This window comes from Sorghum bicolor, chromosome 10 (genome assembly GCF_000003195.3).
Source record: "Sorghum bicolor cultivar BTx623 chromosome 10, Sorghum_bicolor_NCBIv3, whole genome shotgun sequence".
NCBI lineage: Eukaryota > Viridiplantae > Streptophyta > Magnoliopsida > Poales > Poaceae > Sorghum > Sorghum bicolor.
Window position 1 is genome coordinate 12832899 of NC_012879.2, and position 72089 is coordinate 12904987.

A 72089-nucleotide genomic window follows, 5' to 3' on the forward strand; every position below is an offset into this window, starting at 1 on the left:
TAATTGCTCAAGAGATTGTTCATTCCTTTGGTCTCAAGAATTGGAAATAGAAAGCTTTTCTTTTGAAAATTGATCTAGCTAAAGCTTTTGATAGAATTGAATGGTCTTTTATTATCAATGCTATGAAAAGACAAGGATTTCACAATCACTTCATTGTCTTGTTCACCAATGCATCTCTATGACTAATCTTTCTGTGATTATCAATGGTGAATCCTCTACTATTTTCACCCTCAAAAGGGTATATTAGACAAGAGCTGTTAATGAATTTTCCTGGCTGTCCTAAAATTCATTCTTTACTCTTTGCTAATGATTTGATTATTTGTGGGCAAGCCAATGCTAATGAGGCTAACAGAATTAGATCTATTTTATATTGATTTTTGTAATGTTTCGGGTCAGACACCTAATCTTGCTAAGTCTCACATTCTTTTCAGCAAAAATGTTGCTGTCATAAGCAAAAATGAGGTCAAGTCTGTCTTCCCTGTCAATGAACGTGCTCCCAACTCTGCTTGGAACATTGTTACCAATAAAAACCCTTTTCTGTCCTCTATTCTTAAAGCTAAATACTACCCCAATGCCTCCTTCTGGACCGCCAACAGTAATAGCTCCACCAAATCTATTTTCTGGTCTTCAATTATGCAAGTAACAAATCCTCCACAAACACTGTGTTCTTCAAATTCATGGTGGTGATTCTAGCATCTGGTCCTCACCTTGGTGTGATATTTGGGAAACCATACATAGGTTACCTGTTATGGTTCGACATCTTCCTAGTAAGATTTCAGATCTTTGGATGCCTCATAGCCAAAGCTTTTCCAGAATATTTGAAGACCAAGCTTCAGATTGTATTACTGCAACCCAGGTGGTTCCATCTGATGACAAACTAAGATGGGCCGTGGCTAAGAGAGGTATATGCTAAGGAAGCTTTTTCTGTTCTTAATAATACTTTGCAGGAACAAGTACCACAACAAGGCACTAGAGGCATTTCTGATAAAGCATGGATATCTTAAGAAGAACTTGGAAGCATAGATCTCTCCCTCCCTGCATCAAGACTTTTGTTTGGAGGATGATCAGAAGAGCATTAGCCACTGGTGAACGTGCTGGAAAACGTTCTGCCAAAGGACTTTGCTATGGTACAGCCAAATGACTGTGAGCCATTTATTTATTTCAATCGGACGGTCATGATCAACTATTACCTCCTAGTAGGTAATATATGAAACATATATTTATTTAATTTTTAATTTTGGAAAGTATGACAAATCAGGAAAAGCTTTAGAGATAAAGATCGTTTTAGATCTACTTGATGCATTCATGATCCATTGAATGTGGTAAATCTTTTTATTTTTTCTTCAACTTTAGATATAGCATAATTTAATTAACATAAACTACAAATTTTTTTTATTTAAGTGACTCGTATTACATGTGTATGTGCTCAAAGTGACGTGAAAATGATGTGTGTATGCGCCCAACGTGCACGAAAATTTACATGCCATCTTGCATGCTCAATATATGTGACATGTTTTAGGTCGCTACAAAGTTCATGTCGTCTCAATTAATGTGTTAATTATTGATATTTTTTTATATATGTAACCTAACTTTTAATAACTGAATAACTGTTGTATACATGTTTTATTTATATGTAACATACTGAAAGGAAGGACATGCAATCAACAAGGAAGGGCCGAGCGGCCGGCCTCCGGTTCTATCTGTCCCGTGCATGAGGGGATTTGAAGATATTTTCTTTTTTCTTTTTTCTTTTCTTAGATCAATTAATTGATTTTAAAAATGTAAAGGTTAATGGCTCAGATTTATTTAAAATATTACCTCCTTAGAGGTGAAGGGTGTACCTTAGTATTGTCCTCTGCCAAAATTGACAAGCACTGCTCGGTTTGTAACATGATTGAAAATGACTGTTACCTGCTTTTTTCATTGCAGCTTTGCAAGAGAGCAGTCTGGTTCTTTGCCACACCACCACTGCTCACATCATCACTTCAACAGGAACAAGATGGAATCCAAGACACTTTGTCAATAATTGTTGATAAGCATACCACTGACAATGAATTCCAAAAAACCATGACAACTCTTTGGTACATCTGGAAAGTGAGAAATAATGCTCGCTTCAAAAATGCGAAATGGTTTGTTTTGCTGGTACATCATGCAGTAGCAGCGGATATGAGGCTTACGGCAACTGATGACGCTCCTGCCAAGCTGTAGCAATGCCAAAAAATGATGCCTAACTCACCTACTGCAGGAATGCATACATCCCAAGGAGTCCCAATGGCTGATGCTTATTCTCCTATTTTGACAAGTACACACACCAGAAGCTGAACAGCTTCAAGGCACACAACAAGATGAGGAGTGCAGCAATGTTAGCCAAAATCACGGCACTTCCAATCAAGGTACAAATTTTCTCTTTTCAGGTAACAGAGAAGGAAGGAGCAGCCCCTCTCAGGTGACCAACCTTCTCGTACTTCAAATTGGAGCTTACCAGGCCCTCCACAATACAAAGCCATGTTGCCGGCCATTCTGCCTGGCACGAGATGTTATGCAGATGCAGCTATATATTGTGCCGGACAATTCTCTGCAGGTCTCAAGGAAAGCAGTGCTGGGAGTCTTCGTTGTTGGGAATCATCCGCAAAATGCCTCGACTGTCTACATAAAGGCAGTTAAAATGGACTGCAACTCTGTCATCATGGCTGAGGCAGCGGCCTTGGCGCCCTACTCCTCAAAGCATTGAGTGTGCGGCAACCCTTTTTCTTATCTGACAGCCAATAGCTCGTCACCTTCTTCAGTGGTGCGGACCACTCCAACCCTCATTGGGACATCAAGCCCCTCGTTCAAACCATCAGCAACATCATCTCTGCAATAGGAGGAAGAATCTTCAAAGTTCAAAGTTGATAGAAAGCTCAACGCTACTGCTCATATTCTAGCTCAACAAGCCTACCAATCTGATGGAAGTAGAACTGATGCCTTTCAGGCCTCATGTACCGACCCCTTCATGTAACTTGCTGTCCTACGTTGACGGCCATAAACTGTGTACTGGGTGACTAATTCACTCTTTTAGCAGCATCCTGCCGCTAATTAATAAATATGCCCTTTATCAAAAAAAAAACTGATGGTCACATTGATGTACTTGTGACCTATAATGTGTTATATGAATAACGCTACTGTATGATTGATTTAAATTAAAACTGAAATTGTTCTATATATCATATTTTTCTTGTAATGTGTTGTTTTGACGATGGCTGACAATTTCCCTGTCGGGTTGCTACGATACTGCTAGAAATCTAAACCTGATGCGTCTGAATTATCCTGCCGACATCCTCAAACTTTTGACACGGTACTGAGTACTGACAAGTAAATGGCTGTACCGGCAGAAAAATTGAACAACCGACAGACAAAATATATTTTTCTGTCGCCTTTGTTCTGTCAGTATCGATAAACCGACAGAAAAAGTCATTCCTAATTTCCCTCAGTACCTCGTATTTCCTTGTACAGAAATTTTAATTTCTAGTAATGTCTATAAAACAACATACTATAGTGGTCTACTTTACATATTGAATCAACACTTCTGAACAATCTGTAACGAGACTATTTTAGTGTACATATATGCCAAGATAATTTTCTAGCTATATGCTACTCCACAAACATAAAATGAACGTTGTTAACTACATATTTTCCGCTACTAGGAGCAAAACATGTTTAACAGGAAGTGAGCTTGGCCTTTCTACGAGCATCTCCAAGAGTTCCCAATTTTTTTCCCGAATCGTGGAGTTTTCCAACTCATCATAAAGTATTATTGGGAGGAATAAATAAGATTATCTCTAATAATTTTCACTAATTTACTCCTAAATATAGAAGATAATTTTACATCAAGAGAATCCTATACTATATATGGATTATTCTAACCACTTTTATGTATTCTTTCTCTCTTGTACATTGCATTAGGAACCCTTTTCCTACTCTTTGTTCTTTCTCCGTCCTTCCACCTTTAGATTAGCCTCATATACGGGTGCGGGAAAAGATACACAACCTCAAGTCCGTGCATCTTTGCGTGTAAGGGCTGTTTTTTCCAATTGCCAATAGATTGGGAGATTAGCTTCAGAGTTATTGGAGATGATTTTTTTCGTTCTTCCCAAAAATCATGGATTGAGAAGGATTATTGGATACTCTTGGAAATGTTCTTAGAGCCATTTTATACCAAGCGAGGTAAAATGAGAAACAACTCACCCCATAGAGTCCCTCAAATCCTGCCCTCAGAGTGTTTTGGGTTGAGATGAGCCAAAAATAGTTGCTTCACCTAGCTCCAACCCATGGCTATGGGTCCCATTGATATTGTACTTCACCTACCATGCATAAGGGCATGGGCATAGCTCCCCATTGGGCCAAGGTGCACGACAGACACCGGTGTGTGAATAGGGCACAACCGTTTGGGAGTGTTGGGGCACTCAGCTACCGCAAAGGGCACGAGGGTCGTCGGGGAGGAAACATGACCTGCCAAAGTAGGGCGCACGGGCCACTACGAGGGACAATCAAGGTTGTAGACGTTGGGAGAAACTAGAAGAGAGAGGTGTTGAGAGAAAAAGAAAAATAAGAGAAAAAGTCAGAATTGAAGAGAAGGGTATTCTAGACATTTTAGCATTTTTAACTACTATAAGGAGTTATTGTCTCAAATCGCTAAAACAAAACCCCAGCTCCACCGGGGGAGCTATTCGTGGAGCTAGACTAGTGAAGTGAAGCTATGCCAAACGGTACCACATTTAGGCTCTATTTGGTATGACTTCTCTATTGGCTTCAGGAGCCGTTTGAAGTCATTTTTTGTTAAATGGGGTAAATTAAATGACTCTAGTAGTGAAGCCCCTAAAACCTACTCTCAGAGAGGGTTGAGGAGGAATGGAGAAAAAATAGTAGTTTCACTCGAATTTACCTTGTACATGTGGATGTCGACTAGAATTGAGCCTATTCTACTCCTGCGAAGAATGAAGCGCGCCGAGAGAAGAAAAGGTCGTGCAAGCCGCCTGAGCGCACGACTGCCTAGGCAAGCGAGCCGCTGGGAAGCTTGGGCGGGACAGGAGAGCTACTAGGGTGAGCAGGCTGCCAGGCATAGCCTGGCCATGCGGCCACCAGGGCACTGCTGGGGCACACAGGCCATCGGGGCACAACTGGGACGAGGGGCGCGCTGGCCGCTGGGGCACACCTACCGACACGCACAGTCATCCATGGCGCGTGACCGCTGAGGAATTGGTCACCGAAGTAGTCATAGACTCGCATATGTCTATGGGAGCGGACGCGGTCCTGTCGTTCCTCGCATTCGTCTCTAGCTAGGAGAGGGAAGAAGATAGGGATTGGATTGGAAAAAGGAGGGCATTTAGGTCTTTTATTTGTTTTGTCCAAGATACGAAGCTGTTTTACCAAACGAGCTACCAAAATAGCTCTAGCTCACCGAAAGAGTCATTTAGGGGTCGGAGCTAAAAAAATGGCTTTACTGACGAAGTAAAGGCGTGCCAAACGGAACCTTATAGCGGACTGGTAGACGACGCTGATTTGGAATTTACTGTAGTGGTCCCTGTGTTTTCAGTATCTTAACTACTCATATAGAGTTTAAACTAATTTACATAAGAGCAAGCATTATAGTGAGCTGTAAGCAGGCTAAATGCTGAGATGGAGGAGAGAAGGGAGGAGAGAGAAGAGAAGTAGGTTGTAAACTTACAGCTAGCTTAGACACACAAACCAAAAAACTTTGTGAGAGATAAGTAGGTCATGTATTAATAGTGAATACCTAACTATCGTATGAGTGGGCTGAGAGAAGGCTAAAAAAACCTTACAGCCTTGCTCTAATGTACCCAATTCATTGGAGCTAGATACCTAGAGAAACGGTCAAGTTAATTTGTAGCTCGGCGGACGGGATGGAAAGCACGCCAAAATGGTCCTCGTCAAGTTCAACGTACCTTTGCCAAACGAAGTCAAACAAGACTGCACGATTCGTTTGCCAACCAAGTCAAACAAAACTGCACGATTAGTTGCACTGCTTCTCTGTAGTCTGTAGTATGTATTCTGTACAAGTTGCCTGCCTGCCTATATATGTGCTGTTGCTCCATCCCTAATCACACAAACACTTCATCACTCCCAAGAGCAGCTAGCTACATACAGTTTACGGCTACATATATAGAAGTCTCTTTCTTGGCGCCACTCAAGCTCAATTTATAAATCATGGCGTCCCAGGATATCAAGAGCCACCGTGCCGGTGCTGAGATCATCACCGGAGACGCCGCATGCAGGAAGAAGTCTGTTGAGCTGCTGGAGGAGCTTGGCCTCCCCAAGGGTCTGTTTCCGATGGAGGACATCAAGGAGTTCGGGTACAACCGCGAGACAGGGTTCATGTGGCTGATACAGGGGAAGAAGAAGGTGGAGCACACATTCAAGAAGATCAAGCAGACGGTGTCCTATGCCACCGAGGTGACGGCGTTCGTCGAGACGGGCAAGCTAAGGAAGATCACTGGCGTGAAGACCAAGGAGCTGATGCTCTGGCTCAGCGTCGTTGAGGTCTATGTTCCTGAGGCCTCGCTGGACAAGGTCACCTTCAAGACCGGCACAGGTCTGTCTGACACCTTCGATGCCCCTGCCTTTGCGCTCGGAGAGTAATCTAGTTCAAGTTCAAAGCACTATGTTTCTAGTGCTGCATGGCCGTGTGTATTTATCTCTTGTTTGTAACTAATCATGTATGATGTATCGTGTGTGTGAGTTTGTATACTGTACCGCGTGGAGTATTTCGCAATTTTTTTTTGATTTCGTATAAAATTTAGTGAATTCTTGTGTTCCCATCATATACAGAATCTCCTTGTTGGACGAGTATACGACCTGGTTGAATTGGACGGACCATATAATAAGTTAATAACACCTCGCACCCATGGAACTCTGACCAAACGCTAGCAGCATGGCCGCGCCACCATCACCATGCAGTGCACACCACGCTGGCCGCCGGAACCGATGGACATGGAAGAGATCCTCGTCCGCCTCCCACGAACAAACCTGCGTCTCGTTCGGGTGCCACCTCGTGCATCGATCCTAGCTTCCGGCTCCGATTTCACCAGTTCCACTACATGCCCCCATGCTTGGGTTCATCGTCTACAGCCATGCACCTTCCACTGCCACCCGCTCCTTGCCAACCTTGTCATTCCACTTCTGTCCTTATGATTCCCCCGGCTGTCGAAGCTGGTCTCTCCTCTGAGAAATCCTTCCTAGACCACAATCGACCCTGGCCAGTGTTGGAGCAGGATATCTCCAACGCGCCAGGAACGAGCGCCGGTGGGTGCGTGGTCACCGCTGCGAGAACAAACGCGAAGAACAACTCGACGAGACGAAGAACAGGTTTTGTTACTGCCACCGCAGCGCAGGCACGGGCTTGCACAATCCAAGCCCCCCCCCCCGGCCATGTCATATAAAATGGCCCACATCGTTTACAACTCGATATGTGCCGCGTGCGCTTAGCACGTCATGGCGAGAGTCCTAAACCGACCCGAGCTGACACTACCGGATTCGCGTGCTTCGCCGTGTGCCTGGGGTACACGGCAAATCGTACGCCGTGAGCTGCACACGGCAAACTGCGCACGGCACAGGGGGCGAACGGCTTCTTTGCCGTGTGCCTTCTATCGGGCACACGGCAAAACATGACGCCGTGCGCTCGCCATGACACTCGGCACACAAAAGTGACTTAACGCCGCGGGCTGCGTAACGGCGAGCTTTGCCGTGTGCTCGCTCAGGCAGCACACGACAAATCTTTTATTAAAAAAAACTGAAAATTATTCTTTGCCGTGTGCCCCCTCAGCCAGCGCATGACGAATCTTTTATTAAAAAAAATCTAAAAATTATTCTTTGCCGTGTGCCCTCTCAGCCAGCGTACGGCGAAGTGTTTATTTAAAAAAATTTGGAAATAGATCTTTGCCGTGTGCTCCCTCAGCCAGCACACGGCAAAGAGTTTATTAAAAAATTAGAAAATAATTTTAAAAAACTTTTCGGTAGATTTCTTTGCCGTGAGCAACGCACGGCGAATATGGCCTCTTTTGCTGTGTGTCCTGGCCGCAGCACACGGCAAAGACACTTCCTAGGTGCCTCTGGTAGGCCTCTTTGCCGTGTGCCCTGCCGTGGACACACGACAAAGGCCCTCTTTGCCGTGCGCTGCACACGGCGAATTTGGTCAATTTTTTTTGTTTATTTATTTGCTTCCCCATCAAAACAAACACACAAATCACACACACACACACACACACACACATATATATATATATATATATATATATATATATATATATATATATATATATATATATATATATATATATATATATATATTCCCAGACCATCACAGATCATATTTATATCACAAATAATATTTAGAGCTCACATACGACATATATATATCACAAATCCAAACAAATCCATAACAATCCATCCTTCAAATGTCCATAACCATCACAAATCATTCACAAGTCCATCACATTCTTCACAAGTCCATCACATCCATCACAAGTCCATTATCACATCCATCACAAAGTCCATCATCCACCTACCTCGACGGTCCACCTTGTTCCCCTTGTTGCCCAGGAGGTGGATTATTTGACGCCACCGACTGATTCTGCACAAGTTAAATATGTTGCTTGTGTCACACAAAAGTTAGAAATACACGTGTGATTTGTGACAACGGATATATGAACTTAACAAAAATTATAAATAAAAGCCAAACTCACAGGAGTGTTGAAAGGAGGAGTTTGAGGTTGGAACAACATAGCTGGCGGAGGAGGCTGACCAATAGCAGGTGCAAGGTTTTGCAAGTACTCGTACATTGCATTCATCCTGGCTTGTAGCCTGCGCTTCTTCCTCCCTCCTTATCCTTTCTTCGTCCCTTTGCCTCTCCAATTCTGCCAGCCGCTCCTACACAATTGACGACAATGTTACAATGTGAAGCAAACATATGTCGAAATCAATGAACGGCGAATAAAATAGAAATTACCTGGAGGTCCGCCACAATGTTCATCGTAGTGTTTGGCCGTTGGCGTATGGGCGCGCTCGTGCCTGTGCTCCTTGCTCGGATCTGGGATAGGCTAGGAACCTCGCTAGAATCCAAGCTGCCGTGGCCAATCATGTACCGGCCACGAACCTTTCCTCCTCCCGCCCTCATGACGACTTCTCCATCAATGTCGTGGGTGGCGGGATCATACTCTGGCCCATATACCTCCTTTGCCGTCTCTATGTACTGAGTGAGGCGTGCGTGGACGGAGGGGTTGCTGTACGACGAAGCGGGGGCAACTGGGTCATAGCGAGCGGCTGTCGAGTACTTGTTCTGGTGCCCCATAGCATACGCCTGGAAGTTGGTAATTTGCTCACCACCATGTGCATTCGTCTGAAAAAGAAATAACACAATGATTATAAGTAATGCCAAATTAAGCATTAGGACAAAAAATGGATTCAACTTACCCATTTAGCTTTCCATGCATCAAGGCCAAGACTGCCTTGATGGTGCGATGACCTTGCATAATGGCGCGCCGCTCCCTGCCTTGATTGTGCGCCTCCTGCCACTCAGGGTCAAACCACCTGTCCACCATCATCTCCCAGCACTGGATTTTCGTATTGCACCACCACGGAGGAACCTACACGCCATCAAGCATGTGACATATAAGATCATATAAATGTTACTTAATCTTAAGAAGGAAAATATTATTATTGTTGCACATTTACCTTCATGTATTCTTCCTTGGTCAGCGACATGGTTCTCGCTTGTTCCTTGGTCACCTTCCAAAAAAGGTACTGGGCGTGGTACGTCACGACGGCCTGGACACGACACTCGTAGTGCATGTCCTTTATGAGCTTTCCGCATGCGTTGTAAGCCACTTCGGAAGCTTGAGCCTCATATCCAGGCTCGCATCTATAGAAATCCTGCATAAAGACAGAATAAGCCAAATTATTAATATTTAAAAAATATGCAGTGATTGTGATGTATTGAGGAGCATAAGCTTATATGAAGACTTACCCATAGCTCCGTGCACACTCGTACCGCCTTGTTATCAAAAAGCCTGCCCCTACGATCCAAGACGTCGCGGGCGGCGGTGTAGTGCTCAATTGTGTAGGCTGGCTCATTTTTCCCGGCATGTAGAACAATGCCTTGAAAGTGGTGCCTACACAAAATCCCCAGAATGCCATTGGCCTTGCGACTGTGGAAACCGTCTTGCACAATGGTGAAAGACTTGCACAAGTGATGAAGAGTAATTATTAGTTGACTATAAGAAATGATAAAGTATGAATAACATAAATAATTAATTACCTTGCACCAGTCGGCCGAAGCACCAGAAGCCTATCAGCAGGCATCCCTCGCTGCGGGAGACGCGAGGGACCTCTCAAGTAGATAACCGGGTTACCGGAAGAAGAGGAGCCTCCCCCCGCCGAACCAGAAGCGGTGCCGTCTGCCGCCTCCCCCTCGTCCTCATCATCCTCACCGTCCTCCTCCTCCTCATCCACCTCCTGCTACTGCTCCTCCTCCTCCTGCTCCTCCTCCTCCTCCTGCTCCTCCTCCTCCTCGTCCTCCTCGTCCTCCTCATCCTCGTCCTGAGGTGGTGGGGACGGCTCACGACGACGTGGTCGTCCTCGTCGTCCTCCGCCGCCTCCTCCTGATCCTCCTGCTTTACCTTTTCCTTTGCCTCCTCCTCCTGATCCTCCTGCTGCACCTTTACCTTTGCCTCCACCCTTCAACAACCCAGCCGTTTGTTGGTACACCGCCTGTAACTTCCTCATACCGCTGCCGCCCACCATCTTTATTCTCGCACCTACAAAAATGAGACAAAAAAATAGTTAGAAATAAATGAAACATAAATAAGACATAATTATAAAGAAATGCAAAGTAAATAAAACATAATTAGAAGGTAATGTAGCATTACATGTATTAGAAATATTCTTCATGATCCGGATTAGCTGGATCATAAGAGGGGTCATCACTATCATACATCTCGATAAGATCTGCTCCGTCCGAAGGAAGAATGTTGGCGTAATTGTCATCGCCTATATGTAATCGTCGAAGTAATTCTATGTCCTTTGCATTTTCAACCTCATCTCCATCGTCGTCTTCAACAACTCTTTCATAATTTATGTCCATTCCGATCGGGTCGGTTAAGTCTAATGTAAAAGACCCTTCTAGCCCCTCTTCTTGAAAGAACTCTCCGGCATATGTGTTTGGGTCAAAGACGTAGTCATCATCATTTGGCATAGGTAGTTTACCATGTGGTGATACCTTGTTCACAACATACCAACCTTTAAGATGCTCTTTGGTTTGGCATGGGTATGGAAGATAATAAACTTGTGTGGCCTGTTGAGCCACGACATAGACATCTTCTCCTGGTAACTCACAATCCTAACGAATTTCAACTAGACCAAGATTCGGTGTCTTTCTCGTTACTGCAGGATCAAACCAATGACATTTGAATATGACAGGATTAAGAGGTTTCCAGCCATCGAATGAGAGTTCGTAGATTTCTTCGACTCGACCATAATAATCCACCTCATCATCGCCGCGCGTGAAAACTCCACTATTTGTGGTTGTTCGATTAGGCCGACATTGCTCGTGCATTGTTGTGTGAAATCGATAGCCATTGACATCATAAGCGGAAAATGTCCTGACTCTATATGCAAAACCATCGGCAACCTGTCTCAACTCGGCACTCATGGATTCATCATTTTGGGCCTTTTGTTGGAACCACGAAATAAAATCGGGTGCTCTACTTCCCGCTCCCTTTTTAAGAAGGGACTCAGATTCCTGAGCAGTAGGTTCCCTTGATAGATGCCAGAATTCATGAAGAAATTCCTTGTACCAACGAGGAACAAGGGGTTTTAGGGCAGAATATTGACTACTCGAAAACAAGTTTGTTGAGAATAGTGACTTACCCTATGTATGGTTGCACTTCGGTAAGGTTGGACAATACATAGAACATGATAATGCGCCACTCATCATGCCTCAAAGTCTTCTGGGTCCAATCACTTGCACTCCCGAGTTGCCCGCAAAAAAGGCTAAGATTGGATTTATTTTCGCCAACATTATAACGCAGTTGACGATTATGTACACTGGGAAGGTTGTCACCATAGTACTTTGTTGTGAAGTTTGACACCTCCTCTAAAATCGATGCCTCTGCGATGGAAGCTTCAATCTTGCATTTATTTCTACATTTCTTTCTAACAACCTTTAGGGTTCTCTCAACAAAATAGCACCGACGAAACTGCACAGGTCCCCCCATTCGTGCCTCATACGGGAGATGCAAAATCAAATGTTGCATCGGATTGAAGAAGCCTGGTGGGAAGATCTTCTCCAGCTTACAGAGCAACAGAGGTGCCATTTTTTCTAGGTCTTTAACCACGGACCGAGATAACTCCTTAGCACAAAGCTGTCGGAAGAAATTACTCAATTCTGCAAGCACTTGCCACACATGATCTGGGACATAGCCTCGTACCATCACCGGAAGAAGCCGTTCAATCCAAATGTGGTAGTCATGACTCTTAAGCCCATTGATTCGCATAGTTGACAAGTTCACTCCCCTTCTCAGATTCGCTGCGTACCCATCAGGAAACATTAAGTTTTGGAACCATTCCAGTACTTCTCTCCTTTGAGGCCTGGTCAACATGTAATCAGCTGGAGGTCGTCTCCAAGTCTTGCCTGCTCTAGGAGGCCGCATTTCTTGATTTGGTCTGTCGCATATTGCTGCCAAATCGATTCTAGCCTTCACGTTATCTTTTGACTTTTCTTTAATGTCCACGATTGTTCCCCAGAGTGCCTCGGCGATATTTTTTCAGTGTGCATTACATCAATGTTATGCGGAAGTAGCAGGTCCTGGTAGTAGGGGAGCCTCTCCAAGCCCGACTTATGTGTCCATGCATGTTCATGACCATATCCCACGAAACCACCACCTTCACTGACCTCAAGAGCATCTATCTGAGCACGAACCTCAACACCCGTCATCATCTCCGGTGGCGGGTCCGTAACTACCACACCTTTTGTAAAGTTCTTGATGTCTTGTCTAAATGGATGCTCAATTGGGAGGAATTGTCGATGTTTGTCAAATGAAGAATATTTGCCTCCCTTCTTCAACCAAATGAACTGAACCATGTTGGACATGGAAACTTCCCATGAACACACCAGCCGCAGAAAATCCCATACGCCAAGAAGTCATGCAGGGAGTAGTGGTACCAAACATGCATCGTGAAGTTGGTTTTTATAGCTCGATCAAATGTCAATACCCCTTCATCCCAAGATTTGATCAATTCATCGATCAGAGGCGCCATATACACACCCATATTATTCCATGACCAGGAATTATCAAAGACAAAAAAATGTTCTGCGCTTGAAAGCATACACCAGGGGGAAGATTGAGTGGTATAACAAACACGGGCCAACAAGTGTATGGGGCAACCATCATTCTATAAGGATTGAACCCATCTGTTGCAAAGGCAACACGTACATTACGAGCCTCTAGAGCTTTCTCATGATGAATACTATCAAAATGGGTCCATGCTTCACCATCCGAAGGATGTACCATCTTCTCAGGATTGCATCGACGTCCATGTTTGTGCCATGTCATCTGTTTCGCAGACTCCTCGGTCATGTATAGTCGTTGGAGCCTTGGTATGACGGGAAGGTACCGTAGGATTTTCACGGGAATCGAAAGCTGCTCTATACGACCATCCCCATGGTGTTGCTCCACGAATCTAGAGGTCCCACACTTTGGACAGTGCGTTGCTTCAGCGTGTTCTTCTCTAAATAAGATGCACCCATGCTCACAAGCATGTATCGGCTCATATGACATTTTAAGTGCACGAAGCAGTTTCTGCGACTCATACATGTTCTTTGGTAGAATGTGACCTTTCGGAAGTATGCTGCCAAACACTGTCAGCATAACATCGAATCCGACTCTACTCATGTTTAACTGCGACTTCAAGTCGATCAAACGTCCAATGGCATCTAGTTGAGATACATTTGTCTGCTCATGAAGCGGTTTCTGTGCCGCTTCTAACATGTCGTAATATGCCTTTGCAGTAGCCTTTGGCTCCTCATCCTCACTACGTCCTTCAATGAAGTTGCCATCATGAAAGTCATCTATCATGTCTGCCACTCCACCTTCATCTTCAAACTCCACGACCAGTTGTCTCACGACCTCATCTCTCATACGATCGAGTTCACCATGGAGAGTCCACCGGATGTAGCCTGGCATAAATCCATACTTGCAAAGATGTTTACCTATATCAGCCTTTGTTTGTCGAAGCTCGTTCTCACAACTGCTGCAGGGACACCAAATTTTGCGAGCTCCTTTCACCGACCGAAATGCGGTTTCCAAAAAAGCATCGGTTTTCTTGATCCATTCATCGGTCCACTCTCCAAAACTTGAACGGCCATAGTACATCCACTCACGGTCATCCATCTTCTAACATATACACGATTAATATAAGACCACTTACATCTACAAGACAACCCTAAACCCTATGTAATAGGTAAAGATAGGTCCTAATCCCACCCGTCGATGTGTAGACGAGGCTAGTTTCCATGCTTTACTTCTATCCGAGACAAAATTTCGGCAGCACCTCCCCGCTGTTCTCCCGATACACGTCCTAGTAACGAGATTGTGTATCTGGAAAACAAGGAGGTGATGTCGAAACTCTGTCTCAGATAAGAGTAAAACATGGAAACTAAATTCGTCTACACATCGACGGGCTGTCCAAAATACGTGGACAATTCGAAATAGATATAGTTATACATATGCAAAGATCTACATATGTATAACCCTATCTATTTCGAACGGGAGATGCCTAACTAGGTTACGTGACCTATGACTAAGAGAAGGTAAAACGGATTATACCTTAGGTGGCGGTGGAGTAAGGATAGCGTGGCAGTGTCGGGTCGGTGCAGCGGCGAGCTAACGCGGTGCAGGCAGATCCACACCGGCAACAAAGACGAGGCAAGCCCTCGAGGGTGCTCCGGCTCGGCTCCCACGGGTTCTACACTGCAAAAAAGGCACAATATTGTCAAATAAAAATTTTGGCAGCACCTCCCCTACACGGTGAGGTATCCAAAACCTGCAAGAAACAACGGCTCGATGGTCGACAACCACATATACATATGCGACAAACAATACCAAATCATATGCACCTAGGCTCTTCTATTTCCTGCAGTTCGGCACAATGGCTGACATTCATGCTTCAAACAATACCAAACTATACTTCTATGCTATCATATTACGACTAGTGCGTAGGCCGACGATAGTATATACCTAGTGCGTAGGCCGACGATGGATGGGCGATGGCTCTTCTTTCTCCTCCTCCTGCTCCTCGGCTCTTCTGTCTCCTCCTCCTCTTTTCCTCAACTGTGGTCGAGGGGAGGGGCAGGGGGCTCCAGGGAGGTACCGCGTCGGGGGGAGGGCTTTGGTGGCCGGGAGACACCGAGGGGCGGCAACTGACTGGAGCAATGGGCCGGCCGGGTGGGACAGAGAACCTCGCCGGGGCTCGACGGCGTCGGGGAGGGGGGCGGGGCTTGCCGGGGCTCGCCGGCGTCGGGGGGGGGGGGGGGGGGGCGGTGCTCGCCGGGGCTCGCCGGGCGGGGCGGGGCTCGCGGTTCACCGGCGGCTGAGGGTCAGGGTGGCGGCGGCGCGGGCCTCGCCGGGACTCGCCGGGGCGGGCGGGCGCGGCCTCGTCGGGACTCGCCGGTGGGGCACAGGACTCGCCGGGGCCAGCGCGGGACTCGCTGGGCCTCGCGCGGGGATGGCCGGTGCCGGCGCGGGACTCGCCGGGGCGGCGGGCGACGGCGACGCAGTGGGCGTGGCGGTGCGCACGGCGGGCGGGCGGGTGCGGTGCGGCTGGTGTGTGCGGGTGGGTGCGGGCGGGTGCGTTGGGTGGGTGAGTCTTGGGTGAGTCAAATACGGACTCTTTGCCGTGTGCCCGCGATCTGGCACACGGCAAAGAGTTTTTTATTTTTTTTAATTACTTTGCCGTGCGCTGGCAGGGATAGCACACGGCAAATAGCTCTTTTATTTTTTTAGAATTTGTTTATTTTTTGTTTTTAATTCCTTTGCCACCGTTTTTTTTGCAGAAATTTCGCCGTGTGGCTGTAATGGCAAGCACACGGCAAAGAATATTTTTTAATTTTTTTTGACTCGGTTTGCCGTGTGCCTGCTAGGGGCACACGACAAAGATTTCTTTTTTTTTGTTTATTTTTCCATTCAGGCCTTGTTTAGTTCACAAAAAATTTCAAGATTCTCTGTCACATCGAATCTTTGGTCGCATGCATGAAGTACCAAATATAAACGAAAATAAAAACTAATTACACAGTTTACTTGTAATTTGCGAGACGAATCTTTTGAACCTAGTTAGTGTGTGATTGGACAATAATTATCAAATACAACATGAGAGAAGAAGAAAATGAATGATTTGCTGAGATCGTACAGGGACTTCGCTGGCAGCAGTTTCTATTCAAACCGTCATTTCATGTAACTCAAGCTTCACTTGTAGCCTGCAGACAAGAGAGGAAGACAAGAAGACATCATCATTTCATGTAACTCAAACTTCACTGGTAGCCTGCAGACAAGAGAGGAAGACAAGAAAACATCATCATTTCATGTAGTAGAGCTATTTGAACTGTCATTTGATGTAGCTCAAACTTCATTAGATGCCGGCACACAAGAGAGGAAGACAAGAAAACATCGTCATTTCATGTAGTAGAGCTATGTAAACCGTCATTTCATGTAACTCAAACTTCACTTGTAGCCTGCAGACAAGAAGACATCGTCATTTCATGTAACTCAAACTTCACTGGTAGACTGCAGACAAGAGAGAAAGACAAAAAAACATCGTCATTTCATATAGTAGAGCTATTTGAACCTTCATTTCATGTAACTCAAACTTCACTGCTAGTCTGCAGACAAAAGAGAAAGACAAGAAAACATCGTCATTTCATGTAGTGGAGCTATTTGATCTGTCATTTCCTGTAGCTCAAACTTCACTAGATGCCGACACACAAGAGAGGAAGACAATAAAACATCGTCATTTCATGTAGTAGAGCTATGTAAACCGTCATTTCATGTAACTCAAACTTCACTTGTAGCCTACAGACAAGAGAGGAAGACAAGAAGACATCGTCATTTCATGTAACTCAAACTTCACTGGAAGCCTGTAAACAAGATAGGAAAACAAGAAAGGATCGTCATTTCATGAAGTAGAGCTATGTAAACCGTCATTTCATGTAGCTCAAACTTTACGGGCAGCCTGCAGACAAGAGAGGAAGACAAGAAAACATTGTCATTTCATGTAGTAGAGCTATTTGAACCATCATTTTATTTGAACCATCATTTTATGTAACTCAAACTTCACTTGTAGCCTGGAAACAAGAGAGGAAGACTTCATCACTGCGAAAGGTGCAATTTCATATCTAACCACTGATAGTTTTTGCTATCCTTCTTGCACAGCGGACGTGAATGGTAGGGCGTGCAACAAAAAGGTAGTAAATAATGGTGGCGGGACATGGCATTGTGACAAATGCAACAAGAGCTTACCATATTGCGAATTTAGATACTTTGCTGGCGTGCCAGATCCAGGACCACACTGGGGTCACCTATGCTACTGCATTCCAAGAGGCTGGTGTCGAGATGGTTGGCCACAGCGCCCTCGATCTCTACAACATTAGAGAAGAAGAAAATGACTGATTTGCTGAGATCGTACAGAGGCTTCGCTGGCAGCAGTTTCTATTCAAGCTGAAAGTCAAGGAGGAAGACCTATAACGATGAGTCGCGTGTCAAGTGCAACATTATTAGAGCGGAGAAGCTGGATCGAGCAAAAGAGAGTTCTTACATTATGGGTGTCATTTCATATAGTAGAGCTATGTAAACCATCCTTTCATGAATATATTACCAACTTTTTTAATATCATCTATTATTACACCATCAAAGCCCAACAACAACCACGATCATAGCTTGCACCACCTCAGGTCGGTCGCAACTAGCATGAATGCAACCTAGATACATGTTGTTTCAATAGCGAGAGTTGGTGAGCCACTCTATTACAAGCTCACGTCAACACCATAACTCCCTATTCTAACCATCAAAGATTGTTTCTCATCCAAATTATCATCATGAGCGAGCTATAAACAATTTAACTTCAGACTAGAACATAAGATTAGATCAGAATTACAACTTGAAATAATAATTAAAGTCAAAGGAACACTAATTAACTAATAAATAAGAAAAAAAATTTATAGTTCGCCGTGAGCTATTTAGACGGCACACGGCGAAGACCGTCTTTGCCGTGTGCCCCAGACAAGCACACGGCAAAGATCCAAGGTTTGCCGTGTGCCCCCAGTTGGCACACGGCAAAGAGTTGACGACAGCCAACGGTGGCTGATGGCGTCAGAATTTTGCCGTGAGCCCCGTGCTAGCACACGGCAAAGAGTGCATTCACCGTGTGTTTTATTTTCGCCGTGTGTTTTTCCTCAGCACACGGCAAATGTATTGACTTCACCGTGTGCTCTTCTGTTTAGCACACGGCGAAGGACGTAGACGCCGAGTGCTTAATGTTTGCCGTGTGCTGGGCTGGGTGGCACACGGCAAATCGGCTCTTTGCCGTGTGCCCGACATATTGCACACGGCAAACCTATGGGCACACGGCAACGTTCGGTTTTCCGGTAGTGTGATCGTGATCTTGCACGCCTAAGATCACGACCGCCCCTAATCCGACTGACTCTACTAGAACAAAGATTATTAGATATCGTGCACAGGTTTAGCTAACTAACAAATCACCCCATAAACTTGATGCACATCTACGACCCCTAAAGCACTCCTGAGTTCTACAAACTTGACTCGCCCCAGCGCCTTCGTGAAGATATCGGCCAGCTGCTCCGCAGTCTCGACGTGATCAACCTCCACCTTTCCATCCTCAATGCATTCACGCAAGAAGTGATACCTTGTATCAATGTGCTTGCTACGATCGTGATGCACCGGATTCCTACTGAGCGTGATTGCATACATGTTATCCATGAGTAGCTTCACTGTCATCTCCTTTGTTCCTAGCATATCTAAAATCAATCGGCATAACCATATCCCTTGGCACGCTGCTGCTGCCCCTGCAACGTACTCGGCTTCACAAGAGGATAGCGCCATGATTTTCTGCTTCTGTGAAGCCCAGGTGACCAGACTTCCACCTAGAAAATAGCCAACACCTGAAGTGCTCTTCCTGTCCTCTACATCTCCTGCGAAGTCACTGTCGCTATAGCCCACTAGGACGGGTTTTAGCTCAGTTCCTCTCTCGTACTTGCAGCCATACCCCAAAGTTCCCTTCAGGTATCTAAGGATATGCTTGACTGCTGCCCAATGTTGCTTACCAGGAGCCTCCATGTAACGGCTAACCACACCCACTGCATATGCCAAATCTGGCCGGGTGTTTACCAGATACCTCAAACTCCCAATCAGACTTCTATACATTGTTGCATCCATGGCTTCCCCCTTCTTTTGCTTGCTGAGCTTCAAATGACACTCCATAGGCGTCTCACATGGATTGCAGCCACTCATACTGCTACCTCAAGGATCCTAGCAGCATATGAGCTTTGACAGAGAGTGACTCCATCCTCTCCTTGTGTTACCTCAATACCCAGATAGTAAGTTAACAGACCCAAGTCACTCATACTAAATTTCTTCTTCATCTCTGACTTGAAACTTCTGATATCACTCACACTAGGTCTCGAGATAATCAAATCATCCACATACACTCCCACAAGCAAAAAGGAGCTCTTGCTGTCTCTTCTATAGACAGCATGATCCAACTTGCTTTTGACAAAACCCAGAGCAACCAGTTCACTGTCCAGCTTCGAATTCCACGCCCTTGGAGCTTGCTTTAACCCATAGAGTGCTTTTCTGAGCTTGAGAACTTTTGAGCCATCGCCTATTATGAAACCTGGAGGCTGTTACACGTACACAGTTTCAATGAGATCACCATTTAGGAAAGCCGATTTCACATCCATATGGTGAACTTCCCAGCCACCTTGAGCTGCTAATGCCAACAATACTCTTACGGTCTCTAACCTGGCTACCGGCGCAAAATCTTCATCAAAATCCACTCCATGTCGTTGAGCATACCCTTTTGCTACCAGACGTGCTTTATGCTTGACAACTTTACCGCTTGGATCTTTCTTGACCTTGAAAACCCATTTCAGGCCAATGGCTTTGTGCTTTGGTGGCAACACACTGACATCACAGGTGCGATTTGCCTCAATAGCCTGCATCTCTGACCGCATTGCTTCCCGCCAATGTTCTTCCGACATAGCCTCTCCGACAGTCCTCGGTTCTTCTGCCGTAGCTAGACAAATCCCGCTGTACTCGAATTCCTGCATTTCTTCTATGCTGTCAAGCAGATCAGAAATCGTTCGATACCTCAATGGCACGCCGTCAGAGCCAACTGATTCGTCCGAAGGTGGTGTCGCCCACTGTACCATCAGTCCTCCATGACTTGAGATCGGGGTGTGTGGTGACCCTGGAGCATCAGCCCCACCACTGGAATTGATACAGCAGGCAAAACAGGCTCATTATCAACGCCTGGTCCTATTGTCGGACCATGAGCAGTAGCATCGTCATCATACCCCTGGACTGTGAACGTATCAGGAACCACTGCTAGTGCTGCTACCTCGTCTGTGCTGCCTGCTTTTCCTCCCCAATTCCATGGTCTCTCTTCATCAAAGATAAGATCACAAGAAACCATCAGTTGCTTCTTTACTGGATCGTAAATACGATACCCTTTTGTCCCAGGTTCATACCCAAGGAAGACACTTGGAATCGCTCTGTCAGTCAGCTTGCTCACCCTAGGTCCAACACGCTTCGCATATGCTGCACAACCGAAAGTTCAAAGGTGTTTAACCCCTGGCTTTTTACCAAACTAGGCCTCGAAAGGAGTCTTTTCGCTCAGACTCTTGGTTGGGGATCTGTTTAGTATATAAACCGTAGTTTTGACTGCTTCGCCCCAGAACAGCGATGGCACATCCATGCTCACCTCGCCATTTCCACCACTGTTTGATTCCTCCTTTCTACGATGCCATTTTGTTGTGGAGAATACGGAGTAGTGGTGTTGTGCCTTATCCCATGCTCACTGCAGAAGGCCATAAAAGCTCCCGAGTTGAACTCCCCGCCTCGGTCTGTTCGGACCGCCATCAGGCGATGACCTGATTCCAGCTCTACTGCTGCTTTGAACTTCTTCAGGTAGCCTAGTGCTTCGTCCTTTGTTGCCAGGAGTTCAAGCCACATGTACCGACTGAAGTCATCGACAATAAGAAGGAAATACGACTTCCCTCCTGGCGTGGCCGGTGTAATCTGTCCACACAGATCAGTGTGAACCAACTCCAGTCCTGCTGACGCACGGTAGGCCGAGATCTATGGAAACGGTGTCTGATGTTGTTTACCTAGCACACATCCATTACACACCTGTTCCGACTTCTTGATGATCGGTATCCCTTCCACCATCCCCTTTGTCCCAAGCTCTCGCAGTGACCTGAAGTTAAGATGTCCAAACCGTGCGTGCCAGCGCCAAGCTACTTCGTCCATCTTTGATAACAGACACACAGGTGAAGTCAACTTCACCCTCATGACGTACAGACGATTCCTGCATTCTGCACGTATCACCACGGTCCTCCGTACTCCCGCCTGTTCTCGACCAAACACCTCCATTACACCTTTGTTGATTTCAACACGACTACCTCCTTCTTCTAGTTGCCCTATACTCACAATGTTGCATCTGAGAGTGTTGACACCGTTTTTGGATACATATCTTTGGACGCGCATCTAAGAGTTAATGAGGCATAGATCAGCAGGCGAATAAAGTGGTGGCTGGTTGATAGAAGAGTTGCCGATGAAGATTGATAACGATGATGAAACCACAGAATGTGGCCAAGTCCAGGAGGAGTGATGGATTTATGCCGATGACTAATGTTGATGGTTGCCGATAACTACATAAGATGATTTGCGATGGATACAAAAGGAGGCGTAGGAATCGTCGATCGGATAGTGATGGTGTGCCGATCGGTTTTGGTGGATAGATTAATGTTTTCCATAGTTTTTAGAGTTTGCTTTGCGTACGGATTCCGTTCAATTTAGAATTTGAGTTCTAGTCGTGTCTGATTGTAACTCTTTTGGATAGGGTATAAATGTAGACCCCGTAGCAATGTAAGAAGATACACAATCAATCAAACAGAAGTTTTTACACATATTCTAGCATCTACTTTTTCGACGACTTCGTCACCCCGCATATTTTTCCTTTTACTTACGAGTTCTTACGGATTCTTCGAGTCAATCTCGACGAGTTCTTGAGTTTCGCGTGAATACCTCTTGGCCGTGACATCCGGGCGCATCGCTGTTGTCGGGACCAAAGTGTTCGAGTTACCATCTTTGTCGATTGTAAGGTCAAATCGGCTGGCACGCCTTAACATCAAATCGGGTATTAGCCCTTTGTGTTTGCAGATCGACTGTTGCACCAACACATCTTTTGGCACGCCCAGTGGGACCGAGATTCAATATCAAGATCAACATGTCGAACACCGATATGGAGAACGTCATCCCCGTGACGGAAGCCAATCTCAGAGATGAATGTTGACGGTCCATAAGTATCAAATTTAATCATCAAATAAACAAAGAAAAGGATCCAAATGCAATCGACATCCAGACTTAGGGTTTTATCTGACAGAATTCCATGAGTTTTGGTGTTTGTCTATTTCTGCAGGGGGTATCAGGAATTATGGAAGAAAGGCCCACACGTCGCGTTTACATAGAGATATTAACGTGCACCGCAATTATCCAACATCTAGAAGAGTCCAGAAGCCACGGGAACGAACGGGAGGCTGAGCGGACCCGTGGGCAGGGCGCCCGCCCTCCCCCCTTAGGCGCCCGCCCTGGCCTGAGGGCCAATCACGCTCCACCTCGCGGATCATGCTCCACCGACCTAAGGGATTAAGGAAAACCGTGCGATTAATGTCGGTTTGATCCGACGGTCCATATTCATTTGGAGGGACTATAAAAGCAGACCCCTGGCCCCTAGAGGAGAGCACATCTGAAACCCTAATTCAGTTATCCATCTCGGGAGAAGAAGCCTCTGATCAAGCCCTAGAGCCACCACATCAATAGATCTCTAGTTTAGCATAGCTACATAGGATTAGAACTAGAAGGAGTCAATTTTCGATTGGTTTTCGGATGTGTCAAGAGGATTCTTGGTAATTCCTCTACTGTTCTTCATTTGTTCATCATTGTTCTTCAATATTATGAATATGACTTTATTATACTTTAATATATTGATTATGACTTTGCTCTACTTGTTTATATTTGCAATTATATTGTTCTTAGTTTATCATAGTTATATGCTTGGCTTAGTTAGATTGGAATTATATACATGTTTAGGATCGTATAGCGTTTATCCATGTGTACAGTGGGTAAATGATAAGTATTGTGTAGGTACTAACGCTGACGACTTCTCTTGTGATACTTAGTGTACGCAGGGACTGAGACACAGGCGGAGGTCTGCAAGCAGAGAAGGAAGGAACCTCCGATCCTCCCGTGGCCGAGGATGGCAAAGGACGCGGCGGAGGGGACGAGCCTCCAGCGCGGCCAGGCTGAGGAACCTCCGACGAAGAAGCGTCGGAGGATCGGTGGCCGGGCGGAGGATTCGAGCCCTCGACAGGCTGAAGCCCTAGACAAGGGACACGTGCAGGGCTCGTAGTGTGAAATTACATGGATGACTTAGGGTCAGTAGACTGTAATGTAAGAATATGCTGGGATATTCCCCCACCGTACCGTCACGGGGCATTTCTATAATTGTCTTAGGTCGGTTTCTGAGCCCTATATAAGGGGAGTGATGCCGCCATTAAGAGAGAGAGAGAGCATTTACGGTTTTCACCTACTGTTGAGCCCACTGTTCACTGTTGCTTAGCCTCTCACGGCACCGTGTGAGAAGGTTCTTGATTCACCGTGTTGCTGGGGAGTGCAGTGCGCATTTTCCCAACACCGCAACATGCAACGCATAGTATTACTCCACAGACTATCCAAGCAGTTGCTGAAACCCAGTTTGGAGCATTTATCGGCATTTCAGATATATCACGGTACGAAATAAATTTCTTACTCCGCATACACTCACCCACTACCCGCAGAGACATGCTAACCAGAGGATACCTAAACATACTTCCCTTCAGCCTCAATCTAATACCATGGAACCCGGAATATGGCTCTGTTGCTACTCTAGCTTATCCACATTTATCAGCTTTATCCACATTTGACTACAACACTTCAGCACGTAATTCAGGCAAACCGCTCAAACAAGTCCAAATTAAGATATCTAATATTCCACCACATCTATGCAGCCGCACGACACTCGATGCATTGTTAAACAAAAGAGCAACAATAAGACAGATCACACTCAATACCACCGATTACACATACATTCTATCCGCGGAAACACACTGCTTCGATGAAATTCCGCTTACAGCAGCTATAGGTATCAGAAGAATGCTACAAGGTAGACTTCTACTCAATGTTTGGCCTATCTGGTACGAAAAAGTTGACATTACTGCCTCAACTCTAGGTAACTACGCCTTTTATGCGAATTTACCATCACAAGTTTAGTACTAAAATCGCAGAATATCTACATTTCTTATTCTCACAAACTAAACAAACAGGTTTTATAGAGCAGAACTACAACCCGCAGCCAGAAGATGAGGCAACTTCAGCATATGCACCACATAATGCAACTACCTCAGCATATGATTACCAAGGTAAAACACAACTATATTAAATCATTTATTATCACTCCATACATACACACATCGACAAATTATTCCACCACTCCACCTCGGGATATTTAAAAAATCTATCCTAACCTAAGGAAAACAAAACATACAGCCAAATTTATTGAAACCCTTCTTATCTTACCAGGTACTGAAGACTTCTCACCCGTACGAAACTCAAGCGACCACGAATGTGGCTGCGAATCAGACCGCAGCATGAAGTACTGATCATTTCTCCATCACATAAAACACGATGATAACGACCTCACGAACACCGCTTGATGTTCACCAGCTTATTGGTACCACTACTATTGGTATCCCATATACTAACGTTCTGAATGAAAACTACTGCAATCACCAATCGACACCCAACTGTTGTTCCATATTATCGGTACCACTACTGTTACTATCCCATATACTAACATTCTCAATGTATATATCTATTTCTCTTTATATTATTCAACAACCCACCATAATTGCCACTTTTGCGCGCAAGGGCGCGCATATTCCACTAGTAGAGTTTACAATATTTTACATAATGTACCAATTCCACTAGTACTACTATGCATGCGGTTCACAATCTCTTCCTACTGGTGGTTTGGCGAACCGCCTACGCTGGTGGCATGTGGAAATAAATTTTTCCACAGACGCGCAACTGAGAACCTCGTGTAGAAATTAGATTTTCACAGGCGGTTGGCTAAGAGAACCGCCTTACGAAATCGGCTTTAAAAATAGGAAAAAAAGATTTAATCTTTGAGAAGTCCAAAGTTGTGCAATTTTTTGGCATAAAATTGTGCACTTTGCCATAAGTAGGATTTGAACTCAAGTTCCCACCCTCGCACAAAATCTCCTCTACCACTCCACCCAATACTCACTTATATATCTATATTAGAGTTTAGTTCCGCACATATTATCCTAAACCGAACATATATTTGATTATTTGAGGCCCTAAACAGATTCAAATGGAGAAGTTGTCAACTACAAAGTTTGATAACTTTTCAGGATCTACAACTTTTATATTGGTAGTTTCTTCATCCGAGGTCACTTATAAAATTTGAATTTCAATTTTGTGAGATTCAAACATAGTTTTTGATGACAAGATGATCTCAAATAAAAAAAATTCAACTATAAAGTTTCATAACTATTCGAGATCTACAACTTTCATTTTAGAAGTTTTTTCAAACGAGATCATTTGAAAAGCTTAAAAAAATTTAATTTCAAATTATTTCTACATGCGGTTTTCTTAAACAACCACCTGTGAACGGTTTTGTTAGAAAAACCGCCAGTAAGACGGTTTTTGAGTCGGACCCGCTGATATTTTTTCACAGGCATAGAGCTTTTATGTACTAGTGTTCATTGGAGTTACATACATAGAGAAACGGTCAAGTTAATTTGTAGCTCAGCACGCCGGACGGGATGGAAAGGCCAAAATGGTCCTCGTCAAGTTCAACGCCCCTTTGCCAAACAAAGTCAAACAAGACTGCACGATTCGTTTGCCAACCACGTCAAACAAGACTGCACGATTAGTTGCACTGCTTCTCTGTAGTCTGTAGTATGTATTCTGGACAAGTTGCCTGCCTGCCTATATATGTGCTGTTGCTCCATCCCTAATCACACAAACACTTCATCCCTCTCAAGAGCAGCTAGCTACATACAGTTTACGGCTACATATATAGAAGTCTCTTTCTTGGCGCCACTCAAGCTCAATTTGTAAATCATGGCGTCCCAGGATATCAAGAGCCACCGTGCTGGTGCTGAGGTCATCACCGGAGACGCCGCATGTAGGAAGAAGTCTGTTGAGCTGCTGGAGGAGCTTGGCCTCCCCAAGGGCCTGTTTCCAATGGAGGATATCAAAGAGTTCGGGTACAACCGCGAGACAGGGTTCATGTGGCTGATACAGGGGAAGAAGAAGGTGGAGCACACATTCAAGAAGATCAAGCAGACGGTGTCCTATGCCACCGAAGTGACGGCGTTCGTCGAGAAAGGCAAGCTAAGGAAGATTACTGGCGTGAAGACCAAGGAGCTGATGCTCTGGCTCAGCGTCGTTGAGGTCTATGTTCCTGAGGCCTCGCTGGACAAGGTCACCTTCAAGACCGGCACAGGTCTGTCTGACACCTTCGATGCCCCTGCCTTTGCGCTCGGAGAGTAATCTAGTTCAAGTTCAAAGCACTATGTTTCTAGTGCTGCATGGCCGTGTGTATTTATCTCTTGTTTGTAACTAATCATGTATGATGTATCGTGTGTGTGAGTTTGTATACTGTACCGCGTGGAGTATTTCGCAATTTTTTTTGATTTCGTATAAAATTTAGTGAATTCTTGTGTTCCCATCATATACAGAATCTCCTTGTTGGACGAGTATACGACCTGGTTGAATTGGACGGACCATATAATAAGTTAATAACACCTCGCACCCATGGAACTCTGACCAAACGCTAGCAGCATGGCCGCGCCACCATCACCATGCAGTGCACACCACGCTGGCCGCCGGAACCGATGGACATGGAAGAGATCCTCGTCCGCCTCCCACGAACAAACCTGCGTCTCGTTCGGGTGCCACCTCGTGCATCGATCCTAGCTTCCGGCTCCGATTTCACCAGTTCCACTACATGCCCCCATGCTTGGGTTCATCGTCTACAGCCATGCACCTTCCACTGCCACCCGCTCCTTGCCAACCTTGTCATTCCACTTCTGTCCTTATGATTCCCCCGGCTGTCGAAGCTGGTCTCTCCTCTGAGAAATCCTTCCTAGACCACAATCGACCCTGGCCAGTGTTGGAGCAGGATATCTCCAACGCGCCAGGAACGAGCGCCGGTGGGTGCGTGGTCACCGCTGCGAGAACAAACGCGAAGAACAACTCGACGAGATGAAGAACAGGTTTTGTTACTGCCACCGCAGCGCAGGCACGGGCTTGCACAATCCAAGCCCCCCCCGGCCATGTCATATAAAATGGCCCACATCGTTTACAACTCGATATGTGCCGCGTGCGCTTAGCAAGTCATGGCGAGAGTCCTAAACCGACCCGAGCTGACACTACCGGATTCGCGTGCTTCGCCGTGTGCCTGGGGTACACGGCAAATCGTACGCCGTGAGCTGCACACGGCAAACTGCGCACGGCACAGGGCCAGATGGCGAACGGCTTCTTTGCCGCGTGCCTTCTATCGGGCACACGGCAAAACATGACGCCGTGCGCTCGCCATGACACTCGGCACACAAAAGTGACTTAACGCCGCGGGCTGCGTAACGGCGAGCTTTGCCGTGTGCTCGCTCAGCCAGCACACGGCAAATCTTTTATTAAAAAAAATCTGAAAATTATTCTTTGCCGTGTGCCCCCTCAGCCAGCGCATGGCGAATCTTTTATTAAAAAAAATCTAAAAATTATTCTTTGCCGTGTGCCCTCTCAGCCAGCGTACGGCGAAGTGTTTATTTAAAAAAATTTGGAAATAGATCTTTGCCGTGTGCTCCCTCAGCCAGCACACGGCAAAGAGTTTATTAAAAAATTAGAAAATAATTTTAAAAAGCTTTTCGGTAGATTTCTTTGCCGTGAGCAACGCACGGCGAATATGGCCTCTTTTGCTGTGTGTCCTGGCCGCAGCACACGACAAAGACACTTCCTAGGTGCCTCTGGTAGGCCTCTTTGCCATGTGCCCTACCGTGGACACACGGCAAAGGCCCTCTTTGCCGTGCGCTGCACACGGCGAATTTGGTCAAAATTTTTTTTGTTTATTTATTTGCTTCCCCATCAAAACAAACACACAAATCACACACACACACACACATATATATATATATATATACCCAGACCATCACAGATCATATTTATGTCACAAATAATATTTAGAGCTCACATACGACATATATATCACAAATCCAAACAAATCCATAACAATCCATCCTTCAAATGTCCATAACCATCACAAATCATTCACAAGTCCATCACATCCTTCACAAGTCCATCACATCCATCATAAGTCCATTATCACATCCATCACAAAGTCCATCATCCACCTACCTCGACGGTCCACCTTGTTCCCCTTGTTGCCCAGGAGGTGGATTATTTGACGCCACCGACTGATTCTGCACAAGTTAAATATGTTGCTTGTGTCACACAAAAGTTAGAAATACACGTGTGATTTGTGACAACGGATATATGAACTTAACAAAAATTATAAATAAAAGCCAAACTCACAGGAGTGTTGAAAGGAGGAGTTTGAGGTTGGAACAACATAGCTGGCGGAGGAGGCTGACCAATAGCAGGTGCAAGGTTTTGCAAGTACTCGTACATTGCATTCATCCTGGCTTGCATAGCCTGCGCTTCTTCCTACCTCCTTATCCTTTCTTCGTCCCTTTGCCTCTCCAATTCTGCCAGCCGCTCCTACACAATTGACAGCAATGTTACAATGTGAAGCAAACATATGTCGAAATCAATGAACGGCGAATAAAATAGAAATTACCTGGAGGTCCGCCACAATGTTCATCGTAGTGTTTGGCCGTTGGCGTATGGGCGCGCTCGTGCCTGTGCTCCTTGCTCGGATCTGGGATAGGCTAGGAACCTCGCTAGAATCCAAGCTGCCGTGGCCAATCATGTACCGGCCACGAACCTTTCCTCCTCCCGCCCTCATGACGACTTCTCCATCAATGTCGTGGGTGGCGGGATCATACTCTGGCCCATATACCTCCTTTGCCGTCTCTATGTACTGAGTGAGGCGTGCGTGGACGGAGGGGTTGCTGTACGACGAAGCGGGGGCAACTGGGTCATAGCGAGCGGCTGTCGAGTACTTGTTCTGGTGCCCCATAGCATACGCCTGGAAGTTGGTAATTTGCTCACCACCATGTGCATTCGACTGAAAAAGAAATAACACAATGATTATAAGTAATGCCAAATTAAGCATTAGGACAAAAAATGGATTCAACTTACCCATTTAGCTTTCCATGCATCAAGGCCAAGACTGCCTTGATGGTGCGATGACCTTGCATCATGGCGCGCCGCTCCCTGCCTTGATTGTGCGCCTCCTGCCACTCAGGGTCAAACCACCTGTCCACCATCATCTCCCAGCACTGGATTTTCGTATTGCACCACCCCGGAGGAACCTACACGCCATCAAGCATGTGACATATAAGATCATATAAAGGTTACTTAATCTTAAGAAGGAAAATATTATTATTGTTGCACATTTACCTTCATGTATTCTTCCTTGGTCAGCGACATGGTTCTCGCTTGTTCCTTGGTCACCTTCCAAAAAAGGTACTGGGCGTGGTACGTCACGACGGCCTGGACACGACACTCGTAGTGCATGTCCTTTATGAGCTTTCCGCATGAGTTGTAAGCCACTTCGGAAGCTTGAGCCTCATATCCAGGCTCGCATCTATAGAAATCCTGCATAAAGACAGAATAAGCCAAATTATTAATATTTAAAAAATATGCAGTGATTGTGATGTATTGAGGAGCATAAGCTTATATGAAGACTTACCCATAGCTCCGTGCACACTCGTACCGCCTTGTTATCAAAAAGCCTGCCCCTACGATCCAAGACGTCGCGGGCGGCGGTGTAGTGCTCAATTGTGTAGGCTGGCTCATTTTTCCCGGCATGTAGAACAATGCCAGGAAAGTGGTGCCTACACAAAATCCCCAGAATGCCATTGGCCTTGCGACTGTGGAAACCGTCTTGCACAATGGTGAAAGACTTGCACAAGTGATGAAGAGTAATTATTAGTTGACTATAAGAAATGATAAAGTATGAATAACATAAATAATTAATTACCTTGCACCAGTCGGCCGAAGCACCGGAAGCCTATCAGCAGGCATCCCTCGCTGCGGGAGACGCGAGGGACCTCTCAAGTAGATAACCGGGTTACCGGAAGAAGAGGAGCCTCCCCCCGCCGAACCAGAAGCGGTGCCGTCTGCCGCCTCCCCCTCGTCCTCATCATCCTCGCCGTCCTCCTCCTCCTCATCCACCTCCTGCTACTGCTCCTCCTCCTCCTGCTCCTCCTCCTCCTCCTGCTCCTCCTCCTCCTCGTCCTCCTCGTCCTCCTCATCCTCGTCCTGAGGTGGTGGGGACGGCTCACGACGACGTGGTCGTCCTCGTCGTCCTCCGCCGCCTCCTCCTGATCCTCCTGCTTTACCTTTTCCTTTGCCTCCTCCTCCTGATCCTCCTGCTGCACCTTTACCTTTGCCTCCACCCTTCAACAACCCAGCCGTTTGTTGGTACACCGCCTGTAACTTCCTCATACCGCTGCCGCCCACCATCTTTATTCTCGCACCTACAAAAATGAGACAAAAAAATAGTTAGAAATAAATGAAACATAAATAAGACATAATTATAAAGAAATGCAAAGTAAATAAAACATAATTAGAAGGTAATGTAGCATTACATGTATTAGAAATATTCTTCATGATCCAGATTAGCTGGATCATAAGAGGGGTCATCACTATCATACATCTCGATAAGATCTGCTCCGTCCGAAGGAAGAATGTTGGCGTAATTGTCATCGCCTATATGTAATCGTCGAAGTAATTCTATGTCCTTTGCATTTTCAACCTCATCTCCATCGTCGTCTTCAACAACTCTTTCATAATTTATGTCCATTCCGATCGGGTCGGTTAAGTCTAATGTAAAAGACCCTTCTAGCCCCTCTTCTTGAAAGAACTCTCCGGCATATGTGTTTGGGTCAAAGACGTAGTCATCATCATTTGGCATAGGTAGTTTACCATGTGGTGATACCTTGTTCACAACATACCAACCTTTAAGATGCTCTTTGGTTTGGCATGGGTATGGAAGATAATAAACTTGTGTGGCCTGTTGAGCCACGACATAGACATCTTCTCCTGGTAACTCACAATCCTAACGAATTTCAACTAGACCAAGATTCGGTGTCTTTCTCGTTACTGCAGGATCAAACCAATGACATTTGAATATGACAGGATTAAGAGGTTTCCAGCCATCGAATGAGAGTTCGTAGATTTCTTCGACTCGACCATAATAATCCACCTCATCATCGCCGCGCGTGAAAACTCCACTATTTGTGGTTGTTCGATTAGGCCGACATTGCTCGTGCATTGTTGTGTGAAATCGATAGCCATTGACATCATAAGCGGAAAATGTCCTGACTCTATATGCAAAACCATCGGCAACCTGTCTCAACTCGGCACTCATGGATTCATCATTTTGGGCCTTTTGTTGGAACCACGAAATAAAATCGGGTGCTCTACTTCCCGCTCCCTTTTTAAGAAGGGACTCAGATTCCTGAGCAGTAGGTTCCCTTGATAGATGCCAGAATTCATGAAGAAATTCCCTGTACCAACGAGGAACAAGGGGTTTTAGGGCAGAATATTGACTACTCGAAAACAAGTTTGTTGAGAATAGTGACTTACCCTATGTATGGTTGCACTTCGGTAAGGTTGGACAATACATAGAACATGATAATGCGCCACTCATCATGCCTCAAAGTCTTCTGGGTCCAATCACTTGCACTCCCGAGTTGCCCGCAAAAAAGGCTAAGATTGGATTTATTTTCGCCAACATTATAACGCAGTTGACGATTATGTACACTGGGAAGGTTGTCACCATAGTACTTTGTTGTGAAGTTTGACACCTCCTCTAAAATCGATGCCTCTGCGATGGAAGCTTCAATCTTGCATTTATTTCTACATTTCTTTCTAACAACCTTTAGGGTTCTCTCAACAAAATAGCACCGACGAAACTGCACAGGTCCCCCCATTCGTGCCTCATACGGGAGATGCAAAATCAAATGTTGCATCGGATTGAAGAAGCCTGGTGGGAAGATCTTCTCCAGCTTACAGAGCAACAGAGGTGCCATTTTTTCTAGGTCTTTAACCACGGACCGAGATAACTCCTTAGCACAAAGCTGTCGGAAGAAATTACTCAATTTTGCAAGCACTTGCCACACATGATCTGGGACATAGCCTCGTACCATCACCGGAAGAAGCCGTTCAATCCAAATGTGGTAGTCATGACTCTTAAGCCCATTGATTCGCATAGTTGACAAGTTCACTCCCCTTCTCAGATTCGCTGCGTACCCATCAGGAAACATTAAGTTTTGGAACCATTCCAGTACTTCTCTCCTTTGAGGCCTGGTCAACATGTAATCAGCTGGAGGTCGTCTCCAAGTCTTGCCTGCTCTAGGAGGCCGCATTTCTTGATTTGGTCTGTCGCATATTGCTGCCAAATCGATTCTAGCCTTCACGTTATCTTTTGACTTTTCTTTAATGTCCACGATTGTTCCCCAGAGTGCCTCGGCGATATTTTTTCAGTGTGCATTACATCAATGTTATGCGGAAGTAGCAGGTCCTGGTAGTAGGGGAGCCTCTCCAAGCCCGACTTATGTGTCCATGCATGTTCATGACCATATCCCACGAAACCACCACCTTCACTGACCTCAAGAGCATCTATCTGAGCACGAACCTCAACACCCGTCATCATCTCCGGTGGCGGGTCCGTAACTACCACACCTTTTGTAAAGTTCTTGATGTCTTGTCTAAATGGATGCTCAATTGGGAGGAATTGTCGATGTTTGTCAAATGAAGAATATTTGCCTCCCTTCTTCAACCAAATGAACCGAACCATGTTGGACATGGAAACTTCCCATGAACACACCAGCCGCAGAAAATCCCATACGCCAAGAAGTCATGCAGGGAGTAGTGGTACCAAACATGCATCGTGAAGTTGGTTTTTATAGCTCGATCAAATGTCAATACCCCTTCATCCCAAGATTTGATCAATTCATCGATCAGAGGCGCCATATACACACCCATATTATTCCATGACCAGGAATTATCAAAGACAAAAAAATGTTCTGCGCTTGAAAGCATACACCAGGGGGAAGATTGAGTGGTATAACAAACACGGGCCAACAAGTGTATGGGGCAACCATCATTCTATAAGGATTGAACCCATCTGTTGCAAAGGCAACACGTACATTACGAGCCTCTAGAGCTTTCTCATGATGAATACTATCAAAATGGGTCCATGCTTCACCATCCGAAGGATGTACCATCTTCTCAGGATTGTATCGACGTCCATGTTTGTGCCATGTCATCTGTTTCGCAGACTCCTCGGTCATGTATAGTCGTTGGAGCCTTGGTATGACGGGAAGGTACCGTAGGATTTTCACGGGAATCGAAAGCTGCTCTATACGACCATCCCCATGGTGTTGCTCCACGAATCTAGAGGTCCCACACTTTGGACAGTGCGTTGCTTCAGCGTGTTCTTCTCTAAATAAGATGCACCCATGCTCACAAGCATGTATCGGCTCATATGACATTTTAAGTGCACGAAGCAGTTTCTGCGACTCATACATGTTCTTTGGTAGAATGTGACCTTTCGGAAGTATGCTGCCAAACACTGTCAGCATAACATCGAATCCGACTCTACTCATGTTTAACTGCGACTTCAAGTCGATCAAACGTCCAATGGCATCTAGTTGAGATACATTTGTCTGCTCATGAAGCGGTTTCTGTGCAGCTTCTAACATGTCGTAATATGCCTTTGCAGTAGCCTTTGGCTCCTCATCCTCACTACGTCCTTCAATGAAGTTGCCATCATGAAAGTCATCTATCATGTCTGCCACTCCACCTTCATCTTCAAACTCCACGACCAGTTGTCTCACGACCTCATCTCTCATACGATCGAGTTCACCATGGAGAGTCCACCGGATGTAGCCTGGCATAAATCCATACTTGCAAAGATGTTTACCTATATCAGTCTTTGTTTGTCGAAGCTCGTTCTCACAGCTGCTGCAGGGACACCAAATTTTGCGAGCTCCTTTCACCGACCGAAATGCGGTTTCCAAAAAAGCATCGGTTTTCTTGATCCATTCATCGGTCCACTCTCCAAAACTTGAACGGCCATAGTACATCCACTCACGGTCATCCATCTTCTAACATATACATGATTAATATAAGACCACTTACATCTACAAGACAACCCTAAACCCTATCTAATAGGTAAAGATAGGTCCTAATCCCACCCGTCGATGTGTAGACGAGGCTAGTTTCCATGCTTTACTTCTATCCGAGACAAAATTTCGGCAGCACCTCCCCGCTGTTCTCCCGATACACGTCCTAGTAACGAGATTGTGTATCTGGAAAACAAGGAGGTGATGTCGAAACTCTGTCTCAGATAAGAGTAAAACATGGAAACTAAATTCGTCTACACATCGACGGGCTGTCCAAAATACGTGGACAATTCGAAATAGATATAGTTATACATATGCAAAGATCTACATATGTATAACCCTATCTATTTCGAACGGGAGATGCCTAACTAGGTTACGTGACCTATGACTAAGAGAAGGTAAAACGGATTATACCTTAGGTGGCGGTGGAGTAAGGATAGCGTGGCAGTGTCGGGTCGGTGCAGCGGCGAGCTAACGCGGTGCAGGCAGATCCACACCGGCAACAAAGACGAGGCAAGCCCTCGAGGGTGCTCCGGCTCGGCTCCCACGGGTTCTACACTGCAAAAAAGGCACAATATTGTCAAATAAAAATTTTGGCAGCACCTCCCCTACACGGTGAGGTATCCAAAACCTGCAAGAAACAACGGCTCGATGGTCGACAACCACATATACATATGCGACAAACAATACCAAATCATATGCACCTAGGCTCTTCTATTTCCTGCAGTTCGGCACAATGGCTGACATTCATGCTTCAAACAATACCAAACTATACTTCTATGCTATCATATTACGACTAGTGCGTAGGCCGACGATAGTATATACTTAGTGCGTAGGCCGACGATGGATGGGCGATGGCTCTTCTTTCTCCTCCTCCTGCTCCTCGGCTCTTCTGTCTCCTCCTCCTCTTTTCCTCAACTGTGGTCGAGGGGAGGGGCAGGGGGCTCCAGGGAGGTACCGCGTCGGGGGGAGGGCTTTGGTGGCCGGGAGACACCGAGGGGCGGCAACTGACTGGAGCAATGGGCCGGCCGGGTGGGACAGAGAACCTCGCCGGGGCTCGACGGCGTCGGGGGGGGGCGGTGCTCGCCGGGGCTCGCAGTCGTCGGGGAGGGGGCGGTGCTCGCCGGGGCTCGCCGGGCGGGTCGGGGCTCGCGGTTCACCGGCGGCTGAGGGTCAGGGTGGCGGCGGCGCGGGCCTCGCCGGGACTCGCCGGGGCGGGCGGGCACGGCCTCGTCGGGACTCGCCGGTGGGGCACAGGACTCGCCGGGGCCAGCGCGGGACTCGCTGGGCCTCGCGCGGGGATGGCCGGTGCCGGCGCGGGACTCGCCGGGGCGGCGGGCGACGGCGGCGCAGTGGGCGTGGCGGTGCGCACGGCGGGCGGGCGGGCGCGGTGCGGCTGGTGTGTGCGGGTGGGTGCGGGCGGGTGCGTTGGGTGGGTGAGTCTTGGGTGAGTTAAATACGGACTCTTTGCCGTGTGCCCGCGATCTGGCACACGGCAAAGAGTTTTTTATTTTTTTAATTACTTTGCCGTGCGCTGGCAGGGATAGCACACGGCAAATAGCTCTTTTATTTTTTTAGAATTTATTTATTTTTTGTTTTTAATTCCTTTGCCACCGTTTTTTTTGCAGAAATTTCGCCGTGTGGCTGTAATGGCAAGCACACGGCAAAGAATATTTTTTAATTTTTTTTGACTCGGTTTGCCGTGTGCCTGCTAGGGGCACACGGCAAAGATTTCTTTTTTTTTGTTTATTTTTCCATTCAGGCCTTGTTTAGTTCACAAAAAATTTCAAGATTCTCTGTCACATCGAATCTTTGGTCGCATACATGAAGTACCAAATATAAACGAAAATAAAAACTAATTACACAGTTTACTTGTAATTTGCGAGACGAATCTTTTGAACCTAGTTAGTGTGTGATTGGACAATAATTATCAAATACAACATGAGCGAAGAAGAAAATGAATGATTTGCTGAGATCGTACAGGGACTTCGCTGGCAGCAGTTTCTATTCAAACCTTCATTTCATGTAACTCAAGCTTCACTTGTAGCCTGCAGACAAGAGAGGAAGACAAGAAGACATCATCATTTCATGTAACTCAAACTTCACTGGTAGCCTGCAGACAAGAGAGGAAGACAAGAAAACATCATCATTTCATGTAGTAGAGCTATTTGAACTGTCATTTCATGTAGCTCAAACTTCATTAGATGCCGGCACACAAGAGAGGAAGACAAGAAAACATCGTCATTTCATGTAGTAGAGCTATGTAAACCGTCATTTCATGTAACTCAAACTTCACTTGTAGCCTGCAGACAAGAAGACATCGTCATTTCATGTAACTCAAACTTCACTGGTAGACTGCAGACAAGAGAGAAAGACAAAAAAACATCGTCATTTCATATAGTAGAGCTATTTGAACCTTCATTTCATGTAACTCAAACTTCACTGCTAGTCTGCAGACAAAAGAGAAAGACAAGAAAACATCGTCATTTCATGTAGTGGAGCTATTTGATCTGTCATTTCCTGTAGCTCAAACTTCACTAGATGCCGACACACAAGAGAGGAAGACAATAAAACATCGTCATTTCATGTAGTAGAGCTATGTAAACCGTCATTTCATGTAACTCAAACTTTACTTGTAGCCTACAGACAAGAGAGGAAGACAAGAAGACATCGTCATTTCATGTAACTCAAACTTCACTGGAAGCCTGTAAACAAGATAGGAAAACAAGAAAGGATCATCATTTCATGTAGTAGAGCTATGTAAACCATCATTTCATGTAGCTCAAACTTTACGGGCAGCCTGCAGACAAGAGAGGAAGACAAGAAAACATTGTCATTTCATGTAGTAGAGCTATTTGAACCATCATTTTATTTGAACCATCATTTTATGTAACTCAAACTTCACTTGTAGCCTGGAAACAAGAGAGGAAGACTTCATCACTGCTAAAGGTGCAATTTCATATCTAACCACTGATAGTTTTTGCTATCCTTCTTGCACAGCGGACGTGAATGGTAGGGCGTGCAACAAAAAGGTAGTAAATAATGGTGACGGGACATGGCATTGTGACAAATGCAACAAGAGCTTACCATATTGCGAGTTTAGATACTTTGCTGGCGTGCCAGATCCAGGACCACACTGGGGTCACCTATGCTACTGCATTCCAAGAGGCTGGTGTCGAGATGGTTGGCCACAGCGCCCTCGATCTCTACAACATTAGAGAAGAAGAAAATGACTGATTTGCTGAGATCGTACAGGGGCTTCGCTGGCAGCAGTTTCTATTCAAGCTGAAAGTCAAGGAGGAAGACCTATAACGATGAGTCGCGTGTCAAGTGCAACATTATTAGAGCGGAGAAGCTGGATCGAGCAAAAGAGAGTTCTTACATTATGGGTGTCATTTCATATAGTAGAGCTATGTAAACCATCTTTTCATGAATATATTACCAACTTTTTTAATATCATCTATTATTACACCATCAAAGCCCAACAACAACCACGATCATAGCTTGCACCACCTCAGGTCGGTCGCAAGTAGCATGAATGCAACCTAGATACATGTTGTTTCAATAGCGAGAGTTGGTGAGCCACTCTATTACAAGCTCACGTCAACACCATAACTCCCTATTCTAACCATCAAAGATTGTTTCTCATCCAAATTATCATCATGAGCGAGCTATAAACAATTTAACTTAAGACTAGAACATAAGATTAGATCAGAATTACAACTTGAAATAATAACTAAAGTCAAAGGAACACTAATTAACAAATAAATAAGAAAAAAAAATTATAGTTCGCCGTGAGCTATTTAGACGGCACACGGCGAAGACCGTCTTTGCCGTGTGCCCCAGACAAGCACACGGCAAAGATCCAAGGTTTGATGTGTGCCCCCAGTTGGCACACGGCAAAGAGTTGACGACAGCCAACGGTGGCTGACGGCGTCAGAATTTTGCCGTGAGCCCCGTGCTAGCACACGGCAAAGAGTGCATTCACCGTGTGTTTTATTTTCGCCGTGTGTTTTTCCTCGGCACACGGCAAATGTATTGACTTCACCGTGTGCTCTTCTGTTTAGCACACGGCGAAGGACGTAGACGCCGAGTGCTTAATGTTTGCCGTGTGCTGGGCTGGGTGGCACACGGCAAATCGGCTCTTTGCCGTGTGCCCGACGTATTGCACACGGCAAACCTACGGGCACACGGCAACGTCCGGTTTTCCGGTAGTGTGATCGTGATCTTGCACGCCTAAGATCACGACCGCCCCTAATCCGACTGACTCTACTAGAACAAAGATTATTAGATATCGTGCACAGGTTTAGCTAACTAACAAATCACCCCATAAACTTGATGCACATCTACGACCCCTAAAGCACTCCTGAGTTCTACAAACTTGACTCGCCCCAGCGCCTTCGTGAAGATATCGGCCAGCTGCTCCGCAGTCCCGACGTGATCAACCTCCACCTTTCCATCCTCAATGCATTCACGCAAGAAGTGATACCTTGTATCAATGTGCTTGCTACGATCGTGATGCACAGGATTCCTACTGAGCGTGATTGCATACATGTTATCCATGAGTAGCTTCACTGTCATCTCCTTTGTTCCTAGCATATCTAAAATCAATCGGCATAACCATATCCCTTGGCACGCTGCTGCTGCCCCTGCAACGTACTCGGCTTCACAAGAGGATAGCGCCATGATTTTCTGCTTCTGTGAAGCCCAGGTGACCAGACTTCCACCTAGAAAATAGCCAACACCTGAAGTGCTCTTCCTGTCCTCTACATCTCCTGCGAAGTCACTGTCGCTATAGCCCACTAGGACGGGTTTTAGCTCAGTTCCCCTCTCGTACTTGCAGCCATACCCCAAAGTTCCCTTCAGGTATCTAAGGATATGCTTGACTGCTGCCCAATGTTGCTTACCAGGAGCCTCCATGTAACGGCTAACCACACCCACTGCATATGCCAAATCTGGCCGGGTGTTTACCAGATACCTCAAACTCCCAATCAGACTTCTATACATTGTTGCATCCATGGCTTCCCCCTTCTTTTGCTTGCTGAGCTTCAAATGACACTCCATAGGCGTCTCACATGGATTGCAGCCACTCATACTGCTACCTCAAGGATCCTAGCAGCATATGAGCTTTGACAGAGAGTGACTCCATCCTCTCCTTGTGTTACCTCAATACCCAGATAGTAAGTTAACAGACCCAAGTCACTCATACTAAATTTCTTCTTCATCTCTGACTTGAAACTTCTGATATCACTCACACTAGGTCTCGAGATAATCAAATCATCCACGTACACTCCCACAAGCAAAAAGGAGCTCTTGCTGTCTCTTCTATAGACAGCATGATCCAACTTGCTTTTGACAAAACCCAGAGCAACCAGTTCACTGTCCAGCTTCGAATTCCACGCCCTTGGAGCTTGCTTTAACCCATAGAGTGCTTTTCTGAGCTTGAGAACTTTTGAGCCATCGCCTATTATGAAACCTGGAGGCTGTTACACGTACACAGTTTCAATGAGATCACCATTTAGGAAAGCCGATTTCACATCCATATGGTGAACTTCCCAGCCACCTTGAGCTGCTAATGCCAACAATACTCTTACGGTCTCTAACCTGGCTACCGGCGCAAAAACTTCATCAAAATCCACTCCATGTCGTTGAGCATACCCTTTTGCTACCAGACGTGCTTTATGCTTGACAACTTTACCGCTTGGATCTTTCTTGACCTTGAAAACCCATTTCAGGCCAATGGCTTTGTGCTTTGGTGGCAACACACTGACATCACAGGTGCGATTTGCCTCAATAGCCTGCATCTCTGACCGCATTGCTTCCCGCCAATGTTCTTCCGACATAGCCTCTCCGACAGTCCTCGGTTCTTCTGCCGTAGCTAGACAAATCCCGCTGTACTCGAATTCCTGCATTTCTTCTATGCTGTCAAGCAGATCAGAAATCGTTCGATACCTCAATGGCACGCCGTCAGAGCCAACTGATTCGTCCGAAGGTGGTGTCGCCCACTGTACCATCAGTCCTCCATGACTTGAGATCGGGGTGTGTGGTGACCCTGGAGCATCAGCCACACCACTGGAATTGATACAGCAGGCAAAACAGGCTCATTATCAACGCCTGGTCCTATTGTCGGACCATGAGCAGTAGCATCGTCATCATACCCCTGGACTGTGAACGTATCAGGAACCACTGCTAGTGCTGCTACCTCGTCTGTGCTGCCTGCTTTTCCTCCCCAATTCCATGGTCTCTCTTCATCAAAGACAAGATCACAAGAAACCATCAGTTGCTTCTTTACTGGATCGTAAATACGATACCCTTTTGTCCCAGGTTCATACCCAAGGAAGACACTTGGAATCGCTCTGTCAGTCAGCTTGCTCACCCCAGGTCCAACACGCTTCGCATATGCTGCACAACCGAAAGTTCAAAGGTGTTTAACCCCTGGCTTTTTACCAAACTACGCCTCGAAAGGAGTCTTTTCGCTCAGACTCTTGGTTGGGGATCTGTTTAGTATATAAACCGTAGTTTTGACTGCTTCGCCCCAGAACAGCGATGGCACATCCATGCTCACCTCGCCATTTCCACCACTGTTTGATTCCTCCTTTCTACGATGCCATTTTGTTGTGGAGAATACGGAGTAGTGGTGTTGTGCCTTATCCCATGCTCGCTGCAGAAGGCCATAAAAGCTCCCGAGTTGAACTCCCCGCCTCGGTCTGTTCGGACCGCCATCAGGCGATGACCTGATTCCAGCTCTACTGCTGCTTTGAACTTCTTCAGGTAGCCCAGTGCTTCGTCCTTTGTTGCCAGGAGTTCAAGCCACATGTACCGACTGAAGTCATCGACAATAAGAAGGAAATACGACTTCCCTCCTGGCGTGGCCGGTGTAATCTGTCCACACAGATCAGTGTGAACCAACTCCAGTCCTGCTGACGCACGGTAGGCCGAGATCTATGGAAACGGTGTCTGATGTTGTTTACCTAGCACACATCCATTACACACCTGTTCCGACTTCTTGATGATCGGTATCCCTTCCACCATCCCCTTTGTCCCAAGCTCTCACAGTGACCTGAAGTTAAGATGTCCAAACCGTGCGTGCCAGCGCCAAGCTACTTCGTCCATCTTTGATAACAGACACACAGGTGAAGTCAACTTCACCCTCATGACGTACAGACGATTCCTGCATTCTGCACGTATCACCACGGTCCTCCGTACTCCCGCCTGTTCTCGACCAAACACCTCCATTACACCTTTGTCGATTTCAACACGACTACCTCCTTCTTCTAGTTGCCATATACTCACAATGTTGCATCTGAGAGTGTTGACACCGTTTTTGGATACATATCTTTGGACGCGCATCTAAGAGTTAATGAGGCATAGATCAGCAGGCGAATAAAGTGGTGGCTGGTTGACAGAAGAGTTGCCGATGAAGATTGATAACGATGATGAAACCACAGAATGTGGCCAAGTCCAGGAGGAGTGATGGATTTATGCCGATGACTAATGTTGATGGTTGCCGATAACTACATAAGATGATTTGCGATGGATACAAAAGGAGGCGTAGGAATCGTCGATCGGATAGTGATGGTGTGCCGATCGGTTTTGGTGGATAGATTAATGTTTTCCATAGTTTTTAGAGTTTGCTTTGCGTACGGATTCCGTTCAATTTAGAATTTGAGTTCTAGTCGTGTCTGATTGTAACTCTTTTGGATAGGGTATAAATGTAGACCCCGTAGCAATGTAAGAAGATACACAATCAATCAAACAGAAGTTTTTACACATATTCTAGCATCTACTTTTTCGACGACTTCGTCACCCCGCATATTTTTCCTTTTACTTACGAGTTCTTACGGATTCTTCGAGTCAATCTCGACGAGTTCTTGAGTTCCGCGTGAATACCTCTTGGCCGTGACATCCGGGCGCATCGCTGTTGTCGGGACCAAAGTGTTCGAGTTACCATCTTTGTCGATTGTAAGGTCAAATCGGCTGGCACGCCTTAACATCAAATCGGGTATTAGCCCTTTGTGTTTGCAGATCGACTGTTGCACCAACACATCTTTTGGCACGCCCAGTGGGACCGAGATTCAATATCAAGATCAACATGTCGAACACCGATATGGAGAACGTCATCCCCGTGACGGAAGCCAATCTCAGAGATGAATGTTGACGGTCCATAAGTATCAAATTTAATCATCAAATAAACAAAGAAAAGGATCCAAATGCAATCGACATCCAGACTTAGGGTTTTATCTGACAGAATTCCATGAGTTTTGGTGTTTGTCTATTTCTGCAGGGGGTATCAGGAATTATGGAAGAAAGGCCCACACGTCGCGTTTACATAGAGATATTAACGTGCACCGCAATTATCCAACATCTAGAAGAGTCCAGAAGCCACGGGAACGAACGGGAGGCTGAGCGGACCCGTGGGCAGGGCGCCCGCCCTCCCCCCTTGGGCGCCCGCCCTGGCCTGAGGGCCAATCACGCTCCACCTCGCGGATCATGCTCCACCGACCTAAGGGATTAAGGAAAACCGTGCGATTAATGTCGGTTTGATCCGACGGTCCATATTCATTTGGAGGGACTATAAAAGCAGACCCCTGGCCCCTAGAGGAGAGCACATCTGAAACCCTAATTCAGTTATCCATCTCGGGAGAAGAAGCCTCTGATCAAGCCCTAGAGCCACCACATCAATAGATCTCTAGTTTAGCATAGCTACATAGGATTAGAACTAGAAGGAGTCAATTTTCGATTGGTTTTCGGATCTGTCAAGAGGATTCTTGGTAATTCCTCTACTGTTCTTCATTTGTTCATCATTGTTCTTCAATATTATGAATATGACTTTATTATACTTCAATATATTGATTATGACTTTGCTCTACTTGTTTATATTTGCAATTATATTGTTCTTAGTTTATCATAGTTATATGCTTGGCTTAGTTAGATTGGAATTATATACATGTTTAGGATCGTATAGCGTTTATCCATGTGTACAGTGGGTAAATGATAAGTATTGTGTAGGTACTAACGCTGACGACTTCTCTTGTGATACTGAGTGTACGCAGGGACTGAGACACAGGCGGAGGTCTGCAAGCAGAGAAGGAAGGAACCTCCGATCCTCCCGTGGCCGAGGATGGCAAAGGACGCGGCGGAGGGGATGAGCCTCCAGCGCGGCCAGGCTGAGGAACCTCCGACGAAGAAGCGTCGGAGGATCGGTGGCCGGGCGGAGGATTCGAGCCCTCGACAGGCTGAAGCCCTAGACAAGGGACACGTGCAGGGCTCGTAGTGTGAAATTACATGGATGACTTAGGGTCAGTAGACTGTAATGTAAGAATATGCTGGGATATTCCCCCACCGTACCGTCACGGGGCATTTCTATAATTGTCTTAGGTCGGTTTCTGAGCCCTATATAAGGGGAGTGATGCCGCCATTAAGAGAGAGAGAGAGCATTTACGGTTTTCACCTACTGTTGAGCCCACTGTTCACTGTTGCTTAGCCTCTCACGGCACCGTGTGAGAAGGTTCTTGATTCACCGTGTTGCTGGGGAGTGCAGTGCGCATTTTCCCAACACCGCAACATGCAACGCATAGTATTACTCCACAGACTATCCAAGCAGTTGCTGAAACCCAGTTTGGAGCATTTATCGGCATTTCAGATATATCACGGTACGAAATAAATTTCTTACTCCGCATACACTCACCCACTACCCGCAGAGACATGCTAACCAGAGGATACCTAAACATACTTCCCTTCAGCCTCAATCTAATACCATGGAACCCGGAATATGGCTCTGTTGCTACTCTAGCTTATCCACATTTATCAGCTTTATCCACATTTGACTACAACACTTCAGCACGTAATTCAGGCAAACCGCTCAAACAAGTCCAAATTAAGATATCTAATATTCCACCACATCTATGCAGCCGCACGACACTCGATGCATTGTTAAACAAAAGAGCAACAATAAGACAGATCACACTCAATACCACCGATTACACATACATTCTATCTGCGGAAACACACTGCTTCGATGAAATTCCGCTTACAGCAGCTATAGGTATCAGAAGAATGCTACAAGGTAGACTTCTACTCAATGTTTGGCCTATCTGGTACGAAAAAGTTGACATTACTGCCTCAACTCTAGGTAACTACGCCTTTTATGTGAATTTACCATCACAAGTTTAGTACTAAAATCGCAGAATATCTACATTTCTTATTCTCACAAACTAAACAAACAGGTTTTATAGAGCAGAACTACAACCCGCAGCCAGAAGATGAGGCAACTTCAGCATATGCACCACATAATGCAACTACCTCAGCATATGATTACCAAGGTAAAACACAACTATATTAAATCATTTATTATCACTCCATACATACACACATCGACAAATTATTCCACCACTCCACCTCGGGATATTTAAAAAATCTATCCTAACCTAAGGAAAACAAAACATACAGCCAAATTTATTGAAACCCTTCTTATCTTACCAGGTACTGAAGACTTCTCACCCGTACGAAACTCAAGCGACCACGAATGTGGCTGCGAATCAGACCGCAGCATGAAGTACTGATCATTTCTCCATCACATAAAACACGATGATAACGACCTCACGAACACCGCTTGATAAGTAATTGTAATATTTCTGTTCACCAGCTTATTGGTACCACTACTATTGGTATCCCATATACTAACGTTCTGAATGAAAACTACTGCAATCACCAATCGACACCCAACTGTTGTTCCATATTATCGGTACCACTACTGTTACTATCCCATATACTAACATTCTCAATGTATATATCTATTTCTCTTTATATTATTCAACAACCCACCATAATTGCCACTTTTGCGCGCATGGGCGCGCATATTCCACTAGTAGAGTTTACAATATTTTACATAATGTACCAATTCCACTAGTACTACTATGCATGCGGTTCACAATCTCTTTCTACTGGTGGTTTGGCGAACCGCCTACGCTGGTGGCATGTGGAAATAAATTTTTCCACAGACGCGCAACTGAGAACCTCGTGTAGAAATTAGATTTTCACAGGCGGTTGGCTAAGAGAACCGCCTTACGAAATCGGCTTTAAAAATAGAAAAAAAAGATTTAATCTTTGAGAAGTCCAAAGTTGTGCAATTTTTTGGCATAAAATTGTGCACTTTGCCATAAGTAGGATTTGAACTCAAGTTCCCACCCTCGCACAAAATCTCCTCTACCACTCCACCCAATACTCACTTATATATCTATATTAGAGTTTAGTTCCGCACATATTATCCTAAACCGAACATATATTTGATTATTTGAGGCCCTAAACAGATTCAAATGGAGAAGTTGTCAACTACAAAGTTTGATAACTTTTCAGGATCTACAACTTTTATATTGGTAGTTTCTTCATCCGAGGTCACTTATAAAATTTGAATTTCAATTTTGTGAGATTCAAACATAGTTTTTGATGACAAGATGATCTCAAATAAAAAAAATTCAACTATAAAGTTTCATAACTATTCGAGATCTACAACTTTCATTTTAGAAGTTTTTTCAAACGAGATCATTTGAAAAGCTTAAAAAAATTTAATTTCAAATTATTTCTACATGCGGTTTTCTTAAACAACCACCTGTGAACGGTTTTGTTAGAAAAACCGCCAGTAAGACGGTTTTTGAGTCGGACCCGCTGATATTTTTTCACAGGCATAGAGCTTTTATGTACTAGTGTTCATTGGAGCTACATACATAGAGAAACGGTCAAGTTAATTTGTAGCTCAGCACGCCGGACGGGATGGAAAGGCCAAAATGGTCCTCGTCAAGTTCAACGCCCCTTTGCCAAACAAAGTCAAACAAGACTGCACGATTCGTTTGCCAACCACGTCAAACAAGACTGCACGATTAGTTGCACTGCTTCTCTGTAGTCTGTAGTATGTATTCTGGACAAGTTGCCTGCCTGCCTATATATGTGCTGTTGCTCCATCCCTAATCACACAAACACTTCATCACTCTCAAGAGCAGCTAGCTACATACAGTTTACGGCTACATATATAGAAGTCTCTTTCTTGGCGCCACTCAAGCTCAATTTGTAAATCATGGCGTCCCAGGATATCAAGAGCCACCGTGCCGGTGCTGAGGTCATCACTGGAGACGCCGCATGTAGGAAGAAGTCTGTTGAGCTGCTGGAGGAGCTTGGCCTCCCCAAGGGCCTGTTTCCAATGGAGGATATCAAAGAGTTCGGGTACAACCGCGAGACAGGGTTCATGTGGCTGATACAGGGGAAGAAGAAGGTGGAGCACACATTCAAGAAGATCAAGCAGACGGTGTCCTATGCCACCGAAGTGACGGCGTTCGTCGAGAAAGGCAAGCTAAGGAAGATTACTGGCGTGAAGACCAAGGAGCTGATGCTCTGGCTCAGCGTCGTTGAGGTCTATGTTCCTGAGGCCTCGCTGGACAAGGTCACCTTCAAGACCGGCACAGGTCTGTCTGACACCTTCGATGCCCCTGCCTTTGCGCTCGGAGAGTAATCTAGTTCAAGTTCAAAGCACTATGTTGCTAGTGCTGCATGGCCGTGTGTATTTATCTCTTGTTTTGTAACTAATCATGTATGATGTATCGTGTGTGTGAGTTTGTATACTGTACTGTGGAGTATCTCGCAATTTTTTTGATTTCGTATATATTTCAATGAATTCTCGTTTTCCCGTCGTATATATAATCTCCGTGTTGGACAATTATACGACCTGGTTGAATCAGACGGACCATATAATAAGTTAATAAGACCTCGCACCCATGGAACTCTGACCAAACGCTCGCCCATCGAGCAGCATGGACGACGCGCCACCATCACCATGCACACCACGCTGGCTGCCGGAACTGACGGACATGGAAGAGATCCAATGTAAGCGCTGGTGCCACCTCGTCATCGATCCTGGCTTTCGGCTCCGATTTCACCAGTTCCATTACACGCCCCATGCTCAGGTTCATCATCTGTACAACCACGCACCTTCCACCACTACCCGCTTTCTTGCCTATCTCTTCATTTCATTTCCGCCCTTATGACGCCGGCTGCCAAAGCTCATGTGTCCTCTGAAAAATCCTCCCTAGCTAGACCACAATCGACTAGGCATGGCCACGACTGGCCACAGACAGCCAGTAGTCGGCTAGGGCGCGACAGCTTCAGCCAGCAGCAACTAGGCATGGCCAACCCAGGGTGGCTAGCAGCCAAGCTGTGGCTGGCCAGACAGGGCCAGCAATGGCAATGGCCCTCCTAGCAGGTGGTTGCGGCTAGCTGGAGGGCCTGAGGGTGACCAAAACAAGTGTAGGGCAAAGATCAAGGAGTGGAGCGATGAATTACCTCTTCCCTACTAAAAATAGTATATTAGGACAGTGTTTTGGAAACTATTGGAGACACTCTAAGTTAACCGCGCAACATTCTGTTGGTACATATAGACATATTATTTTGTATTATTAAATACAGTATTTACTTGCAAAAAAAAATACTTGTTGTAAGTATTAATTTCAGCAGTGGCAGAGCTTGATGAGGATTTGACGATTGTCCCAGTTGAGAATGAAAGTGTTAATTTTAGTATTTTCCTTTGAGAATGGAGCTCCTATGTCGATGTTGTAACATTATATTGCTCTTTGATGTTTTATTTGATTTCCGATTTTCTTATAAAATCAGAGGACGGCCAAATAAGTATCAAGAAAAAAATAGCAAATTTACTTATGCCACTAAGTTAATCGGCGATATATAAATAGAGTTATTATGGCTCACAGTGAACCAGTACACTGATTGGGAATTTAGAGTAGTGATTTGGACCCGGTTTTCAGTTAAACGGAGTTGTAGACTAAATTTAAATAAAAAGTTATAATGGTTGAAAAAATAACTAACAGTTTATTGAGAGAAATCGAACGGTGTAAAAATGAGGTACCAACTTAGCTACTCGTGTAGAGTTTAAACTAATTTACAAGTAGCTAGATACGTAGAGAAACGGTCAAGTTTGTTGTTCAGCACGCCGGACCTGAAAGCACACCACAATATGGTCCTCGTCAAGTTCAACGTCCTTTGCCAACCAAGTCAAACAAGACTGCATGTACGTCGTTGGCTTGCAGTCCTTCTCAGTCACTACAAGCTGCCTGCCTATTTATATACGTGTTGTTGCTCCATCTCCCATACACAAACACACCATCACTCTCCTAAGCAACCAGCTACAGTTACAACGACAGATTCTTTTCTTGGCGCTACTCACAGCTCGATTTGTAAACCATGGCGTCCCAGGCCATCGAGAGCCACCGTGCCGGTGCAGAGATTGTCACTGGGGATGCCGCATGCAGGAAGAAGTCCGTTGAACTGCTAGAGGAGCTCGGCCTCCCCAAGGGCCTGCTTCCAATGGAGGACATTCAGGAGTTTGGGTACAACCTTGTTACGGGTTTTTTGTAGTTGGTGCAGAGGAAGAAGAAGGTAGAGCACACCTTCAAGAAGATCAAGCAGACGGTGTCATATGCCGCTGAGGTCACGGCAATCGCCGAGAAGGGCAAGCTAGGGAAGATCACTGGCGTCAAGACCAAGGAGCTGATGCTCTGGCTCAGCGTTGTCGAGGTGTATGTTCCCGAGGCCTCACCGGAGAAGGTCACCTTCAAGACCGGTACCGGCCTCTCGGACACCTTTGATGCCACTGCCTTTGCGTTTGGAGAGTAATCAAGCAATATAATCAGCAAACTGGCTTGGTTAGCTTGTGAAACATATATATGCCAATCAAGCAAATTGGGTTGGTTCAGCTTTGGAACATATATATGCCAATCAAGCCATGTTATGTCAGTTCAAGTTCAAGTACGTTTGTATTTTCGAATATATTTGTCTTTTGTTTGTATAAACGGAAACATGTATGATGGATGCATCGGGTGCCAATAGTTTTCGAATATATCATCATGGAGTGTTTTCGAATTCGATTCGATATAGAATTCAGTGAAGAACTTTGTCAGTCAGACTCGTATTCCAATCGCATTGCAAATAAAGCCTTCCGGGATTTGAATTTCGGCATAAACCTTGGATCGGTCACGTATAAGGATGGGGACGGTGCTCCAAACAGGTATCCACGGTTCTTCTCTAGTGTAATTAAATGAACTAAATGAAAAAAATAAGAAAAAGTGTCTATGTAGTTTATTAAATTACACTAGAGAAAAATCGTGGGTATCCATTTGAATGGCTATCCCCATCTTTAGTCACGTTCAGTGACATGTGTCAGACTCATATTTCCATTTTTTCATCCCTTTCTATAATAGCACCCCACGGCCCGACACCCTACTGACCAAACCCTCGCCTCTGCACCGATCTGATCCACGGCCAGTGCCGAGCACCATGGCCGCGCCACTGCCACAAAGCCAGCCGCCGACACTGATGGACGAGCTCGTGGAAGAGATCCTGCTCCGCCTTCCGTCGGATGAAGCGGCACAGCTCGTCTGTGCCGCCCTGGTCTGCAAGCACTGGTGTCGTCTCGTCACAGATCCCGGCTTCCGGTGTCGATTCCGGCAGTTCCTCCGCACACCCTCCAGGCTTGGGCTCATCATCCGCCGCCTTTCACCAGCCACTACCACACCTCCTTCTTTCCCACCTCTTCCTCCTTCCTGTCTGATGCCAGCTACCACACTTAGTCTCCCCTGGACGCTCGGCATGGCCATACCCTCTTCTACTACAACCCCATCCGGAGTAACCCTGCAAGGAACGGGCTCAACGTTTGGACTCCGGCCACCGATGAGGTGCACAAGCTCTGGCTCCCTTGCTCTCTCTAGGCCTATTGGAACGCTACTTTGCTCTATGGAACACCGGGCTGCAACCACATGGAATGCCCATCAGATGGTCCCTTCACAGTGGTTTTGGTGGGAGGATATGTGTTCAGCATGTTCACTCATGCTTACGTCTACTCATCGGAGGCCGATGAGTGGAGCCAACCAACCTATACTAAGGATCCTAGTTATGTTTAGCAACATTGCACTTACAGTGCCCTTGTTACGAACACACTCTACTTCCCCCTAAGGTGCAATAGTGGGATCCTAGAGTACGATTTGGCCAAGGAAGAACTATCGGTCATCGGGCTATCGACGATATGCAAGGTGTCTACCGTTGTTGTGCTCATGTTGGTTGAGGATGATGGGTTGGGATTTGCCATGGTGCATGATGATTTCTCTCTCTACATATGGTTGAGGGAGTCTGCTCCGACTCCAAGTGGTGGATGGACATGAATGCGGCATAGAGTTGTTTACCTCAAGAGTTTTCTCCCTGTTTCTGCCCTCTCATCCTCACCTTACCAATACCGGAGATACGTTCTTTTTCGAGTTGTCAATGTTTTGACCCCCGGGGCCAACACCAACGAGTGAATTGTGTGCGGGCTCCCTCTTCTGGATGGTGATGCAAAAAGAACACACATGGTTTATCCTAGTTCAGGCAAAGAAGGCCCTACATCCAGTAGGGTGGGAGATATTGTATTATCTTGCACTAAAGCGCTTGTATAGGGGCGAATACAAGCAAATGAGAGCGGGGTTGTGAGGAGAAGGCTTGACTGTTGGAACCCGAAGTCCCCAGGACCCTATCAGTATGTGGCTAGGGTTTTGGGTGTATGGGTGTATAGGCGAAGGAGGGGCACAAGGTTACATGATTCCTAGGGCTAACATAGGCAATGATGTCAGGGTGGATGCCGATCAAGTTGAGGTTGCTGTAGAGGTGTGGCATGGCAAGTCTTGTAGCAATGTACTTTGGTAATGATGCGATCATCCTTCTCGCATACGTGATGACGTGGCCGACAGTTGATAGGAGACTGGTGCCCATACGCGTGCGTATGTATCCCTGCATGTGTCGCGTCAGGAGTTGTTGAAGCGCTGACCGGCTTCATGGGATCCTTGCTCGAGAAGGCAATCGACGGTCTTGAGGATTGAGCGGATAAGGCTAGACCCTAGAGAATTTGGTGGAGGCGGTGACCAACACGTCTTGAGAGGGTGCCTAATGGGGCACAGTGCATGGGATGGCGAAACTGTTTTATACGATTCACCAACTCCCTAGGTATGGGCGGTAAAAAGTAGAAAGTGACCGGGGTACGATCCATCATTACGGTCGCTCTAGCCATAATGTTAGGTGGGAGTAGGTGGAGCACATTAAATGCTCTAGGATTCGTATTAGGAGCATATAATCAAGGTGTATCCTATGCTCGAGGTCTGGTCGTTTGCTCGACTAGACTTCCATAATCAAGGTGTGACATGTTGGGTATTCTTAACGTCATTACCAAAAGTAGACTTAGTCTCTAATTCTGATAACGGCGCCAAAAATGCCAAACCTATCCCTCATACCACTTAAGCCAAGTTGTCATCTCTAGCATGACATGAGAGACGCGGTATTGAAATATGCAATTGCTCATCTAAAGAAATAATGAATGGGATCTGCAAGCGCACAGATTAATACCGATGTAGCATTTTAACCGGGAAGTATTCCACGTATCGTTATTTATATTTTTACCACTGGGAAGGGATTAGTAATCATCAATGTTGATTATAGAATGGAATATAAGATTGAGTATCTATCATTGCATGTATAATTGAGAACATTTATCTAACTCTTTCACACAGGGATAAGTGTCACATAAAGGATATATGAAGTAATGAATAGTGACAAAGATAATTAATCTGATCAGCATAACTTAGCCACATATAAATATGATAAGCACCTCAATTAGATATTCTAGCAAGTCATTAGTATGGAATTAGGACGAACTACAAGAATATTTCCTAAATTATTCTCAACTATACAGTCTAGCATATCATAGTTAGTGCAATTATACTTAGCAATCATTGTAAGACAAGATTACGCACATGCATATTGATATTAGCAAGGAATATGAGAAACATCGTAATCACTCCCCTATAGTAATGTTGCTCTGCCAGCCCTATACACGAGAGGGGGACTATATAAGAATCAATAGAGCTGTCACTACCATGAACTACCCCACAATCTGGCACATTGGGTATAATCGCAGATAAATACGGTATAAGCACCACGCCTACACAATATCTATCATTTACCCATGGATCCGATGGATAAACACTATACGATCCTAAACATGGAGATAATTCCAATCTAACTAAGCCAAGTATATAATTATGATAAACTAAGAAGAATATAATCTTGAATATAAACAAGTAGAGCAAAGTCATAAGCAATATATTGAAGTAGAACAAAGTCATATTCATAATATTGAAGAACAAAGATGAACAATTGAAGAACAAGAGAGAATTACCAAGAATCCTCTTGACAGATCCGGAAACCAATCGAAGATTGACTCCTTCTAGTTCTAATCCTATGTAGCTATGCTAATCTAGATGTCTAATTGATGTGGTGGCTCTAGGCTTGATCAGAGGCTTCTTCTCCCTTGATGAATAATGAATTAGGGTTGAGAGGCTCTCTCCTCCAGGGGCCAGGGGTCTGGTTTTATATTCCTTCCAAGTGCATATGGGCCGTCGGATCAAACCGACATTGATTGAATGGTTATCCTTGATCCTTTAGGTCGGTGGAGCGTAATCCCGAAAGAGAGTCCTGATTGGACTCCAGAGGTGGGCGGGCGCCCTGGGCCAGGCCCCGTTCTCCCTCCGCTTCGTTCTCATGGCTTCTGGAGTCTTCTAGATGTAAGATAATTGCGCAGCACGTTAATATCTCTATGTAATCCCTGACGTGTGGGTCTTTCTTTCTTATTTACTGATAACCCCCTACAGAAATAGACAAACACCAAAACTCGTGGAATTCTGTCAGATAAAACCCTAAGTTTGGATGTTGATTTCATTTGGATCCTTTTCTTCGTTTATTTGATAATTAAATTTGATACTTAAGGACCGTCAACAAACTCCCCTAAGCTTACCTCTTGCTCGTCCCTGAGCAAGGATAATCTCAGTGATGGATCGGAAGTTGTTGTAATGCCTTTAAAAGTTGACGGTACATATACTTTTAAATAAGATCTCATCTCTGAGTTAGAGTAAACTGTCAAGAATTAAAACTTATTCATTTTACCTTTCACCATGGGACTTGTAACCGTCACTTCTGTCTTGAGTAGTTAAAAGATAGAACAGTCTAGTCAAGTGCCATGTCTCTTATTCTTGATCAGCTATAGCTCTGGAGTTTTTGCAGATTTTCAAATAAAACTCAGAGATTCCTTGTATGACTCTCTCAAATCTCTCTGGATCCTTACCAAGGTAGTGATGGTATATGCCTTCTCTCAAAATATGTAGTATTTGTGGTATAAGGCATAGTGACATTGCCTTCTCTCTCATCCTACTCTAATAAGGCTTTAATATCTGGAGCTCATAGGTGGGAGATAAAATATACATACTTACAAGACATTTATTGCATAGTCAAACCATGGATCCAAAATAACAAGTCAATAAGTCAAATCAAGATGTGCATGTGTGGCGAATGAATGGCGTATGGTGATAACAATGGTGAATGTCTAATTCTACTTTTGCTCTTTTGAAACTTTTTGAGGGGAATGAGATGCTCTATATTTTCTTTTTATTTCCTCTCATGTGGGTATCTTGTATCCCTAATTCTACTGTCGGACACTTGTCCATTTTTACCTCTCGTCTCACTTTTTCTTTTCTTTCGAGGTTTCAGGCACTTGCCCCTTTTTATTTCCTCGTATCTTCTTTTTTTAGAGCACTCATCTCTTGAGATAATATAGCAAGTGGTAGTAACAAGATAACTTGAGCATTTATTTCACAAGGGAAAAACAGAAATATTTTTGGTTATTCTCTCCCGGATTAGGAGTAAAATATTTTTGGGTGGTTCTGGAGAAGGGAATGGATGGATATATGTGGATGGTACTTCCGGAGTAGAAGCAGCATGTGTGAGTGAACGTGCAAGTGAATCTTGATTTATCCACATGACAAGCTCCTAAGGGTCTACACAACTTGACCACACTCAATGCTCATAAGCAGTAAAAAGTAAATGTGTGGCTCAAAATCTAGCAAGCATGTATATATGGCTGTGGTAGGAATTTAAACTCTCATCATACAGGAACTCATCATGTGATATTTTAATGATTTTAAAAGATAAACTTCTCCAGAATTCTAGCATCTCTAGGAACAAATAAACAGCAGCTCAACCTTCCCATATCGTCTCCGTTAACAACTTAGACTTCACATCAAGTTTTCTTCCCACAAGTTCAGGTTTAGAGCAAGCTTTAAATTATAACAGTTATGTCTAAACTTGAGAGAGAACTCAAAATTTGAAAATTAGGTAGAGCAACTATTCATCATATCCATGCTAGAGTTTTATTATTAAGATTCAGTTTAGCATAGCCACTTTATTTATTTATTAAGCACACTAAGCAAAAGATATATATATATATATAAGCATAAAAATCTTTATTTTATTTTTTATAGTTATGTATATTTATATTTTAATATAGTATAAGTATAAAGATAGGTAGAAATACTAAGCGGGATAAATGGGGGTGCTCTACCCCAAGCTGAATTTTGACGTAATTTCTCTTGATGTAGCTAGCAGGTGGCAGAGGTGTATTTGAAAGTCGGCAGTATCCTGACAGCGATTATAATGTCCTCCGTCTGCTAGTCTTCTTGATTCTTAAATTCTGTGGAGCTTAAATAGACAACAAAGCTTTGTGAAACTGATTAAGTGTTAGCATAAATATCTAGCCTTTATCATGTTGAGCCTCCTCAATAAATGTTACTCCCTATTTTTATATTTTTATTTTATAAAGCAGAAAAAATATTTATTTTATTTTTATGCCACCACAGTGAATGTACTTATGGGTTTTATGCCACTCGTATACTCACATGGGGCTTACTGTTTTTCACATTTTTATTTTCTTTTTAGTATAGTATGAACATGATTAACTAAGTAAACTGTTTGAAATAATTGAAAGGGAAAGGATAACTACCAAGTTTACCTCTTGGCAAGGCATTCAGTGTTTTTAAGTCCTCCGAACGGGACTCTCCGCTTTCTCAATTGTCGTGGGGTTCGTTGGGTGGCGGAGTCGGTGGTTCCGGCGGCGCCTCCTCTTCGTGTATAACTATCTTCTCTTTCTGACTCGGTGCTACGGTCTCCTCAGGACAGTTCTGTTTAAACTGTATGTCTTCTGATCTTACCACTTCTCCTTCATAGTCTGCCCATCCGTTGTTGATGATTTGCCTCCTCTGGTTGCGGTTGCTTCATTTTCTGACCTGCTTAGAGTCTTTAACAATATAGTTAGGGTTAGTAAAATAGCGGCGTACCTTCTCTGAGGGGAAGTGCATATGGACTTCTCCAGTTCCAATATAGATGATTGCTTTAACGGTGCTGAGGAACGGTCTTCCAAGGATGATGGGTGGATCGTATTCGTCTTCTCCCATGTCAATAACCTGAAAGTCTGTGTAGATAAAATGATTGTCTATTTTGATAGGGATATCAGTTACTATGCCTTTAACCTCTCGAAATGTTTGATGTGCCATCTGGAGCTGAACGTATGTTGGTTTCAGGGGCATGGTTCCGAACAAGAGCCGATAGGTGACTGCGGCCATTTTGTTGACGCCCGATCCGGTGTCACAAAACGTCTTGTAGAAGTTGTATCCATTTATAGAGCAATAGATGCTTGGCATTCCTGGGTCGTCCTTTTTGGTCAGAAACGGTGACTTAAGTCGATGATCTTGACCTCCTTGAACTGCAGTGACCATCTTAGCTGATTCGGTCCACACTTAGTTGTTCCTGTTCCTCCTGTTGGTCCTCTTCCTTGGTTCATGTCTAGATTGCTCTGGGATTTGTGTAGCCTTGTTCTTGAAGGAAAACGTCTCCTTTCTCCCATTGATGTAGAAACTGATCTTGGCAGCACTAGCGTAGATGACAGCTCCCGAGGTATTCAAGAATGGCCTCCCTAAGATGATGGGTGCCCTCTCATCATTACCGGTCTCTATCACCACGAAGTCTGCTGGGGCATACAAGGTACCAACTCGGACGCAGAGGTTCTTCAATATTTCTTTTGGAAAACTTATCGTCTGATCTGCAAACTGCAAACACATGGTTGTTTCTAATAAAGGATATATAAAGAATTTTTCATAGAGTACCTTGGGCATAATGTTGACACTAGAGCCAAAGTCGCAGAGTGCTTCTGGGAAGTCCACCATGCCAATGGAGATCGGGATGACGGGGCGTCCTGGATCGCCTCTCTTGACCGGCAGAAGGTCAGTAGTAGCTTCAGTGACGGAGTTACTCCAGTAGTTACCTGCATCAAACATGTCTACAAGATTTGCAGATTCTAATCCTTCCGGTTGTGATGGGATACCGGGGTTAGTAGTAGGAACAACAGCAGCTATTTGATTTAACTAAGATTCAATCATTTTATTGAAGCTAATTTGATTCTTGATGGCAGTAGAGAAATTATCCATTCTATTATTTATATTTTCTAGCATTTTATCATTAGATGCCAATTTCTTAGATAGGTTATCCATTAGCTTTTCTTGATTAGACACTAACTCTCTCAGAGGTGGAAAATTATTAGTATTATTGTAAGAATTTTTACCTTGATAATTAATTGAGTAGTTAGGCCTCTGTTGATTCCAACCTTGATTATGTTGAGGATGGTTGTAGTAGTAGTAGTTGTTGTTGTTGATGTAGTTCACATCCTCAAGCATCTCAGGGTAGTGATTGCCTGAGTGTCCAGTATTTCCACACTCCTCACAAGTCATGTGAGAGTCGTAGATGTGCATAACTTCTTTCTTATCTCCAGCTCTATCTTCAAGCTTCTTCATGAGCAGGTCTAGCTTTGCAGACAGCATGTCTACCTCCTTGAGCTGATGCATACCTCCACCTTTCTTGCGTGTCTGGGTCCTTTCTTCATTCCAGCTTTGGTTGGACGCCATCTTCTCCACAAGAGCTGTGGCTTGTGGTATGGTAAGTGATAAGAATGCTCCTCCAGCTGCAACATCCGTGGTTTTCTCGGGCACTGTTGCCGAGCCCATGATAAAACGTCTGCATCAGTAGCCAACTCTCCATTCCATGATGGGGACATTCTAGGATGTAGTCTTGGAAGCGCTCCCATGCTTCTGGAACAGATTCATCATGTTGTTGCTGAAAACTTGTAATTTTCCCACGGAGAGCATTGGTCTTGCCCATGGGAAAGAACTTAGCCAGAAAGTTCGTGGAGCAGAGTGCCCACGTAGTATTCTTCTCCTTTGTAGCATAGAACCACTGCTTCGCTCTTCCCAAGAGTGAGAATGGAAAGAGGTTAAGTAGTATAGCATCTCTAGGGACTCCTGATATGGTAAATGTGCTGCAAATCTCCAAATCTCCAGAAAGTGTTGGAGATGAGCACTAGCATCTTCGTGTGCCTTCCCACAGAACTGATTGGATTGCACCATGTTGATAAGTCCAGGCTTGAGCTCAAAGTTGCCGTCGATCTCTGCAGTAGGTCCAGTACGGATGTTGTCCGTAGTGGGAGCTGAGAACTCACGGATCGATTTGTTCGCCATGGCTTCAAATTTTGAAGACAAGTTCCGGTGATCTTCTTGATTGGATGAAGCTTCTTGCTGAAGTGTTGATGATCTCTTCTTGAGCTTGGCTCTTGTTTTTTTTGAATAATGCTTCGGGATTGTCAACAAAATTTCCTGGAAGATGTCTTCTATTCATACATTACCCTGCATAAGATAAAATAGAAAAATATCAGGGTAAAACTGTATGAGAGAATTGATAAGCTCAATCATATTAGTGATGCGAATGATAACTCAAAATCCTATATTCATTCCTGATTAGTTATCAACCTTCCCCGGCAACGGCGCCAAAAATGCTTGTTGGGTATTCTTAACATCATTACCAAAAGTAGACTTAGTCTCTAATTCTGATAACGGCGCTAAAAATGCCAAACCTGTCTCTCATACCACTTAAGCCAAGTTGTCATCCCCAGCATGACATGAGAGACACGGTATTGAAATATGCAATTGCTCATCTAAATAAATAATGAATGAGATCTGCAAGCGCACAGATTAATACCGATGTAGCATTTTAACCGGGAAGTATTTCAGGTATCGTTATTTATATTTTTACCACTGGGAAGGGATTAGTAATCATCAATGTTGATTATAGAATGGAATATAAGATTGAGTATCTATCATTGCATGTATAATTGAGAACATTTATCTAACTCTTTCACACAGGGATAAGTGTCACATAAAGGATATATGAAGTAATGAATAGTGACAAAGATAATTAATCTGATCAGCATAACTTAGCCATATATAAATATGATAAGCACCTCAATTAGATATTCTAGCAAGTCATTAGCATGGAATTAGGACGAACTACAAGAATATTTCCTAAGTTATTCTCAACTATACAGTCTAGCATATCATAGTTAGTGCAATTATACTTAGCAATCATTGTAAGACAAGATTACGCTGTAATAATCACTACCCTGTAATAATGTTGCTCTGCCAGCCCTATACACGAGAGGGGGACTATATAAGAACCAATGGAGCTGTCACTACCACGAACTACCCCACGATCTGGCATATTGGGTACAATCGCAGATAAATACGGTATAAGCACCACACCTACACAATATCTATCATTTACCCATGGATCCGATGGATAAACGCTATACGATCCTAAACATGTATATAATTCCAATCTAACTAAGCCAAGTATATAACTATGATAAACTAAGAACAATATAATCTTGAATATAAACAAGTAGAGCAAAGTCATAAGCAATATATTGAAGTAGAACAAAGTCATATTCATAATATTGAAGAACAAAGATGAACAATTGAAGAACAAGAGTGAATTACCAAGAATCCTCTTGACAGATCCGGAAACCAATCGAAGATTGACTCCTTCTAGTTCTAATCCTATGTAGTTATGCTAATCTAGATGTCTAATTGATGTGGTGGCTCTAGGCTTGATCAGAGGCTTCTTCTCCCTTGATGAATAATGAATTAGGGTTGAGAGGCTCTCTCCTCCAGAGGCCAGGGGGTCTGGTTTTATAGACCTTCCAAGTGAATATGGACCGTCGGATCAAACCGACATTGATTGAATGGTTATCCTTGATGCTTTAGGTCGGTGGAGCGTAATCCCGAAAGAGAGTCCTGATTGGACTCCAGAGGTGGGTGCCCTGGGCCAGGCCCCGTTTTGCCTCCGCTTCGTTCTCGTGGCTTCTAGAGTCTTCTAGATGTAAGATAATTGCGCGGCACGTTAATATCTCTATGTAATCCCTGACGTGTGGGCCTTTCTTCCTTATTTCCTGATAACCCCCTGCAGAAATAGACAAACACCAAAACTCGTGGAATTCTGTCAGATAAAACCCTAAGTTTGGATGTTGATTTCATTTGGATCCTTTTCTTTGTTTATTTGATAATTAAATTTGATACTTAAGGACCGTCAACATGGCACGCTTGAGGCGTCCATCCTATCTCGAGCAGGGGCGTGTCGAGTAGGATGTTGCCTAGGCTGTTGAGGGCTGTTGATGGTCCTTAAGTACTAAATTTAACTGTCAACTAAACATGGAAAAGGATCAATATGCACCAAACACCTAGAATTAGGGTTTTATGTGACAGAATTCCACGAGCTTTGGTGTTTGTCTATTTCTGTAGGGGGTATCAGAAAATATGGAGAGAAGGCCCACATGTCATGTTTACAACGAGATAATTACGTGCCGCGCAATTTTCCTCAACCAAGAAGAATCTAGAAGCCACGAGAACGAACGGGAGGCCGAGAGGGCCCGGGGGCAGGGCACCCGCCCTCCCCCCTTGGGCGCCCGCCCTGCCCTAGTGACCAATCAGGGCAGGTCTTGCGGATCGTGCTCCACCACCTCTAATCTTCAAGAATAACCGTGCGATTAAGGTCGGTTTGATCCGACGGCTCACATTCATTTGAGGGGGCTATATAATCAAGGCCTCTCCACCCCAAGGGAAGAGGAGAAATCATTATCAGAGGAAGCCATCAAAATTAGTGTTTTAGAACTTCTCTCCCATAGAGAATTAGAATTAGCTACTCCCTAATCCTTCAAGTTCTATAGGATTGATTAGATAGAATTAGAGAAGTAGAGCCTAGCGCTCTGGATTTCGAATCTTCATCAATAAAGATTGGTATTATTTCATATCTTTCTCTACTACTTTATTCTAATTGCATTATGTCTCTATTTATTATGTTCTTAGTTTGCTCTAGTTCTATATTTGATATAGTTATGATTGATAATGAGTTTATGTATAAGTTTGCAAAGCGCTTAGCTCTTGACTCGAGGGAGTTAAGTGGTAGATCATATGTGGGCGTGGTGCTTAGATATTATTTACCTGCAAATGTATCCTATTGGCCGGGTCGTGTGGTAGTTCGCGATGGTGACAGCTTCGTTGATTCTTATATAGTCCACCCTCCGTTGATAGGACAGGCAGAATTTGTATTGTGGAGTAAGTCTTGCTATGTTCTGATTTACTTTAGCAATGTTCCTTATACATGAATAAATAGTCTTTTGTGCTATATATGATCTTGTAGATAACTAGAGTAGATTGTGACTTAGTAGATAGTAGATACTCAGAATCCATTCACTAGCTAATCCGACATCACCTTACATTTATATGGAGTAGTCTATTTCTAATCGCTGTGTTATTTACCCATGAGCTTATATTTCATTATCTTTATTATTATGGCTTACCCCCTGCTAAAGCAAGTGACTGTGTGACGAGTTCCTCATTAGCAATCATGTTATTGCAAGTTTATCTCTTGTTTATGCCTTGATAAATTTTACCCCTGTTTTCACTTTTGCCGTTCCCTTAAGCAAAATATAAATAACGATACTCGGTAAATAATGATACCCGAAATACTTTTCCTAGTGAAATGCTATAATGAGGTATTTTATCTGTGCGCTTGCGGATAGAATAGATTATTTTCTAGAGAGCCTTCATATTCATAAATACCTTAGTACACTCTAGTGCCATGCTGGGGATAACAACCTAGTATTCAAGTGGTGTTAGCAAGTGTCAACAAGCATTTCTAGTGCCGTTGCCGGGGAGCGGTAAGAAAAGTTAGGAAGTGAGTCAAGGTTATTCACATAAAATATTAGACTAGACTATGGAGAAATAATTGCATAAACAACTACCAAAATGAGAAATCATAACAAGGCACCTCTATTTTGGCAGTTTCACCCTGTTGTTTTTCTATGTTTATATTTTTATACGGGGTATATCAGGATTGATTTTGGTACATTCAACTCTTCATCATCAGAACCAAAGCAATCAAGAAAGAAAGAAGAAGCTACATACTAATTGCTGAAGCTATGGCACAAAAGACCTTGCGAGAATTCTCTCCTCCAAGTCTTGAGAACATTCCAACTGGTCCAAGATTTGAAGTGGAAGAAGGAGCACCTGAGTTCAAGCTCAAGTCAAGCCTCATCAATTTGGTGCAAGCTACACAATTCACTGGAAAGGCACATGAAGATGCTAGTGCACACTTTCAGAATTTCTTAGAGATTGGAAGCACAATCCGCATCCATGGAGTCGACAAAGACGTCATACTGCTTCGCCTCTTTCCATTCTCACTAGAAGGGAGAGCGAGGAAGTGGTTCTACACCCATCAAGATAACATCAACAACTAGACGAACTTGTCAGATGCCTTTCTATCAAAGTTTTTCCCTATAGGCAAAACAGCTGCCTTAAGAGGAAATATTGTCAGTTTCCAACAGCAGAAGACAGAAACCATTTCAGAAGCCTGGGAGCGTTTTCAAAGATACATATCAGATTGTCCTCACCATGGAATGGCCAGATGATTACTTATGCAGACCTTCTACCATGGATTAACCTAGAAGGCTCGTGAGTGCCTAGATGCATCTGCTAAAGGATCATTCTTGGAGCTTACAATCGGAAAAGCAGAGACGCTTTTGGATAAGATATCAGAAAATCAAAGCTGGTTCCAAGATAAAGCTCAGCATTGTCATCAAACTGAAGAAATACCAGAAGAAGTAAATGCACTATCAACTAAGATGGAAAATTTGCTCCATTGGATTGACCAGAGGGCCAAGTTCAAAGAAGATCAAAGGGCCATTGAGACAGTATAAAAATATCAACCCACTTCGAGTCAACCCAATAACAAAGGTATGAATTCACGTAATACTTTTAAGCAATTTTCATTAAAAGAGATAATTGCTCAACAAACCAAAACTAATGATGCAGTTAAACAAAGGCTAGATACAAACGAATCATCTCTAAAAGATATACACAATAAAATGGACTTTCTATTAACTGCCTTTGATGAGCAAAACACTCTTAATAAAAGGGTAGAGCTTAAATTAATAAAGCTAGGTGCTGCATTGCCTGTTGCCACTAACATTGAGCAGGTAAAGAACATAACTACTAGAGGAGGCAAAGCCACTAGGGACCCCCATACCCAAAAGAGAAACAGAGAACATCAGTGTTGATGGTCCTTAAGTACCAAATATAATCATCAAATAAAAAAAGAAAACGATCCAAATGCAACCAACATCCAGACTTAGGGTTTTATTTGACAAAATTCCACGAGTTTTGGTGTTTGTCTATTTCTGCAGGGGGTTATCAGGAAATACGGAAGAAAGGCCCACATGTCGGGTTTACATAGAGATATTAACGTGCCGCGCAATTTTCTGTCATCTAGAAGACTCCAGAAGCCACGGGAACGAACGGGAAGGCGAACGGGCTCGGGGGCAGGGCACCCGCCCTCCCCCCTTGGGCGCCTGCCCTGACCTGGACTCCAATCAGAACTCTTTTCGGGGACCAAGCTCCACCGACCTAAAGGATCAAGGATAACCATCCAATCAATGTCGGTTTGATCCAACGGCTCACGTTCACTTGAGGGGACTATAAAACCAGACCCCCTGGCCCCTGGAGGAGACAAGTTCATCATAGAGTTGAGAGGTGCCCTCGAAGGATAACCTCTCCTCTAAATAAAATTTCTTTTTGGCTTAAGATCCAATGTGAGTAGAATTAGATCTTCTAGTTTCTACTAGATTGAGAGGGATAGAGTGGAGGTGTAGATCGGAGGAAGCCCGGCCTGTCGGAGTCTACTCCGAGGTTGTACCTGCGGGATCAAGTCTCCTAACCCGTGGCTTGCTCCTAGGATTCTTTAGTATTTCGACTTCTAAATTCTAGTAAGTTCTTGTTTTATTGTTCTTTGGTTTATGAGTTTACTTTAATCTCTTCCGATTGAGTTTAGAGTAATCATTGCTAGCGTAAACGTGGTGTTTGGGCTAGGGTACTCATAGATATCCCCTGACTAGCTAGACCATGGTAGTAGCGAGGAACGTGACATTTCCGAGTTACCTTTGCATCCCACATCTCGTTAGCAGGACGAGTAGGTTTATAGGTGCGGGTCGAACATCCTCTTTGGTGTCTAGATTCCGTGAGCCTCCCCAATAGAACAGTAGATCATCCTTACCAAGGTTAGAACGAGACTACTGTTGCAGTCTTCTCTATACATCGCTCACATCAAGAAACATTCTTTGTAGCCTAAAGGGTAGTAGCAATAGATTTGGTTAGTCAGATGCACCCTTTCTCCCAGTGGTAAAAATATAAATACGATACTCTGGAAAACTTCCCGGGTGAAATGCTCACCGATATCCGTGCGCTTGCGGATCATTTCCTTATTGCGTTACCAAATATCAACAATCAGCACCAGTGCAACCAGTAGTGATAGAAGAAGAAAGCCTAGTTGAAGCAGAAGATGTGCTACAACCACCAAGAGATGGAGAAATGAGGAAAGATTTTCACGACACCACCTATTTGCCATTTCCCAGAAGAAACAAAGGACTGCAGTCGGATGAGCAGTTTGGTATGTTTGTAGAGGTCATTCAGAAATTATATGTCAACATACCTCTACATGATGCCATACAGGTACCCACAGATGCAAATTACATCAGAGATATTCTTAACAAGAAGAGACCACTGCCCACCACTGAGGTTATCAAGTTGATAGAAGAATGCAGTGCGGCCATCCTCAACAAACCACCAAGGAAGAAGAAGGATCCAGGATGTCCCACCATTGATTGCTCGATCGGAAACCAACACTTCAACAATGCACTCTGTGATCTCGGAGCAAGTGTCAGTGTGATGCCAGCATCAGTCTACAAGAAGCTTGAGCATACGACCCTAGAACCAACATCAATGTGCCTACAACTAGCAGATCAATCAGTTCGACACCCGATGGGCATCGCTGAAAACATCCCAGTCAAGATAAGAGATTTCCTTGTGCTAGTAGACTTCGTGGTACTGGACATGAGTCGTGACTCAAAAGTGTCCATCATCCTTGGAAGGCCATTTCTGAGCACTGCCAATGCCCACATTGATGTCGGGAAGGGAGAAATCAAGTTCAACATAAACGGACACGAAAAACACTTCACATTCAAGCCCAGACCAGAGAGAGACTCTACAGTGAAGGAAGTTCATGAAGAAGAACCACTGGAGACACCATCTCCGGAGGAAAGTAATTCAGAAGATTAAAAGATTTGGAGGTCCAGCTTGGGGGACCTAAAAAATCCCAAACCCTCGCCGGGAGGTAAATCAGTATTTATTCACATTGTTTAAATTCTTGCATTAATCATATTTATTCATAGCATTATTATAATAATCAAAAGCCCCATATAAATAATATTTATGGTGTGTGACAACCCACATTTATTAATTATTGTGGAGGCACAAAAATATTTTTCCATGATCATTTTCAATAAGTTTCAGTTCTCATAGTTTTTCCTGCATTATATTTAATTATAGCAACCTTCTAGAAGCATGACCCACACTCCTTGGGTCCCACATATCATACACCACACCTCACACACATCCCATCACATTATGTGATCCACCAACATGTTTCCACTCACCAGCATTTTTTCACCAACCAACCACCACCCATGAGTCATCTTTTGGCGTAAAGAACAAGCAAAGGAGGGAGTATAGAAAGGGCAGCCAGGATGGCCACCAGAGGTGGGCGCCTGCCCACCTGCAGAGGGCGCCTGCCCTGTCCTCCCTTCCTCCTATAAATCACCACCTCCTGCCTCCATCTCCATCACACAAGCATTCCAGAAAACCCACGCACACTTCAGTTCTCGGTTTCTAGAGGAGGAGCTCTAGTAGTGAAGTGAGAAGGAGAGTAGAGGGGAAGAGAAGAGTGAAAGTGAGTTTGGTAGCCTGGGAGTAAGAGAGCAAGGTTCATTATTAAGTAGTGATCCTGCTTAAAAGTTGTTTCGGCGGAAGTGCCGCCAAAATTAAAACTTGTCTCGGACAACTAACCCATGGACGACTGACATTTCACACAGCTGGCCTTTAACATTTTCCACTAGTTGTGTTTGTGTCAACTTCTCTCTGTAGGATGTTCAAGAAGGTGAAGAACGTAGGCAAGGCCCTCAAGAACATAAGTACGAGGAGTTCATCCCGACTCTCCTCGCACCAATCGGAGATGAGCGTCGACCCGACGCCCCCTCAAGCTCCATCGTCTTCATCAGGTACGCGAGTCAAGGTCCTCCTCAAGATAGGAGACCTTGGACTGAAGACTCATAGGGAGAAGGAAGTTTTCTAGCAGCTAAAGAACAAGGATTTCATTCACACCCCCACTCTTTATCCTATCTTGCTACAAGAAACAGGTATGGATACCGAATTTGATTTGATTTTCCAGATGGTGGGATGGATAAACTTTTGGGACATAACTGAGCTGGGTTCCTGTCTTCTCACCCTTGAATTTCTTTGCACTTTGCAATATTATGAGGGGGGAATCGCTTTTCGGATGTTCAAACAGGACATTATGTTGTCTTGGAGAGAATTGAGCGACCATCTCGGTTTCTCTTCAAGATGCATCCTGGACATTGACTCCGACTTGCCCAATTTTGAGAGGCACCAGTTCAAGAGAGAGATATCTAGGGATGAGTTTTACAGTCAAGCCCGAACTAGCGACATGGAACACCCCACTCTTAGGATGTTCCACAAATGGCTCGGGTACAATCTTTTCCATCACGATGATATTAGAAATGTAAGAGTAGGAGACTTACAACTTCTTTATACTGCTATAAATAAAATACCTATTTCACCTGTTACCCTTTTGGTTTCTCATTAGCTTAGTATACCTAGTCTTCAGGGACCAGTCGGTTGTACTTCACTCATCACTCGTCTAGCCTCTAGTCTCAATTTGCTAGAAAACTCGTCATTGGAATTCATTCAAGAGTTACGAATTTATCATGGCTATGACACATTTAGGCAAGCTCGGATGCTGAAAAAAGAGGGGAACGTAATGTTTATGTTATACGATAATAAAGGAAAGATTCGGTTACCTAACCCAAACCTTGGCCTCTATGTCGTGCAAAATTATTTGATTGAGATTGCAGTGGCACTGGTAAACCAGAGAGCTCCATAGCGACTGGCATTCGAAAGGATGACCACCCATCAAGAACGCACCTGGTATGGAGCTGATCCCGGGCCAGAGGAAGCAGCGCACCTGCATTACCGCGACTACAACCCCCGAGTCATTCGGGACCCATGGGTTCGACATGCTCAGCCACAGGAGCCGACAAAGGAGACGTGGGTGGAGGGCCAAGATCACCAGTGGGCAAACCCGCCTTTTAGTATGGGGAAGTACTCCATTGATCCATATGGAGCTTCAGGATCTAGGCCCCAACCCCAATTCGATGCAGGACGGTACTCCGATGCCTCTTATGCTTTCACGAACGACTACTACCAAGAGGCCGGCGCCTTCTTCACCCGTACCGACAACACCCTCCTCGGCATCCAGAATATGCAAGCAGAACATGGACGACTCATGGAACAGCAACAAAAGTGGAACCAGGACCACGCCGCTACAGTACAAGGACTGAGGCAAGACACTACTTCAATGAGCAACAACATCTCTGCCATAATGCGATTCTGGAACATTGGGTAAGATCGACAACCACATTCTTTTCTGTTTTAGTATTTTATTTATTTCAAAAAACACCCAATAAATATTTTCTTGCTTTAATTTACTGCATTCTATGAACATGAAAACAAAATAAAAAGAGTGTGTAGATAAGTGTGCTTTATTTATCTGCCAAGTGTTAATCTCTAGAAAAATAAATAGACTAAAAAGATGCATGATGGAAATGATGAACGCTTGCTCTGTTTGCTTACTTTCAAGTACCTAGTTTTTATATTAAAGTTCTTCTAGGAATTACTAAAACTAAAATTTACTATCTATAGGAAGCATGAACCTAAAACCAAAGTTTAGGTAAGAGAAGGACATGATATAAAGTTTGTGCTATTGTTTATCTTGTTCCTACTACACTAAGTTCTGGAGATTTATTTTGAAAACTTGAAATCACATGATGAGTTCCTAGCATGACGAAATTCCTACCACAACCATACTTGCTATAACATATTTTGCTACTTATATTCACATTGAGTTTGATCGAGCTGTGTAGACCCTTAGAAGCTTTTCATGTGGTTAAATTAAAATATTCACTTGCACACATCTACTACACCATCCACCACCATTCATTAAAATTGCTAAAAATATTATCACTCGCTGTCCCAAGTGTTGTTATTCTCTCTCTCTCCAAAAAGATTCAATGCAGAAGAGGCATGGGTTATGCAAAAATATGCGAGGAAATAAAAAGGGGCAAGTGCCCGGAACCTCGAAAAAGAAAGAAAAAGAGTGAGACGAGAGGTAAAAATGGACAAGTGTCCGGAGTAGAATTAAGGGTACAAAGATGCCCACTTGAGCGAAAAAAATGGACAAGTGTCCGATAGTAGAATTAGGGATATTTACTACCCACCTAAAAAAAGAGAGAAGAAAAGAGAAAAGAAAAAGATAGCCCATGCTCTCCCAAAGCAAAGATCAAAGAGGAGGAGAGATAGCAATATGAGGAGCAATGAGAAGTAAGTTTTATCATTACTTATATTTTCACCATTACTATCATTTACTCCACCACACATGCACATCTTAATTTAATTACATGTTGAGTTCCTTCGGATCCATGGCTCGATTAGACAACATATGTATGAGCTGTTTTTCACACCTATGAGCTCCATGTAAACATTCCCTTAGTTATAGGTAAGTGACATTTTTGGTAAGGATCCACAAATACCATATATAGAGAGATTTGAGAGTATCATAGCTGGGAACTCTGAGCTTTATTTTTGAAAATGTATGCAAAACTCCAGAACAAAGGTGAAGTATAGACAGGAGGAATAGTGCTTGACTTAATTATTTTATCTTTCGATTACTTAAGACTTAAGTGCAGGTACTAAGCTCCGTGACACTTCACTCTAATCTGGGAGAATTTTTATGTGAAAGCATGTGTGCTTGTCAGGAAAGAAAACATCGAAGAAACTCCTGATCCAGCTAAGTTTAGCTGTTTGCTCAGGGATGAGCAAAGGGTAAGCTTGGGGGAGTTTGTTGACGGTCCTTAAGTACTAAATTTAACCGTCAACTAAACATGGAAAATGATCAATATGCACCAATCACCTAGAATTAGGGGGTTATCAGAAAATATGGAGAGAAGGCCCACATGTCAGGTTTACAACGAGATAATTACGTGCCGCGTAATTTTCCTCAACCAAGAAGAGTCCAGAAGCCACGGGAATGAACGGGAGGCTGAGAGGGCTCGGGGGTAGGGCGCCCGCCCTCCCCCTTGGGCGCCCGCCCTGCCCTGGTGACCAATCAGGGCAGGTCTCGCGGATCGTGCTCCACCGCCTCTAATCTTCAAGAATAACCGTGCGATTAAGGTTGGTTTGATCCAACGGCTCACATTTATTTGAGAGGGCTATATAATCAAGGCCTCTCCACTCGAAGGGAATAGGAGAAATCATTATCAGAGGAAGCCATCAAAGTTAGGGTTTTAGAACTTCTCTCCCACAGAGAATTAGAATTAGCTACTCCCTAATCCTTTAAGTTCTATAGGATTGATTAGATAGAATTAGAGAAGTAGAGCCTAGCGCTCTGGATTTCGAATCTTCATCAATAAAGATTGGTATTATTTCATATCTTTCTCTACTACTTTATTCTAATTGCATTATGTCTCTATTTATTATGTTCTTAGTTTGCTCTAGTTCTATATTTGATATAGTTATGATTGATAATGGGTTTATGTATAAGTTTGCAAAGCGCTTTGCTCTTGCCTCGAGGGAGTTAAGTGGTAGATCATATGTGGGTGTGGTGCTTAGATATTATTTACCTGTAAATGTATCCTATTGGCTGGGTCGTGTGGTAGTTCGCGATGGTGACAGCTTCGTTGATTCTTATATAGTCCACCCTCCGTTGATAGGACAGGCAGAATTTGTATTGTGGAGTAAGTCTTGCTATGTTCTGATTTACTTTAGCAATGTTCCTTATAAATGAATAAAGAGTCTTTTGTGCTATATATGATCTTGTAGATAACTAGAGTAGATTGTGACTTAGTAGATAGTAGATACTTAGAATCTATTCTCTAGCTAATCCGACGTCACCTTACATTTATATGGAGTAGTCTATTTCTAATCGTTGTGTTATTTACCCATGAGCTTATATTTCATTATCTTTATTATTATGGCTTACCCCCTGCTAAAGCAAGTGACTGTGTGATGAGTTCCTTATTAGTAATCATGTTATTGCAAGTTTATCTCTAGTTTATGCCTTGATAGATTTTACCCCTATTTTCACTTTCGCCGTTCTCTTAAGCAAAATATAAATAACGATACCCGGAATACTTTTCCTGGTGAAATGCTACAATGAGGTATTTTATCTGTGCGCTTGCAGATAGAATAGAATATTTTCTAGAGAGCCTTCATATTCATAAATACCTTCGTACACTCTAGTGCCATGCTGTGGGGGTATAAACCCCTATACCCTTACGGCTAGACTTGGGCCAGGAGGCTTGGCCCATTACGAGACAAGTTTAAGGCTTGACCCGACAACTCAGAGTTCCGCGCAAGGAAACAAGACGTGGAAATCAAGCAGGATTCTAGTCGGATAGAATAGGAATTGATATCGAACTATCTATGGCAATTGTAACCGACTAGGATTAGTTTCCAGATCTGTAACCCTATCCTCCGGACTATATAAGGAGAGGCAAGGGACCCCCCTAGGACAAGTTATTCTCTCAACACAAATCAATACAATCAGACGCAGGACGTAGGTATTACGCCAACTCGGCGGCCGAACCTGGATAAAAAGCTTGCATGTGTCTCGCGTCACCATCGAGTTCGTAGTTTGCGCACCGTCTACCGATAAACTACTACCGTGGGTATACCCCAAGGTAGACTACCGACCAGCTTTCATCGACACATGCTGGACATGACAACCTAGTATTCAAGTGGTGTTAGCAAGTGTCAACAAGGGCCATTCTTGGGCCGACCCGATGCAGCTCATTTGTTGGACTTTTGCACTGGTTAAAGTGAGGGGATTAATAGTTTGGCTTGGACATTTATCAGGGGTCAACTCTTTTAGTGGAGGATTAAGGGTTCCCCCTTGTTCATGTCCTCGACAGTAGCCCTTGAGCCCTTGTTTGAGTACTAGTGCTCAAGCAGGGGGTGATAAGTTGAAAGCAGGGTGTGGCTCATGAGTTTCCATGGGGGTAGCCCCCGAGGCCTTGGAGGAGTCAAGAGACTCCTTTGAGGGTTTCATTTACCTTTTTGAGGAATGCTTGTTGGTCTAGGGGTAGTTTACACCTCTGCATGGTTAGGATAACATGAACTAGAGTCATAGCACTTTGTCATGACGTGTCTCGAGACGTCAAGCCCCCGAGCGTGTTCGACTCTCTCTTCATTGAGGGGTGCCAGGCTTAGTTGTGCCCTCGAGCCTCATGCGGCTAGGGCATTGCTAGCTCTAGTGTCCATCCAACGAGTCGTTTTGATTGGATGTGAGGTGAGAAGCGCCATACTACCCTCGATTGGGTGAGTCTCAACGTTTTCGGTGAGCTAGAAATGGGGAATATGATTGAGAACCCATGCCCCATTCGATAGGGGTTGATTGGTGGCCCTGAGGCGTTCTCATTGATGCAAGACATGTAGATGCCTAGATACCAATCCCATTCATTAGGGTATGGCAGCTCGTTGCGTCCCCTCATGGGGATTCCTTGGTTTTTGTCTTGTCTTTGCCTCGAATACACCCATGGGGGTCTCGAGGGTTCAACCTCGAGTTATGCCTCGCGTTGGCCCCCCTTGGGTGTCCCTGACTCAGGTACTCGAGGGTGGTTGTCGAACCCTAACTGAGGGTCAGCTTTCGCTCCCTCGAGGTTCTTACGTAGGCCAGAGCCCTTTTTCTCTTCCCATGGAAGGAACTGCCACGGCGATAATTCTTCCCATCCGTTGGACGCATCTTTTTAGGCAGGAGCCGTTGTAGTGTAATTATCATCAGGTGAAAACGATAAGGGCTCCTATCGCGGGAATCAAGGGGCCGTTAGTCAGGCACATTTATT

At 44.5% G+C, this 72089-nt stretch overlaps 4 protein-coding genes and 1 pseudogene across 4 annotated transcripts; all 5 read left to right on the forward strand.

The window, feature by feature from the left end:
• On the forward strand, nt 6107-6811 carry LOC8076396. Its single transcript, XM_002436823.2, has one exon. It carries the CDS (start codon nt 6205-6207, stop codon nt 6634-6636), a length of 432 nt encoding a protein of 143 aa, XP_002436868.1. The 5' UTR covers nt 6107-6204; the 3' UTR covers nt 6637-6811.
• LOC8076397 lies at nt 26410-27142 on the forward strand. Its single transcript, XM_002436824.2, has one exon. It carries the CDS (start codon nt 26526-26528, stop codon nt 26955-26957), a length of 432 nt encoding a protein of 143 aa, XP_002436869.2. The 5' UTR covers nt 26410-26525; the 3' UTR covers nt 26958-27142.
• On the forward strand, nt 35740-37957 carry LOC110431095 (PE-PGRS family protein PE_PGRS33-like). The gene is made up of 4 exons (XM_021449791.1): nt 35740-36119; nt 37360-37427; nt 37721-37752; nt 37844-37957. Exons 1-4 carry the CDS (start codon nt 35740-35742, stop codon nt 37955-37957), a joined length of 594 nt encoding a protein of 197 aa, XP_021305466.1.
• On the forward strand, nt 46684-47394 carry LOC8073732. The gene has a single exon (XM_002436825.2). The coding sequence runs from the start codon at nt 46791-46793 to the stop codon at nt 47220-47222; it is 432 nt and encodes a 143-aa protein (XP_002436870.2). The 5' UTR covers nt 46684-46790; the 3' UTR covers nt 47223-47394.
• Nucleotides 48887-49603, forward strand: LOC8073733 (annotated as a pseudogene).

Coding starts and splice junctions, on each gene's coding strand:
- LOC8076396 (XM_002436823.2), top strand. CDS start 6,205: ATGGCGTCCCAGGATATCAAGAGCCACCGTGCCGGTGCTGAGATCATC.
- LOC8073732 (XM_002436825.2), top strand. CDS start 46,791: ATGGCGTCCCAGGATATCAAGAGCCACCGTGCCGGTGCTGAGGTCATC.
- LOC110431095 (XM_021449791.1), top strand. CDS start 35,740: ATGGGCCGGCCGGGTGGGACAGAGAACCTCGCCGGGGCTCGACGGCGT. Junction 36,120..37,359: donor GGGCGGGCGCGGTGCGGCTG/GTGTGTGCGGGT, acceptor CTTTACTTGTAG/CCTACAGACAAGAGAGGAAG. Junction 37,428..37,720: donor TCAAACTTCACTGGAAGCCT/GTAAACAAGATA, acceptor CTTCTTGCACAG/CGGACGTGAATGGTAGGGCG.
- LOC8076397 (XM_002436824.2), top strand. CDS start 26,526: ATGGCGTCCCAGGATATCAAGAGCCACCGTGCTGGTGCTGAGGTCATC.